General features: G+C 46.0%; 1 protein-coding gene and 1 long non-coding RNA gene across 4 annotated transcripts; one reads left to right on the top strand and one right to left on the bottom strand.

Annotated features, from left to right (window-relative positions):
* Positions 1-13,794: 13,794 nt before the first annotated feature.
* On the top strand, positions 13,795-50,259 carry GPAM (glycerol-3-phosphate acyltransferase, mitochondrial). 3 transcript variants are annotated; one of them, XM_029932578.1, is made up of 21 exons: positions 13,795-13,920; positions 15,667-15,797; positions 17,075-17,197; positions 19,702-19,775; positions 22,438-22,551; positions 24,739-24,885; positions 25,501-25,597; positions 26,496-26,632; positions 29,945-30,044; positions 30,366-30,578; positions 34,388-34,501; positions 35,615-35,700; positions 36,850-36,965; positions 39,075-39,145; positions 39,907-40,171; positions 40,721-40,863; positions 41,991-42,068; positions 42,705-42,845; positions 44,412-44,601; positions 45,823-45,881; positions 46,489-50,259. In XM_029932578.1, exons 2-21 carry the CDS (start codon positions 15,696-15,698, stop codon positions 46,603-46,605), a joined length of 2,487 nt encoding a protein of 828 aa, XP_029788438.1. In that variant the 5' UTR covers positions 13,795-13,920; positions 15,667-15,695; the 3' UTR covers positions 46,606-50,259. The 3 variants fall into 3 exon arrangements, with proteins under 3 accessions (XP_029788438.1, XP_029788439.1, XP_029788440.1); XM_029932579.1 differs by having other exon boundaries at positions 13,795-13,964; XM_029932580.1 differs by lacking the exon at positions 13,795-13,920 and adding an exon at positions 14,365-14,405.
* LOC115285888 lies at positions 37,962-44,089 on the bottom strand. The gene is made up of 3 exons (XR_003905736.1): positions 43,906-44,089; positions 38,401-38,666; positions 37,962-38,294 (listed from the first exon to the last, which is right to left on the bottom strand). It is a non-coding gene; the product is annotated as an uncharacterized LOC115285888 (long non-coding RNA).
* Positions 50,260-70,794: the final 20,535 nt, after the last annotated feature.

Below are 70,794 nucleotides of genomic sequence, written 5' to 3'. Positions count from 1 at the left end.
TAAAGAAAATGAACTACAGATTATTATCAGATAGTGATATGTGCTATAAATAAAATACGATGACATGGAAGAAAATGATGAGGCAGGGAATAGAAAATTGCTAACCAAGCTAAGACCTAAACATGAGAATGAGTCAGCAGTGTGCATATCCAGAGGAGAAATGTTCCTGACAGTGGGCACAGTGGGTAAGGAGTCCCTGAGCCAGGAATGAGCTTGGGATAGTCCAGGAAGGCAGGTGGCCTGGGAGACTGGGTGGTGACAGAGAGGGGGATGGCAGAGGGTGTCAAGGGTAACAGCATGTTGACATTTGCAGGTCTTGAGAAGATTTTAGAGGCAGGGGTGCAACCTGAGACCGTAATGGAGCAGAAATGAAGTCCTTGGCCTCATTCTCCGACCTTTGCTGTAAATATATTATCCTTCCTCTTTGGTCTCTGGCATTTGTTGCTGTTGGAAACCAGAGGCGAGAAGGGACCCAGGGGACCCTCCACAGAGTGGAAGCTTTTGGTTGTGGCGAGTCCATCCCACCACCCAGGCTGATCCCGGCCACCTCATTTGGGCTTTTCTCCTTACGGTACCCCTGACTCACCCAAAAGATCTTCTGGCCGATGCTATTACCTCTTTGAAATCTTTCTTATCGGGAGCCTTTAATGCTTCTCCAGGCAGAGCACTTAAGGTGAAACCCACTTAATGTAATCTTAAAACACTCTAATAAATTTCCAGCAACATAAGACCACCAGATAATCACTTTGTCCCTAGTTCACTCAGCCTTCACAGCTCAGATCCCATCATTAGCATTTCTTTTGTGTCTGAATCATTGAACAGGCGTGAAGAGCCCCAGTGATAATATTTTGCCTTTTGGAGGTTTTAAAGAAAGCTGATATAAATCAGTTACCCAAACTGCCTCTAGAGTTACCAACAGTAGCAGCCAGGCAGCAGTCCCCGATTTCAAAGTCCTGCTGCATACCTAGCTACTTAAAAGTCTACCTTTAGTTTACCTACCTTGGTCTACTTTGGATGACTCCTCCCGTTCTTCTTCATTCTCTCCCTTCTTCATCATCCTCATCATTGCCAAAACCCCTTACTGGAAAGTACTTAGCTGGCTGATAGCAATTCATACTTCCTTCACAAAGTGCAAATATGTGTTTCTGTCTCCTCTTGCTTTAGACATTGTTAAAAGAACAAGATCCCAAATGTGGCTGTCTTCTAAGCCACGCTTTCAAACACTGACGCTGATTCTTAATTGGGGTCCCTGAATGACCTCAGAGTGAGGTCATTATGAACCCCCTGAAATCAAATGCAAACTCCTACATGTACCATTTTTTTTCTTGGGAGAGAATCTAGAGTTTCATTTAATTCTCAATGTTCCCTGACTCCAAAAAGTTAGGAACTATGGCTTTCTAGACTTTAGTGACACGATCCATAGTATAGTCATTGAAGGAAAGCTCTATGCAAATTAGTAACTGGAAATGGGAAGTTGTTGGGCTGAAGGTGGGGAAGCCTGTGATTCAGAAATACCACATTGATCGTTTATGGCCTGTGATGGCAAGTGGGTTTGATACCGAGATCAAATGAAACCTCTCTTTTTAGGTGATTAGACATTTTCCTAGAAACTCTTAGGGTAATAGCAAACATTATATATTGCCTGCTATGTGCCAGATACTGTCCTGGCGCCTAACATATTTTAACTCTTAATCCTCACAACCACCATATAAAGTAGATACTATTATTAGTCTTGTTTTACAGATGAGGAAAACGAGGCACAGAGAGATCAAACCCATAGATTGAGTTTGCATTCTACATTCCAAGACCCTTCACAGTGCTGGATAATGTAGTTCGTCAAGCTGTAATTAATGGTTCAGAATAATTACCATTTCGGATATGGCTGAATGGTAGCCATGTTGTAATCTTCAAGTCCATGCCTAATTAATAATAGGATTCCTATATGTGCCACCTCTGGTTTTATGAATAAGAACAGATTGTAGGTCATGTGCAGAGGAGAGCCAGCTGACTACTCTTTTAATTCAAATTTATCTAAGCATCCTGTGGTATATAAAATGGGGTTACTGACTAAGTAGATAATTTTATTGTGACTATTATCACCACTAAAAAATTCATGCCATGTACATAAGGCATGCCATGATCCTTTATAGCTTAAAGTTAACTAAACCTTATCTCCGGGAGGTTAAAATTTCATTCGTTCCAGGATTTGATCAATTTATGGGGCTTCCAATATAATCACCCTTTACCTAGATTATATATATTCAATAGTAAATGAGCAAGTGACCTAGAAGCTTATAGACTATCCTCTAAAAGCATCATTTATAATTAACCTAGAGAAAACCAACATTGTGGACATTAAGGTTTGTTTAATCCCATCTGTAACCTATAGTGGTTGCTAGGAATTTCTACAGTTCATGGATGCATGCTAAATTTACATACATGTGCCAATGATTTGTAGAGGTAAAGTAGGAACTCTGGACCAGAACTGACAGCTTTTGGAAAAAGTAACTATAAAATAATTTGATGAAGGAGATACATGTTTTGCCATCTCCTAAGCAGAACTGGGTGTGCAAGAGCGTGCAATGGGTAAGGTGTAAGTCACTCTGGGTGAAAGGTTGGGCTCAGGGAGCTGCTCGGTCACTGGTATAACTGAATGAGGCTGGAAGAGGGCCTTGTACCCTGTGACTCTGGATTATGGAAAGCCTCTTATACAGTATCTTCCTATCATGTTGGAGATCATCCTTGTGATCCATTTCAAATATTTTATGGAATAACATGATGACTGTCAGAAAACATTTGGGAATAATCATCGTCAACTGTAGTATTATACTTTTTTGGGTGTTGCTTTATACCGGGTAATTTAGATCATTGGAAACTAGGTTGGTAATACTCTTTGGAAAGCTTTTCTTTTGGGAAATCTGTAAGTTAAAAGCTAAGGATAGTTAAAAGGAATATGTTTGGAGCGCTCAAGAGAATACATTTCTAAAGGAAACTCTTGGAGCTTCTATGTCCTCAAAAGTAATAAAACTAAATTTCCTTAAAAGTATTCTAAATCAAGACTTAATTGAACTTAGATTGATCTTCCGGAGTAGACTTAGTAAGTGAAGTGCTAACTTACTTTCTTCTCTTAGAAAAAGAAAAATTCTTCCTGATTTTTTTTTCTCTTTTTGACAAAAACTGATTCTGAGGAGGACAAAAATAAGTCCATCTCCAGCCATGTCTAGCTTTCATGTATTTTCAAATTCCTTCCTTCGCATGTCCTGGGCACATGTGTGTCTGCCTCCCAGCCTCTGCTTGCCTTGTTCTCAATTGTGACCTACTCATCTGTGGCCACCACCACCCAACTGTGCTGCTGGTCACCCCTGGAGACCTGGGCCCCTATTCTCCATGGTATTCATAGTGCTCCCTCTCTTCCGACCCAAAGATTGGGGGCAGGAGAAGAATGGGCAATCCACTTCCTACCTCTCTATCAAGCTTGGATACAAACTTCTCCAAGGCCCATAGAATCCCAGGTCCCTAAAGCTCTATGGCTCATATATCCCTCCTGGAATACTTCTGTTCTTGACGTTATGCTTGTCCAGGACTGTTGATAGGTGTACTAGCCACTCGCATTCTCCTTTATTAAATAGTTAATCCATCTCATCTTGTACTTAAACATGCAACAAACACCTTGAGCTTCTGTTTTGTGCAAGACAATGCTAGGTGCTAGAAAAATCAAGATGGGAATGGGAGAAGGCAAGGATTTAAGAGGGACAGGCAGACACGTGATGGCTAATTCTACAAAGGAGTCTTCAATTATAATTGTGATATGTCCCATGGGGGAGAAGCATATGACAAGGGGTTCTGACCTCGTCTGAGGATCAATGAAAGTTGTCATGGGGAGGTGAGGTCTGAACTGTGTTATGAAGCATGAATTATAGAGAAAAAAGGGGGGTTGTGGTAGGGACCACTGCCAGCAGAGGAAGAGTGGGGCAGTGTAAGAAAAGGGCAGAGCCATTTTTTCTCAAGGAACTGAAAGCAAGCTGCCAGCATAGCCAAAGTCAGAGAAACGGCAGATGGGAGCCAATGAGGCGGTAGGGTTAGCAAGATGAGGGTGGTAAAGTTACTTAATTAATATCAGGTATTAGAGGCCACGTTGAAGACTTTTTTCTAAAAGTCTCTTTCCAGGTCACCTGAGTGGCTCAGTCGGTTAAGCATCCGACTTTGGCTCAGGTCATGATCTCATGGTTTGTGGGCTCGAGCCCTTCATCAGGCTCTGTGCTGACAGCTAGCTCAGAGCCTGGAGCCCATCTTCACATTCTGTGTCTCCCTCTCTCTCTGACCCTCCCCTGCTTGCGCTGTCTCTCTCTGTCTCTTAAAAATAAATAAAAAAAAAACACATTAAAAATTAAAAAAATAAAAAATAAAAGTCTCTGTCCTAAAAGTTCAAAGCCTTTGTCCTAAAAATGGCAAGGAATAATTTAAAGGATATAATCACCTGTGGTGGGGATCAGGCAGAGAAATGGGGGTGTTTGAAATGCTCAGTGTTGCATTTTCAGATGTCTGCTCTGGAGGCTGTGTGGGACATTTGGGGAGGGGTGGGGGTGGGAAGCTGACATGAAGGGTCCAGGTAGTAAGTTTGGTGCCTCTCAGGGAAGGAGGTGGTGGCCTGCATTAGGACAGTGCAGGTAGAAAGGAGGTACATGGATGATGGGTTTAAAGCTATTTAGAAGGCAAAATTGCTAGAAGTTGCTGTTGGATTGGATACAGGAAGAGGTTAAAAATGACTCCTAGGCTCCTAGGTTTGCTGAGGAGAGAGAAAAGAGAGAGCCAGCAAAAGTTGCCAAGGAAAAACATCTAGTAGGGAGAAAGAAACCCAGGAGGCGTGGGATTGTGAAAGCTGAGGAAAGGTCATGCTCCTTCCTCTACAGCTTGAACTTGCTCAGCAAGCCATCAGCATCTAATAATCTGACATCAGGTTGTACAACAGTAGACGGGCTCTGGGTAAGTCCGGGCATCCACGATCTCATCCACATTAGGATCCCTCTTCCAGAAGACAAGGTGTTTTGTTTTCCCCTAGGCTCACCGCCCCACAAACCACCTGCGACAATATCTTTCAAAAACCCAAGAGTGATTTTCAGAGAAACGACCTTGAGAAATAATGAGGAACAAAAGATTTCCCTAACCGACATGCTGTCTTCAGAAATGCAACAAAGGCACAGCAAAGGCAAGCTTTTATGATATCATATGGGGGTGCTGTGGCCTGTCAGCAGCTCCTAAGCTCTTCATTCCAGATCGGGAACTTTGCTTTATCCAGCCCAACCAGAAGGCTCTCTGAGCTTGTTCTGATAGTCGTTAGGGTTGTTCATAGATGTTTGGTTGTCTTGCTTTGGATACATGATAGGATTACATTTCTTTACCCACTTACTTTATATGATGTTTTACCTAGTGAAACGGGAACAGAAGCGACTTATGGATTAAGAGCCAGTACCTGGTTTGCATGCTCTATTCCTGGCCTCGGCAAATAAAAAAGCACGTGTCTATAAGAAGATTCCCTCAGTGACCTTTGTGAGCAGAGCTCCTTATAACAACCTGTAGTTTATATGTATCATAGGCAAGAAATAAACTTGTTGTCTTAAGAAGCTAAGATGTTTGTTACTGTATCATAACCTAGCCCGTCCTTACTGATACAGAGACACCCTTTCCAGAACAAAGTGATCTTAAGAATATGTATAATTTCCAAAGATTTTAGAACAAATTTTTTGCTGGGCAAGCTCAAACAAATAGGATCGCTCTTTTATCTCCTGATCTCTGCAAGAGGAGTCGATCACCAATCATAGTGACAGCTTCTATTTAGTAACTCGTAACCATGCAGCAGGGGCTGTGCTAATTACCTTGCACACATTATTCCATTTTATCTAAAAATAACTCAATAAGGAAGTGGACATGAGCAAATCCACTTCAAAAATGAGAGAATTGAGGCTCAGAGAGGTTAAATAACTTGCCCAGGGTCACACAACGGGTAAATGGCAGCACCAAGATTGGAACCCAGGTTGTCTGGCTCCAAAGTCCTTGTGGAGTTCTCATTCTGCTAGAAGGTTCAGGGTTGGCCTACTGATGTTCTTTTTCTTTTTTTAATGTATTTTGAGAGACAGAGAGAGACAGCACAAGCAGGGGAGGGTCAGAGAGAGAGGGAGACACAGAATCCGAAACAGGCTCCAGCCTCTGAGCTAGCTGTCAGCACAGAGCCCGACGCGGGGCTCGAACCCACAAACCATGAGATCATGACCTGCCTGACGCTTCACCGACTGAGCCACCCAGGTGCCCCCTGATGTTCTTAAATCAACCTCATCTGAGTGTTTTATATACTGGGTTTAACAATTAACATACGCCTTTTCAGACGTGGGACCTGACTACTCTTAGCTACCAGGCTTTTACCTAAGCTGGTTAAAAATGTAGGTTGTGTGTTTGTGCTTTATTTTTTTTTAATTTTTAAATGTTTTTATTTATTATTGAGAGACAGAGCATGCGCATGGGAGGGGCAGAGAGAGGGGGAGACACATAATCCAAATCAGGGTCCAGGCTCTGAGCTGTCAGCACAGAGTCCGACCCGGGGCTCAAACTCAAACAGTGAGATCATGACCTGAGCCAAAGTCAGACACTCCAACTGAGCCACCCAAGTGCCCCTGTGTTTGTGCTTTAGAATCAGATAGGTCTGAATTCAAATTGGGGTTCTGCCACGTACTAGATTCACCTAAGATCTTGCTGTGCCTCAGTTTTCCTGTCTGAACAATGGGGGTAATAATCGTTCCTGGCTCATGGGGCTGCAGGGAGGATGGGCCCCTTGTTTTCCTGTTTGTTCTCAGATCTATTCTCCATCCTTTGTGCTTGACTTTATGTCTGTGGGAGAGGAGTGGACCCTGCAAACTCATTCCTTTTGCTTCTCTGCAGTTTGCTGCAGCCGATAGGAGGGGCTTGCAGGTGGTGGGAGGGCAGAAGGAGGAGGAAGCCAGAGGGGGAGTCCCTCCGTTTTTCAGGTGGCTCCTCCAGCAGCATCTGCTCTGAGGTTTTGGCTCCTCCTAGGCAACCCCTCTCTCCTTGGTGTCAGGTATTTCTTTGGCTCCTGGTTCTGTTACTATCTTCCTTTGTTGTTCCAGCCCTAGGGAACAGCAATGAGCTGTTGCTAATCCCCAGGCCGCCTCACAGTCCCCTTTTGTTCTTTCAGCTCTTCCAAGGCCTTTCTGAGAAAGATTCTGTATGAAAGTCCACTTCCAGTGGTCTGGCCTGAGCTGTGTTCCCGATTGTGCCATGGCTGATTTAGAGGATTGTTTGAGATAATGCCTGTGAAGTATTTAGAACAGTGCTTGGCACATAAAAAGTGCTCAATCAGTGGTTGCTTACAAAAATGTGCTCACTTTCCTCTTCAGGACATGCTCTGTGGCCAGTTTGCCCCAGGGGGGCCCCCCCTGCCTGCAAGATAGCTTCTGAGTCCATGCCCCTTGCTCCTTCTTCCAGGCTGCGCAGGTCTGTGGACCCGGGCTTCTGTTTTGATCCCTCCTCTAATCTTCACAGAATAAAGGGCATGTGGATTCCTCCATGACATTTTTGATATATGTCCCAGTGTTATTTTCAATTTTTGAAACTTCTTACTATGGCTAAGAAAGCACTGCTTTATCTTGGATGAAGGTGGGTTGGCTTGCCAGCACCTCCCTCTGCCCCGTTCCCCCCTTGCTCCACTCCGGCCCACACTTGTGTCTGCAGCCCTGTCCTCCACAAGGCTTTGGCATGCGGAGTTCTTGGAAGGGTCTTTTCTGCGTCCCTTTCAGACAAAGTCCTGCACACACCACAGCCTTGGGATAGCTGCTCCCTCCTTAGAGAGGACACCCCTGTTGACCTCAGTGACAGAGGCTGTTTGGATCTTCATTGTGCTTTCCACAACTTGTCTCAGTCCCAACATGCCATAGCCATTAGACTCTTACCCCCACAGGGGCAGAACCTATGTGTGACAACTCCATAGCTTCATCATGTATCCCCAGGGACTCAGAAAGATGGGCATAAAAGGCTGTTGGTCAGTATGCTATGAAAGAAAAGTAGTTGAAATAATCTCATCCCAAGGGTTCGTAGAAGTCTAACAGTGATGATTTTTGGGATTCCCCTCCTCTCCCTTACTCAGGGCCTTATGCAAAAAGCTTGAAAGCCAGTCTCCTTCACCATTGCTCCCTGCCCAGGCCCCACGTGGTGTGGGAAGCTCCGTTCCCTTCACAACACGCTCGGCCCCTGGGATCTTCAGGGAGGCGCCCACAACTCGACATCCAGGCCTCTCAGCCTTCCCGTGGTCACTCTCCTGCAGACTGGCCGCCTCCACGGCCCTGCGGGAAGCAATCTCAAATGGAATCCGGAACCAACCGCTTCAACACCTAACGCCTCCTCGGTGCTTGGCCCATGCTGGTCCCCAGCCTCTTCTCAGACCGGCTCTTCTCACACAATCCAGCTTACTTCCACAGGAAAAACAAAAGGCCCATTCAGGATCTGTCTTCTTGGCGGCCAACCCAATCAGTAGTTACTGGTTTGGGTTTTTTTTTTTTTTTTTGGCTTTCAGTAACAAAAAGGCTGCTAATTGCAATTACTCAGCCTCCCTCAAAGGCTTTGGGAATCTCGGGTCTTAAACCAAAGAGCCTGGCTACATTCCTGGGAGACGGGGAGAAATACCTCTCATTTCTTAAGAATGAACTAACAAATTGTAAAAAAGAAAAAAAAAAGATGTGTAAGCTCTTTCCTAATTACCCTGCTCTACTAGTTACCTGATCCAGAGCCCCAGATCCCCTCTGGAGCTGGTGCCCTGCCCTGAGACATAGCTAATGGCCGAAACAAAGTCTGGAATCCTACCTAGTACCTGCTGGTCTTCCTTCTTGGGAGTAGGGGGCTGGGCGTGGGGCTGGGTGGTCCCATGGGGGTAGGGGGTTGGGTAGCTTCAGGTAGCTCCCACTCTATAGGAGATACCAAGACAGATCTCCCAGAAGCCTGACTGCCTCCTGCTTGGGTTATTTGAAATTTGTAGCTTAGTTTACTACTAAAGGAGTTTTTAGTTGAATTGAACTCCTCATTCTGTTACAAATGTGGTAAACTTGAGTCAGAGGGGTTCCATTCTCTTCTGGTCTAAGATACTTTCTAAATGCCTGACTCTGAGGGTCACTTCCATTGCTACAAGCCCCCACAGGACATACTGGCAGGGACTATTTTTTAATTTAATTCCAAGTTAGTTAACATAAAGTGTAATAATGATTTCGGGAATAGAAGTTAGTGATTCATCACTTACATATATCATCCAGTGCTCATCCCAAGTGTCCTCCTTAATGCCCCTCCCCCATTTAGCCCATCCCCCCATCCCCCAACACCCAGCCAGCAACCTTCAGTTCTCTGTATTTGAGTCTTCTATGGTTTGTCTTCTTTTCTGTTTTTATATTACTTGTTGCTTCCCTTGCCTTATGTTCATTTGTTTTGTATCTTAAATTGGCAGGGACTATTTCTTAACTCTTTCTCCCCCCACCCCCATATATCTGAGTTATTATAGTGGCTAGAATTGTGCTTAAAATGAAATATGAGTCAGGCATGCATTTGCCTGCGAGTAACAGAAAACAAGATGATAGTAGTTTAAACAGATAGAGATTGGGGGCGCCTGGGTGGCTCAGTCAGTTAAGCCTCCGACTTCAGCTCAGGTCATGGTCTAACGTTCAAGGGTTCGAGCCCTGCGTTGGACTCTGTGCTGACACCTAGCTCAGAGCCTGAAGCCTGCTTCCGATTCTGTGTCATGCTCTGTCTCTGTCTCAAAAATAAAAAAAAAAAACAAAACATAAACAGAGATTTAACAAAATGCAGAAGTAGGTGATTGGTGGCATTGGGTTTGAACATTAAGTTACCGAGCAAACGGGGGAGAAAAGTGAAATAGATGCAGTGCCAGCTGACCATTTCCTTTTACTAAGAAAGAAAAGCTTCTCTGGAAATCCTCAAATTTGACTTTCTCTTAGGTCTCTTTGCCCGGAACTGGGTCACATGAGCATCTTGGCTGCCATGTACAGTTAGCCTATGTATGTCAGAGCATGTCTTTATTTTGTCTTATTTTTGAAATATATCTATTTGGGGAAAAGAGTTCTGGATTGACAGTTTTTTCTTTGAGTACTTTAGAGATGCTGCTACCCGACTTATTTGCAAATTTCTGTACAGACATCTGCTCTCATTTTATCTGTGTCCTTTTGCATAGAGGTGCATCTTTTTTCATCCTCCTCTTTCAAGAGTTTCTCTGTAGCACTGGTTTTAAGCCATTGAATGGTGATGTTCCTTGGTATCGTTTTCTATGTATTTCTATTTAGAGTCTGTTGAGTTTCTAGGATTTGTGAGTTTATAGTTTTTACCAAAATTGGGACATTTCCAGAGACTATTTCTTTGCATTTTTTCTGTCCATGCTGACCCCTCCTCACTCTGAGATTTGCTTCACGGATTCCAGCATGTATTGGACACATACTAGACAGCTCATATTGCTGCACGTAGGTTAAGCTCACGGATACTCTGCTTATATTTTCAGTCTTTTAATCCCCCTGTATTTCATTTAGGATAGTTTTTATTGCAATGTTTTCAGGTTCTTTAACCTTTTTCCCCCAGTAATGTTTAATCTGATAGAAGTATAGGTGTGTGTGTGTGCGTTAAAAATCTCAGCCAACATTCTTATAATTTCTAGGTATTTGCTTTGTGGGTCTTTTAAAAAGATTTTCCATGCCTCTGCTCCCTTGGCCACATCGAATACAGTTCTAATTGTTTTTTTAATGTCCTAGTTTACTGATTCTATAATCTCTGTCATTTCTGTGACTCTATTAATTGGTTAACTTTTCTCAATATGTGGGCCATTTTTTTCCTACTCTTTGGTATGCCTGATCATTTTCAATTGGGTGCTTCTCATCCCTAATGAGACACCTAGGATAGGTGCTATGATGGATATGGATATAGAGGATGTGAGGGGTTGGAGGGGTTCTTTGTTGAAGAGTTTTACGGTGTCTGCAATAGGTTGGAGTAGACCATATGGCCCTACAATGTTTGGTCCTTTGCGAAGTTGTATATATCCTAGTACGTTATATTCGACTAATGTTAGGAAATCTACGGCGAGGAGAATGATTAAGAATATTGATTATAAACATATTGTTAGGGACTGGAGTTGAATCTCTCATTATAATTTTACCCCGTTGGGTGCTGGATATTTCTGATTTCATTTACGTACTGTTGTGCTTTGTTTTTGGGATACTGTTGTTGGAAATGGTTTGATCCTTTTGGGGCTGGCATTTAAGATTTGTTAGGTAGGACCAGAAGAGCATTCACCCTAATGTTCTTTTTACTCCACTCCCAAGACAAGACCTACTGAGTCATCAGTTATGAGGTTTCTGATCTGGGTGCCAGGATTAGGTCCTGTTCCAGGTCCTGTATGATCACTTCTGTATCTTTCCACTCTGATGTGTGGGAACAGACCCAAATCCCTGCCCCGTGCAAGCTTTGGTGATTATTCTATCTCTCTGTCTGGGTGGCTTTTTCCCTGGCCATAGCTAGCTTTCTCCCACTCATGTGCTAATAAGCTGAAGACTGGAGCAAGACCTGTAGGTCTTCAAAGCTCCTCCTAACACTGTATAGTTCTCTTCTCTCCAGGGCTTTCCTGGTCTCCCAGTTCTATCTCCTCAACCCAGGGAGTCTGTCTAGCTCTTCCTGGATCCTGCTGTCTGCACTGCTGTCTGGCATCTGCCTAAGGCAGTAAGTGGAGGCAATCAGATGTTCACCTTTATTCGTCTGCTCTCTCTTATGGACCACTGCTCTGCACTGCTGCCTATTTTATTTCTTTAGTTGTTTTAGTTGGAGAGTAAATTCAGTCAATGTTGCTCCATCTTGGCTGGCTAGACTGGATTGCTATAAATGATTATTGTTCTGTTGATAAAACAGATTGCTGAGGGTGTCAGCTGTTTCCAAAACAATTCTCATTACGTAACCTGAAACACCCTGCGTTGCAATCTGCATCTCCTGCGAGTACAGGTCATCCTTGTGCAATGGATGTTACAGAAGAGTGCCTACAAATAAACTCTGTGTAAGAGAACCTAATTTTCCCCTCTGGCACACATTTTCATTCCTGTGATGCTCCCTCTCTAGCTCACTTCATTACTTTCTCTTTAGCTGTGACTTCCAACCCTGAGACTTTCCTCTGTCTTCTCTCTTTTTTTTCTTTTTGGTCAGTAATCTATACACAAAACATCATGATGTTTGGGGATTTGAATTCATCATATTCTAGTCAACATAGCTCTTAAAGACTTAGGTGTGTGCTTGAAGTTAAGGTGCATGTGGGTTTGAATAAAGACAGGGACATGGACTTCAAGCAACTCAGTCCTTTCTTTTTTTGTATGCATAGCCACTCCTACAGTTTTAGATTGTTTCAAAAGGACATTCCTGCATTTTGAGATGGATTTAGAAATAGAAGTAGAAAGTTCAAGAAAAGGAATTCCTGTTTTTCTTCTTGTTCCTCAGCTTCAAGAGTAGTTATTGAGTGTTTTTCATAAAATAGTGCTGTTCTGTTACCTAAGAGACTGAGAAAAGTCACTGAAGTTGATGATGAGTTCATACTCTTGTGGAAAAATGACACAAATTGATAAAGATGCAGAATGTGGCACCAGGGTAAGATTTCACGCAAGAGTGTGATTACTGAGGGCTGGAGAGGTGAGGGAAGGCTTGGAGACCTAGTTCAGGAAAGAATGATAGAACTTAGAAGGGTAGTGTGAGCACAATTAAGAATATGAGAGCCCATGTTTTGACTAGTTACAACCAGAGAGGTTGAAGTGGGAGTTCCTTCTGGCCACAGTGGGAAAAGCAGAGGTCTACCTGTTGAAGACCTTATGTGCCAGGCTCCGGCATGCGGACTGTGGAGAGCTCTGGATGGTTTCTGATGGGGAGACGTGGAAGGCATGATTCGATGAAAGTCAGGGTTAACTTGTGGAGAGCAGAGGAGGCCTGGCAGCAGAGGTGTGAGGCCAGGGCCTAGGCTATGTCCTAATCATCTTCGTATTCCCATCGGCAGGTTCAAACTTAATGTTTGTTGTTAAGGTGCGCATAAAAGGTTATCTTTAGCCTTCCAAATTGCTAATGTTCTTGATAACCATTGGCCTTGTCAATGGCATGACAAATATTGCGAAAGAACTTCTTTGCTACCCCACGTTATTTTGTTGGAAGGGTAGGCAAATTTGGACGCAGGCTCTTTCATGCCTTATTTCTCTTTCGAGTCATTTTCTTGCATTGTAAGGAAAAGGCACTCAGGCACCGTTACAGAAATTACACGACAGGGCCATTCCCGGTCCCCGGCTCCCCCAACCCTAACAATCTCTGCGTAGCCTTACAAATCCCATAAGACAGACCGCACGTGCCCACGTGAACCAAACAGCTCGAGGGAACACTCCCAGCATCGCGCGGCGGAGGAGGCACCGACGTCCAGATGGGCTCAGTTGACACAATGGGGCCTCAGGCGCACGCGCAGTGACGCCGCACCCAGGCAGAGTAACCATGCGATTAAGCGCTCACACTCGGTTATTGGCCCCACCGGCTCCTTTGTGTGCACAGCTTCTGCTGAGATCCGAACGCGGAGCCCGGGCGCCCCCCCACCCCCACCCCTTTCCCCGGTAGCCTCCCCCCGCGTCCCCGGCAGCTCCCCCCACCCCCAGTCCGAGGTCGGCCGACTCGCCCGGGCTCCGCTCACTCGCGGGCGCCGGTTGCGTCATCGGGACGCGACGTTGCTGCAGCGGCGGAGACTTGAAGTGCCGGCAGCTGCCGCAGCCAAAGCCAAAGCCGAAGCTGGCGGAGCTGCCGGGTGCGGACCGCGAGGGCGAGAGCGGCTGCGGGAGGCTGCTCGGGCCGGGAGCGCCGCGCCAGGTGCGTCGTCGCCCTCTTCGCTGGACCCGGCGCGACGCCGGCAGGTTGTTCTCTCCCCGGCCCGAGCTCCGGGGTTCCTTTGGAGAAATGGGCCCGGCTCGTGCCGGGTGGGGGTCGGGGTGGTTCTTTCCCCGGAGACCCGGCCGCGGCATGGGCTCCGGGGAAGAGGGAGGTTCCTGTGGACGGAGTAGCCTACGCACCTCAGGGGAACTTGGGAACCTTGGCTTTGAGGCTGCCGGGTGCTCTGCAAGCAGCTGGTGCCGGGAACAATCCGAGGGCACGTGACCTTCGATTGGTCTGAGCGTACACCGTGTGCCAGACACTGGGTTAGGCGCTTTATAGGTACCACCCAGTCCTCCCCGCAACCATGGGAGGTAGGGTCTACCGCGTTATGCCCATTTTCCGGATGGGGAAACCCAGGCATAGAAGTTAACCAACTTGTTTAAAGTCACACAGACGGTCAGCAGTGGGGGATTTGAATTCGGGTATGTTTGGCTTCAGCGTTGACCGTCCTGTCACTTGTTCCTTTCAAAACCTAGAGTTGGTTCCCCTCGGCCCATAGTCTGGCCCCTCCAGATTGGGTTTTACTTCTCGACCTTGGATCAACGCTGTAGGGAGGGAGGGGCGAAGCGTGACTTCCTACTGGCCCTCCATTCTCTCTTCCACTCCTCCAGGTCTGGGGCCACCAGGGACTTTTTCTCTGGCCGCAACGGGGCTCCCCCCTGTTGTAGCTACATTCTGCATGTGAAACTCATAGCTCATTTATTTTATAATCGTGCAGAGCTTTCATGCCCGGTGCATTGCTTTCCTATTCTCTCTCCCGGCCTGCTATGTTAGGTTGATGCCATGTTAAATTGTTAAGGATGGACTAGGAGGATGATAGTTTGCCGCAGCAAACCCTTATGGGGATTATAATGAAATCGGAATATACCCTCCAAATAACAGTTACCCTGGACGTGACCTTTCAGAGTTTTAAAGGAATAATTTAAGGCCAGATGAGAATTGGCCCAAAGCTGAAGCAACTTGAGAATTATAGTAGGGAGTTTTTATATTTTAGGCCAGTCTCTTTTCTTTAGCAGTGCACTGTGTGACCATTTTGCTTTAGAGTATGAAAAGGCTTATTGAAAAGGATGAAATCTTTCAAGTCAGACATTTAAAGATGGTGTGGTTTTGTTTTAAAGCTTTGTAGATGTATCAAAAGTGCAAATACCATTACATTTAATGCATCACGAGAAAATTGAGAACTCAATTCAGTTTAAGTGGGGAACTTTAGAGATGCTCTCCTTGCCTTTACCCATGTTTCCATTGCATAGTAGACATGACCAAAAATTCCCAGCACGTAATTTAAAAAAATTACCTACTTGTGTACATACATTTAACTTATGTTTAATTAAATAAATACATGGCCTCCATTCTCCCAGGAACTATTCAATTATTAATGCAAATAAAATAGTCCTTCGTCACCTGCCAGAAATAAGCTTTTATTTACTCTTGCACATACATGGCTGTTTTGTTCAAGAAGTCTAAAGATACAAATGTTGATTTAAAAAAAAAATAAGAACAATCTACCAGAGATGTTGAGTTTGAATACATCGAGGCCTGTTTTTACACATTGAGAAAACATGGCGGAAGCCCACCAGTGGTTCATTTGACATCCTGTGAGCAAAATAACGTCGAGGTCAGAATTTTGAGTTTTGGTATCTTATTAATTTAAATGGTGTATGTATATGTTTATATTTTTCATAGCCCATGATTTGGGAGTTACCCCTGGTGACATGGATGAATCTGCACTGACCCTTGGCACAATAGATGTTTCTTACCTGCCAAACTCCTCAGAATACAGTGTTGGTCGATGTAAGCATGCAAACGAGGAATGGGTAAGTTGACAAGGGGCTAAAAACATACAACCTAAAGATGTTTGTTCCAATGTTATTCATGAAGGTGGAGAACTGGAGGCAACATACTATCAAGTAGAGGTTAATAGCTAAAGAAACTTCTTAACAGCCGTTGGAAGGTATGCCTATGAAACCTCATATTTAAAAAATTCTTATAGTTTTATGTTAATTGGGAAGCGACAATTGGGTATATCTAAGCACAGTGGTTATGTTAAAAAACAAAATACTTTGAATAGGAAAAAAGCCCCTAGGAGTTGTGTATAAAGATACTGTCCATATCTGCTTTCCATAATGTAGTAAGTATGAATTTTGTAATGGAAATAAAGGGTTTTTTTCTTTTAAATGGGAAAGACATTTTAGTATGAATCTCAATTCAAAGGACATGCATTATCCTGTGTTGTTTTTCTACTTTGGCATAATATGGCATGTTTAAAATATTTCTTGAGCACACTGTGCTTTAAGTCAGATATTTAAAGATGGTGTGGTTTTGTTTTAAAGCTTAGTAGATGTATTAAAAGTGCAAATACCATTACATTTAATGCATCAGGAGAAAATTGAGAGCTCAACTCAGTTTAAGTGGGGAACTTTAGAGACGCTCTCCTTGCCTTTACCCATGTTTCCATTGCGTAGTATGTATAATGTCAGAGCTCTGGGGGTTTGTGGTTTTTTTGGGGGGGGTTGTTAATTTTTGAGAATGTTACATCAGTGGTATTTGAGCAATTAATGAACTCAGTGAGCAAAATGTTTAAAGCAGAGGAGCAGAATTTGACCCTAATTGAACAGGACAGCTATCATTTAAATTCCAGCCAGGATAAAGGGATGTTCCATAGGCTTACCTTGTTTGTTTATTTAAAGTAAGGTATTTCAAGCTGTATGTAACAGCTTGCTTACTATGTAAGGCTTTATAGTGCTTTTTTGGGAGTCAGTGATTGAAGAGAAGTAAGATTACCTGTTCATGTGTGGATCCAGGAGCCCGGTTTTCTTCAGCTGCTACTGTCCGGGCTGTTTAACGTTGTCTTTGAACCTCTGAGTGTGCAGATGTCCTTGCTAGCCATTACCATTCTTAGGTGCTCAATTTTTGCCTATGTTCCAAGTTTTGTTCTAACTATTGATGATGGAGGGGAATGCCATGAAGGAAAATTACTCCAAGAAACTTCCACTACCAAAAGTTTCTCTTCTGAAATATAGTAGTGTTAGATCAAGTGGACAAGTATAGTTTCCTTGCCATTCAGACACTTTTTTCCCTTAATGTTTATTAGGGTGAGTGTGGGTTCAGACCTACAGTCTTCAGATCTGCAACCTTAAAATGGAAGGAAAGCCTAATGAGCCGGAAAAGGCCATTTGTTGGAAGATGTTGTTACTCCTGTACTCCCCAGAGCTGGGTAAGAGTGTTACTGCTTGTTGACCTTTAATAATAAATAGAGTGAAATTCCAGCTTTGTGTGAATTGTATTACTGGGTAGTCTTAAGGGACTTAATTCATTTTTAGAACTTAGGCCCATGTTTATAAAGCAAATATTGCATGTATTGATGTTGACTCAATTTGTCTTCCCATTCATTTATTCAGTAAATGTTGGTTAAACAGTTGATGCCAAGTGATAATTTGGTTCTTTTTTAGTTTAGTATGACTTTAGGGGAAGAGTAGATCTTACTTTTAGATAACTCTAAGAGTTGGAACCGTCATGTAACTTCTGCATGTTTAACTTTTAACTCGATGGTAAAATTCTAGCAAGATGAGCAAGGGATAGCAGGAGAGAGTTTTCAGGCTTCAGAGCTATGGCTTTGCCCTGCTCTCCTTTTGCTGTTTCTGTTGGGGAGGGCGAGTAGGGGCGGAGGGGGTCTGTTGACTATGTTAGTGAAGGACGGTTACTATTTATTGTTTTGAGCGAGAGCTAGAGAGAGAGCAAGCACGTGAGGGAGGGGCAAAGGGGAAGGCGGAGAGAGAGTCCCAAGCAGGCTCCATACGCAGCTCAGAACCCCATGTGGGGCTCCCTCTCACCACCATGAGATCCTGACCTGAGCCGAAATCAAGAGTAAGACATTTAACCGATGGAGCCACGTAGGCGCCTCAAGGATGAATATTTTAAACAGAGTGTATATGGGCTTGTTGTTTGTATTTTACAAGTCATGCAGAATCTTCCATAGGACAGTGTAGTATTTGACAAGAGTCCATCGAATGAGAGATAAGCCTCTGCTGGGAGTTAGCTGGAGGGATGAGTTAGTACAGGAATTTAGAGTCTCACGTGGCTGTGTTCTCCAGCAGTAGGGGTGCCTTTTAAAAGGTGTCCCTGGATGTTCAGCTCTCTCGGGATGGGCCAGTTATCAGGGCAGAAATTCTGCCCTTTAAGTGCCTGTCATTTATAGAGATTGCTTATAATCTGTATAAATATCTAACTGTACTGCGTGCATGTTCTATTCTGGGTTGGCTTGGCAGGAAGTAGAATTCTGAGTCTGGTGTAAAGGGATTTACTAACTTGGAAGAACTTTGTGTGGGACCCAAGCAGTTTATGTTAAATATTCAGGTCTGCTCCAGAATGTTTTAATTGTACATATTGTTCCTTTTAGAACAGAAGTGCTGTGTTGCAAGAATTTGGTAGGATTGAACAATCGTGATTATTCATAGGCCAGCAGTAAGGCCAGTTCAGGCTAATAGGCCAGTAGAAATACACATTTAAATAGATGATCGTGTGGCTTTTCTTTTTAGACCTGGCATCTCATCTAACTCTAATTTCAGATGCTTAAAAGATCAAAATAGTACCTTTACTCTAATGTGTTCTTAAGTCAGAAGAGAATATAGGAAATTATTTGGTGGTGCTGGTGGGAGTGGTTTGGGGTAGGACTAGGTCAGTGGTATAGTATATAGTTGATTTTTGCTTCAATACAGTTTTTGATGGAGTTGAACTTGATCTTGGAAGTTCTTCCATGGCATGTTTATTTAAAATGATTTTTAAACTATTTATTAGAGAGAGAGAGAGAGAAGGCATGAGAGAACGTGGGTGTGGGAGGGGCAGAGAGAGGCGGGGAGAGAGGGAGAGAGAATCCCAAGCAGGCTCCATGCTGAAGGACTCATTCCCATGACCAGTGAGATCACAACCCGAGCCGAAATCCAGAGTGGGACGCTCAACCAACTGAGCCACTCAGGTGTCCCTATTTAAAATAATTTTAAATAACTTTCATAATAAATTTTTGATATTTGCTACCCTTTCTCTGATCTCGTTTTCCTGATCTCTAAAGAGATTCTCTTAAATCTTTTATATCTTTTATTAAAGGTACATTATGCTTTCCCAACATTTATCTGTGGAAAGCCTACCTTTTTGTCCACACTGATAAAGCTATAGACTTTCAATTCTGAGCAGACCTCTTTCTGAATTATCCCTTAAGATTTCCTGTAAAGATAGTCACCTTCAGCCATACATTTTCTAATGAAGTCAACAGTCATTTAGAGAAAGATGTAGATTTGAATATTAAAACCTCTGTCATTCTCAGTTTTCCTGTCTGTAAAATGGGGATAATAATGATTGTGGCAGTATTATTGCCGGATTTAGTAATCTAAAGATAACTATGGTACTTGTCATGGTATTTTTACATTTGGGAAACACTAAAATCTCCAGTGTTCCTATCACTGATTTCAGCTCTCCATAGCTTTAGCTCTTCAGGGTTGGAGGTGGGGAGTCAGGCAGGACAGTCACTATTTCCTTTGCGACTTTGTGACTTCTCTGAAGGCTAAAGGTATTTTCAATAAAATGTAATTTTTCTTTGTCATTTAGATTTTTGCGAAGCCTAACTTTGTGCTTGATTTACAAAAGTGATCAGGAAGTGGTAATGTGAGCTCTTTGCCAGAAATTCAATTGTATATTTTACATCTACATGTGTTTCATTTCCTGTAGGATAAATTTTTCAACTCCAGTATCCCATCTTTGGGTTTGCGGAATGTTATTTATATCAATGAAACTCACACAAGGTAAAAAGGAATCTCTTACATTTCTAATACATCTCAGAAGAAAAACTGTGATAATCAGTGGATATACTCTAAGAGAACCTCTTCACGCTTTTGAGTTAATAGAATTGAGCTTCTGACACAAGAGGCTTTGTCTAAAAATTGGAAGCAGGGCAGCCACCGAGAGACCTGTTTACTGTTATCACTGTGTGATTGTATGGGGACTATTTCACGAGACTGTAGATTTCACTTACAGCTTTCTCTTTGTATTTGTGTGGGTAGATATATGTATATTTTAATTTTTTAATGTTTTATTTTATTTTTTGAGAGACAGAGCATGAGCAGGGGAGGGACAAAGAGAGAGGAGACACAGAATCCAAAGCAGGATCCAGGCTCTGAGCTGTCAGCACAGAGCCCAGTGTGGGGCTCGAACTCACAAACAGTGAGATCATGACCTGAGTCGAAGTCAGACGCTCAACCAATTGAGCCACCCAGGCGCCTCATTTGTATATATTAAAGCTTATTCATTTATTTTGAGAGACCGTGAGTCGGGGAGGGGCAGAGAGAGGGAGAGAGAATGCCAATCAATCAGGCTCTGCACTGCCAGGGCACAGCCTGATGGGGCTTGATCCCACAGACCTTGAGACCATGACCTGAGCTGAATTCGAGCATTGGACGCTCAACCAACTGAGCCACCCAGGTGCCCCTGTGTACCGATTTTGTATCTAAAACGTGACAAAATGCAGTAAAGATTTATTTGAGGAAAGGGTAGGTTTGAATGTCTTATAATTTGTTATGATAATTATATACTTAAAAATTGAAATCAGCCTGATCTGTGGAGTTATAGAAAATATTTTCCTGTATCGAGCAAATCTTCTTTCATTTATTATTAGTTTAAGACTTTCTTTAGAATGCTTCCAGACTTCAGACACATGGGGATGGGCTGTTGGGCATCTGAGTGAGAGAAAAGAGGCTTTGTTTTAGTGAATCTAGGCTAGGGGATAAGGGAGGAAGGAGGGAGGTTGTGTGAATGTCTGTGAGGCAAGAGAGAACGGCAGCCAAAAATGCTGCCAGTCCTTATAATTCGAAGAGTAAATCCCTGGGCTAGGCCAGCAGTAGGGGCAGGTGATGAGACATGCTTGAAATTTTGTGAAAATTCATCTAAGAAGTCAAATACTTAAATCTGAAGGCTTTTTGAAGTTACTAATCATATTTTGATGATGAGATCGTGAGTATGATGATGACTTCCATATATATTAATGGTCTTTTTTTATTTTTAAATAGAACTAAAATCAAGGGACATATTTTTCCCCCATTCCCATGCTACCCCTCTGTCTCTGTCTTAAATTTAGAGGGGAGAGAAGAAATTCTAGCCCACTGATTTTTTTTCCCTTTGTGACTTAAGATCCTAAAAAAAAAAAAAAAGGATCTCATAGAGCCTTTTCTTGTTTATGTAAGGAGACATTTTATGTATACGTCAGAGGGTTCATTTGTCCCCAGTTGAAGGCAGTTAAGGAAAAAAAGCGTATGCCATGTTGACTCGGTGATATGAAACCATTCAGTGTGATAAACTGCCTGTGGCATTGAGCTGGCGGTTAAGCCCCTCTGTGCGTTACACAAGGCAAAGCGTAGACATTTTTGTGTGTGCGCGCACACACACACACACACGGCTTTCAGTCAGTTGCAAAAGGATTTCATCAAGTGACTTGGTACATTCACTCAAGGAAGAATTTAGAATTAAATACTTAACATACTGGACCAAGTTTGCAGACAACTGAGGCCAAAAAATAGAGAATGTCAGGAAAAAAGTTGAAGGAACAACTTTGAGTTGGAGGAACAAAAGTTGAGTGATTCAACAGTTCTTCCTCAAATTTCTTCTTCTCAACTGAAGGCTTTTCAGAATTTATGAACTTCTATTTGAATTCTGGCTGTTTGAATGTCCTTAAGGAGGAAATGATCCTGAGGCATTATTTAATCATTACAGATGATTTCACAATATTGCATGCGAAGGTTTCTAACCTCCTTATTCTGAGGTCTCTGCCCCCAAGCTCCCACATAAACAGCACATAATCACCAACACTGTGTGACTGTGTCCTATCCCTTAGAAACGTCAAATGTGGGGTAAGAACCTCTGGCTTCATGAGCCCAGGATACAGACGTGCAGACCATACTTAGTGGTCCTTGACTTCCCTTAGCTAAATAGCCTTGTCAACTCAGCCTGAGAGTTAGTGGCCACCTTAGAAGAATTACTGTAATAAAAAAAATTAGCCCTTCATAGTAGGAAAAGACTTCCAAATTCTCTCCTTAGAGCCCACAGCTGTAAGCAGTATTGCTTATACGTATGGCATTGAACATACTTTTAAAAAATGTATTAGTAAAATAAGGCATTTTTCTTTTTCCATTTGGCTTATTATTTGCAGAGTAACACTATTCAAGCGTTTTAGTACACAAATTCCAAGTTTAAATTTTAATTGAGAGTACATGAAAGAAATGATGAGTGACATGACTGCCACAGAGCGTCTTGAACTGCTGGGGAGAATTTGCTGCAGGAGAACATGAGATTTCAGGAATAGAGGAAATTGTACAGCAGAGAAACAACCGTATAATGTAAGCAGTTCATTTGAGGTGTTCCGAGAGTACTTCTCTGCTAAGTCTTTTTTTTTTTTCCCTCTCTTCCGTCTTGCAGGCACCGGGGATGGCTTGCAAGACGTCTTTCTTATGTGCTTTTTGTTCAAGAGCGAGACGTCCATAAAGGCATGTTTGCCACCAACGTGACTGAAAATGTCCTGAACAGCAGTAGGTAGGGTGGGGATGCCTTTGTAAAGGGAAGAGGCAGGGAAGGGGTGGGAGGGGGCAGTGACTGTCTTTATTCACCTTGGGTTTCTCTGGGGCCCTGTCCCAGGAGGGGCTTCCACTTCCAGAGGTCACGTATTAAACTCCCAAGGAAAGCAAGGAAAGGCAGGAGAACAGATGATCTTGGTGAGCAGTGCCATGTGGGAATAGCAGGCTTGTTTTGTGCATTAACGATTGAACGAAACGGCTCCTAATATATGAAAAGAGAGTTGGAATTCAGAGATGCAACATATTTCCAGTTCTCTGTTTCCTGTAATATAAATGTTTGGGACCTTGTGTTTTCTTGTTTTATTTGTTATTTGTTTTCTAAACTTGGTACTTTAAAAATTTTTTTTTAATGTTTATTTATTTTTTTTTTGAGAGACAGAGAGAGAGAGCATGAGCAGGGGAGGGTCAGAGAGAGAGGGAGATACAGAATCTGAAGCAGGCTCCAGGCTCTGAGCTAGCGGTCAGCACAGAGCCCATTGCAGGGCTCGAACCCACAAACGTGAGATCTGACCTGAGCTGAAGTCGGACGCTTAACTGACTGAGCCACCCAGGCGCCCCTAAAAATTTTTTTTGTTTATTTTTGAGAGAGACAGACAGAGTGCAAGTGGGGGAGGGGCAGAGAGAGAGGGAGACAGAATCCAAAGCAGGCTCTAGGCTCTGAGCTGTGAGCAAAGAGCCCGATGCAGGACTTGAACACACGAACCATGAGATCATGACCTGAGCTGAAGTCAGGCGCTTAACCAACTGAGCCGCCCACGTGCCCCTGTGTGTCCTATTGTATAGCCAAAAGAGAAGCAGGTTTGATATTTCTATCAAATAATTATTGAATATGTAGGCACAAATACTGGTAACTAGAAAATCATTACTAGAAATTTTCAGAGAATAAGGTTCTGTCTTTGCTCTCAGAGGAGCTTGCTTCCATAATAGCAGAGACTGACTTGAATTCAGCTGGAACGGGAAATGTCGTTCTCAAGGTTAGGCGTTACAATATGGGAGGTTGCAGGAAGCTCAGGCTCCACTGTGCCTCATTGGTGTGGCCCGTGGAAGACCTCTCCCTGGATTTGGGGAGCCAGAGACTAGAGTGGTTTGAAATTCAGACTGCTTAGAAATGCAGATCCTGTAGAGTGGCTATTTAGGCCTGAACGGTGGTGGCACATAGTAGGTACTCAGCAAGTATTTATTGAACGAATAAGTACAGAGTTGATAATGGAGATTTAATTATCTTGTAGAAACGTTCTGGCCAGATTGAAATACAGGTATTAAAGGAGTAGGCCCAGGGTGCATCCGTGGGATTGGTTTTTTGTGTTGATGAGTTACGGGGCTCTGTGGGGCTTTGATCCATACGAGTCTAAAATCAGCAGTGACAGTGGGAGAAAATGTAATTATTTGAAATTCCTTTGGGTTGTTATATATTTTATTCTCTAGGTAAAAACCTCCAAGTATGTTTCATTCCACCAGGCGTTTTGACTGGTAACTAGAATATTAAAAGTGGTTTAAGGAGGTTTAACCTCATATGTTCTTCCCTAAGCCACGTGGAAGATTTACAAAGTGGGATTAAATCATACCGCTTAACTTCACTGCTTATTGCCCTGTGTTGTTTTATCTTGAACGGTGCCTTTCCCGTGTTGCTGGTTTGATACGGACAACACTTGTAAATATTTATGCCCATCTTTGATCCCTCTTAGAGAGTTTTACGTACAGGCCTAATAAAGGCACAGTATAAATGAGAAATAAATTAGATCTTCAAAAGAAAAACCACACATTACTTTGGCAGTGGGCTTTGGTACCTCTGAATTATATGCCTAAAGAGATAGCCTTTCTCTCCTCTCTGCTAGAATGCAACTTTGTGTCCCTCACAGCATAGGGTGGAACATTCAAATTGCTGTAGTTGTTACCCAGTGAATTAGAGTTATATTCTAAAATCTGCCTTCCACATTCTTCAAGGATTCATTGATTCAGGCATATAATATCCCTAATACTTAATAGGCAGCAAACAAAACACATCTGACTTGAGCTTATTCCTGTGTTAATCCCATATTAAGTAGAAGGTAAGTTCCGTTTTGTGAGTTCCAGCTACGACTTGGGAAATGCCGAGTGCAGGATGTGGCGCAGAGCCAGTTACCTTGTCTTTCTGCTTTCCATTCAGAGTACAGGAGGCAATCGCACAAGTGGCGGCGGAACTAAATCCTGATGGTTCTGCCCAGCAGCAGTCAAAAGCCATCAGTAAAGTGAAAAAGAAAGCCAGAAGGATCCTTCAAGAAATGGTTGCCACGGTCTCCCCAACGATGATCAGGTAGTAAAAGTCAAAGCAAACAGCTTTCAATGGGAACCGTTTTGAACAAATAGGGACTGAACCACTGGGCTTTCCTAGCACAGCGCTTTTGGTCCAAAAGAAATTTGGACGCGATCTGATGTGAAAATGAATCCCTTTTTATATTTGTATTTGTATGCAACTTGTGTGGGAAGTAGCACTGTGGTAGATTTTAAGGTTCCTTGGTCTTTGTAATTAATAACAGCCACCGAGTTACTGCTGACCTCTCTCTAGACTTGTGAGCCGGGTTTCACACACCCATATCTTCAAGGGACTGGTTTTGTACGGTGTTCTGCTCACCTAAATGTTCATCTGATGATTTGCTTCTGATGTGTAAAGTGTGCTATTTGAGTGAAATGAAGATCTTAGTCTGTAATACACAGATATAAAAATGGAAGATTTTAGTTTGTAATAAGTATATGTATCTGTGAGTATCTATGTAAAAGTTCAGAAACAGACACAGACACACACTAAGTCACTTACAGGTGCTTTTAGGATGTAGGTTCAGAAACTTGAATAGACAAAAAGTCAGCCTCTATATAAATGTATGCATATACATTTACATTCCTTTTTTTTTTTTTTCCTTCTTCACTGAAGACTGACAGGATGGGTGTTGCTCAAACTGTTCAACAGCTTCTTTTGGAATATTCAGATTCACAAAGGCCAGCTTGAGATGGTGAAAGCTGCAACGGAGGCAAGAATTTCTGTGATCTGCCCTTCCATTTTCCCCATGTTTGTGGAGTGATGTTAGAGTTCTTTTGTAGGCAAATGTTCTTCTGTGTGCTGTGTGTATTCCAACCCTTTCGGAAGATCCCTCCCTCTGCCCCCCCCAGAGATGGACGACTGTAGCATTTGGGGAGGGGCGGGGAGGGGTGGGTAAAGGAGGACGTGCTAGCTATGTGCAGGAGTCCTTGGTGAGTTACTCACAACTCTGAAATCAGGTGGGATAATCCCTATTTATGAATGAAGAAATGTAAAGCACAGATAAATTTCCCAGGCATGGCTGGTGAGTGCCTGCCCATGATTTCAAGCCAAGCCAGGCTTGTCTCTAAAACCTCTGCTTTTTTTTTAAAACATGATTAGGGCTGCCTCTCAGAAGACAGAGTCCACTTGAACTCTCCATTGTGTTTCTTCTTCCCTAGCTTTTTTTTTTATTGCGGCTCTGCTGGTTTTTAGCTAGGGAAGTATTGTACTGCAGGAAGTTCATGTTACTGGAAAATGTTTGTATTTTTTATTAAAAAAGTGTTTTTTAATGTTTTTATTTATTTTTGAGCGAGAGAGAGACAGCATGAGTGGGGGAGGGAGAGAGGGAGAGAGGGAGGGAGACACAGAATCTGAAGCAGGCTCCAGGCTCCGAGCTGTCAGCACAGAGCCAGATGTGGGGCTCGAACTCACGAACCCATTAGATCATGATCTGAGCCAAAGTCGGATGATTAACTGACTGAGCCACCCAGGCACCCCTGGAAAATGTTTTTAAAGAATGAGTCCTTGATTAGCCAGTGTTTGAGTCATTCTAACCACATAGGAAGTTGCAAAGTGTGATTCAGGGTCGCATTTGAATTTGAAATTTGGCAATTTTTTTCTCTTACTAGATGAATTTGCCACTTCTGTTTCTGCCAGTTCACAGATCACACATTGATTATCTGCTGCTCACATTCATTCTCTTCTGCCATAACATCAAGGCGCCCTACATCGCTTCAGGCAACAATCTTAACATTCCCATCTTCAGGTGAGAGCAGCCTAGTTTGTAATTTAAGGCATAAAAAGATTATATTTTGAGTTTTTTGTTTTTTCCTTATACATTTTGAAACATACTACTGTAAAGATGACTTGAGAGATGATGTGAGCTTTGTTACTTGTTTTCTTTTTTTTTGAGAGAGAGAGAGAGAGAGACCGTGTAAGCAGGGAAGGGCCAGAGAGAGAGGGAGATACAGAATCCGAAGACAGGCTCCAGGCTCTGAATTAGCTGTCAGCACAGAGCCCAACGTGGGGCTCGAACCCACAAACCGTAAGATCATGACCTGAGCCAAAGTTGGATGCTATACCAACTGATCCACCCAGGCGCCCCTTTTTTACTTTCGTTATAAACATTTATTGTGAAAATATGACAAGTACAAAAAAGCTTTTAGACTGTCACCATTACTTCTGTGTTTTATGTGGAATACTTGGTGAACTATGAATACCTGAACTTCATGGACCGTATTTATCAAATGGCTGAAAGACAAGTAGACAGCATAGCAAATTACTGAATCAGGTGTGGCAGTAGGGAAGGTGGGAGTGGGGGTGGGTGGTGGTGTTGGTACAAAGTAGGTAAGAACCATCCCTGTTAACGTTGACCTCACAATTTAGTAACACTAGAAACATGTAATGATTTAATACGGTGCAAAAGGCCTATTTTAGAAGTTCTCAGGAGAAGGCAGTGGGTTCCATTCAGAGGGAATAGTCTGAAGATGGAGAAACTTTCAACTGTATGGGATGGTTAGGAAGTGGCAGACAAGTCAGTAGGGTTAGAATGCAGGGTGCAGTGGGAAGGGTGAGAGGCCAGAAGTGGCCTCTGTGTAGGAGTGAGAGCTGGAGCAGAACAATATTTAAGCCGAGGGTTTAGCGTGTATCCTGCAGTGCGCCCTTCGATAGCTCAGCTGATAGAGCGGAGGACTATAGACTAGAGTGTATCCTGTAGTTGAGAAGCAGTCAGTTTTGCATTTTGAAAAGTCACCCTCGATTAGAGGGAGTTAGAACAAATCTGATTGTATTGCAAGAGTTCAGGCAAAAGATAAGGCTTAGATTATAATTTGTAGTGGTGCTCTTGGTGAGGAGGGTAGAGATATGAAGGTATTTAGTAAGGTGAATTCTCAGACCAGATGCTCGTCCAGAGTGGGAGAGGGGTTGATGAGGGAGGAAGGCTCCTAGGTCTTTATTACCAGGGAACTGGGTACATAGTGGAGCTGGTCACCAATGGGGAATGAATGAGGAGTATTAGTTGCTTTGGGATATTGAGGGCTCAAATTTAAAAAAAAAATTTTTTATAATGTCTTTATTTTGAGAGAGAGAGACAGTGACAGTGAACGGGGGAGGGGCAGAGAGAGAGGGAGACACAGAATCTGAAGCAGGCTCCAGGCTCTGAGCTAGCTGTCAGCACAGAGCCCAGCACGGGGCTCGAACCCACAAACCGTGAGATCATGACCTGAGCTGAAGCTGGACGCCTAACCCACTGAGCCACCCAGGCGCTCTGAGGGCTCAAATTTCAAAGCAGAGAACATCCCTGAGGTCAGCTCTGAGCAGTAGGGAGTATTAGGAGGGTGGATTTATAGTAACAGGAAGGGAAGCGGGCTTGTGGGTTGTGCACACACTGCACACTGCCTCACGAAGTGGCAGTCATCACCTTTGTATGCTGTGAAGTCAGATCCTGAGCCTCCCAGTCCAAGCAGCTCCTTCCTAATTGCTTGGCTCAGAGCTCTGCGGCTAACCAGACTCATGTGAATGGGTGAAGGGAAGCCATTCGTTCAAAAGGTCAGCTGATTCTTACCCATCTGTACTTCGACAGGAGTGAAGAAGTTCTAGAGTCCTTGCCTTCAAATAGCTCATAATCTGCTGCGGAATGTAGACAAATAGTTATAATACAATGTGATCGACGCATTCGGACCAGACACACTTCTCTAGGGACTAGAGTTTCTGTTTACTCTTCTGAGAGCACCTCTTCTCAGTATTGAGGAACCTGGGAAGTTGCATTAGAAAGTCATCAGAAAGTTGGGGTGCCTGCGCAGCTCAGTTGGTTAAGTGTCCTACTTTTGACCTCAGCTCAGGTTTTGATCTCAGGGTCATGAGTTCAAGCCCCATGTTGGGCTTTGCACTGAGCATGAAGCCCACTGGAGGGAAAAAAGTCACCAGAAAGTTGTTGGCAGGCGTAGATTTAGAGCCAAGAGGAGTGTTCCCTTCGGGCTGTGGCGAGGCCCTGCCCTGTAACAGGTTGCCTTGCCTGTAGTCAGAACAACTCCTGTAATCATTCCCTCCAGGTTCTCAGCTTGGAAGTGTCCCTGGAAGGATCCCATGGAGATGCGTGTTAAAAAGTTGTAATTTCTCGTAGTCATGAACTCTGTGCCAGTCATTGCGTGGCTCGTCATTCCTTCAGACGTGGCAGCCAGTCAGCGACCTGGCCTGTTGATTCGCAGCTTTCTTTTGTTCCGCGCCCGTCTGTATATTCACAAGTCACTTTTCGGGTCCGGTTGTTTCTGTGGGTGGTTCATCTCATTTGCTCTGAACTTCTCTGCAGTCTTGCTCTGAGAGAGTGTTATTAAGGGCTAGGGACATCTTACTGTTGCCTCCGTGTACTGACTATAGAAGATACTGGAAATACATGTTGATATTGATATTTTAATATCACTTTATTAGAGAAGAATAGGAAGAGTTTGAAAGGGTGGCTTAAGTATTACAAAATTCCATCTTCTTATAAAGATCCCTCAATGCTGTAGAAAGAAGCAAGGGGTTGAGAAAATCAGTCTATTCCCCTGTAAGTGTACATGAAGCACCTTTTGTTGGTTTCACGTTGTGGAAGATTGGTTATGCTTGGTTTGGGTTTGGTAAAATTATCGTGGTCTCACGGAGACACTCTCTAAGGAGTACGTTCTTGAGAAAATTTCCCCAAAGGAGTTTTTGTGACCTCACATTCATTTTGTAGTTCATGTGCCAGAAGCACATTTCGGGATGTCTGACGGTTGGTGCCCTGAGACCCGCGGCCGGGTTTTAAAATTTAGCGGTGTGTCATAATCCTCTTAAAATCCGTAACGCCACCTTTGCAGGGTACTGTATCGTACAAACTGCTTTTGGTTTGGAACAGACGTTAACAGAGCCTCGGTGGGCGGAGTGATGTTCTGAAGGCTGATGAACGATGTGAGACGTGTCAGTGATGTGGGGAGTGGCAAGGTGTCAGCAGCCCAGACAGCACAGGGTTGATGTTCATGCAGTGTCTGTCTTGAAGTAACTTGGAATTTGAGTATTCGTGTGTTTTTCTGTATAAATAATTAGTGCATTCTTCAACATATAGCACCTTGATCCATAAGCTTGGGGGCTTTTTCATACGACGGAGGCTAGATGAGACGCCGGATGGACGGAAGGATATTCTCTATAGAGCTCTGCTCCACGGGGTACGTATGCTGTCCCGTCATCCTTAAAGCAGTCGTCAGAGTTGCCTTACAGTACAAGGAAGCAGAGACTTGATTGAGATTTTTTTTTAAAAATGTTGTTTGTATAATTATTTGAGTGTTTATCTTTTGGGTGTGGGTTGGAGGGTTATTTTTGTAATCACCGAAATAGAGCATTGGAGGAGCTGGCTTGCTTTTATTTATGTGAGTAAAACACTTTGTTGGTAGTGAGGTTCTAGGTTTTTGTGTGCAGATTTACCTTTTCTGAGCTTGTTCTAAGTGGGGTGCTCTTGATTTCATGTTTGCATTCTCATTCTATTCCAGCATATAGTTGAACTACTTCGACAGCAGCAATTCTTAGAGATTTTTCTGGAAGGCACACGCTCCAGGAGTGGAAAAACCTCCTGCGCGCGGGCAGGACTTTTGTCGGTTGTGGTCGACACGCTATCCACCAATACCATCCCAGACATCTTGGTCATTCCCGTTGGGATCTCCTACGACCGCATTATTGAAGGTCACTACAACGGCGAACAGCTGGTACGAGCCTTGCCCACCGGAAGTCTTCTTCGCTTTCAAGCCTTTTGCTTTTAGAATTAACAAGGAGTGTTTCTGGTCCTACTTAAAGCAGGAAACATGGTAGAGTGGGCATGGCGAGTGGTAGAGTGTGCCCATCTGATGGGTAGTGCTAATGTGACGTTTCCCTACGCGTGGAGGGAGTGACGTGTCTGGATTCGTCAGTGCTGGCCTTGATCTTGGGATTGGGAAATGGAAGAACAACTGGCATCACGTTTCCATCTCTTCCTGGAGGGTTAAATGTCGTTCTCCCCGGGGTTTTGGTTTATGTGTAAATTGTAAGTTCACCCTGACGAAATGCTGGGATCATATTGATAAAGCAGTTATAACAAATTAATTTGAAAAGTGGCAGTAACTTTTTAGTAAACTTTTTATTGAAGTGAATATAATAAGTTGCAGAAGACTGCACAGATCATCAGCCTATAGCTTGAATTATCCTGAAGTGAACATGCCCGTGTAATCATGCACAGCCAGGGACAATATTATTAGGCCCCTAGAAGCCCCCCTTGTGCCCTTCTCTTCACTGTCCCCTCAAGGGTAACCGCTTATCTTGATTTCTTCCAGAATAGATTAGCTTTGCCTGTTTTTGGACTCTTACCTAAATGAAATTGTGTAGCACGTGGTCTTTTTACTTCTGGTTTTCCTTGCTCAAGCGGGTGTTGGTGGGATTCACCCATGTTGTTGCATATAGTTAGAGTGTGTTTATTCTCATAGCCATGTAGTTTTCCGGTGTATGCGTGTACTATGGTTTATTTGGTTGAAAACAGCTTGGTTTCTAGTTTTTGACTATGATCAATCTTGCATATTTCTCGTGAACCCAGGTATGCATTTTGTTAGGTATGCACCTACGAGTGGAAATTGTTGGTGCAGCCTCTCTGGAAAACAGTGTGGAGGTTCCTCAAAAAATTAACAATAGAACTCCCCTATGACCCAGCAATAGCACTGCTGGGGATCTACCCAAGGGATACGGAAGTGCTGATGCACAGGGGCACATGTACTCCCAATGTTCATAGTGGCACTTTCTACAATAGCCAAATCATGGAAGTAGCCTAAATGTCCATCACCTGATGAGTGGATCAAGAAGATGTGGTATATATACACAATGGAGTACTACATGGCAATGAGGAAGAATGAAATCTGGCCATTTGTAGCAAAATGGATGGACCTGGAGAGAGTCTTGCTAGGTGAAGTCAGGCAGAGAAGGACAGATACCGTATGTTGTCACTCATAGGTCTAGCAGGAGAAACCTAATAGGGGACCATGGGAAGGGGAAAGGGGGGAAAAAGAGTTGGGGAGACGGAGTGAAGCAAATCATGAGAGACTTTTGAATGCTGAGAACAAACTGAGGGCTGAGGAGGTGGGGAGGGGAAGGGGGTGATTGTCATGGACTCTTGCAAGGAAGAGCGCTGGATGTTATATGAAGACTAACTTAGTAATAAACTATAAAAAAAAAAAAGAAATCGTTGGGTCATAAAGTGTACATGTGTTCAACTTTAGTAGATGCTAACAGTTTTCCAGAATGCTTTTTCCAACTTACCATTCCTACCTGCATTGTGAGAGCTCCAGAGGGATTCCGTTTTGCTCTTATTTAGTGTAGAAGTCTTGGACACAGTACTTGTTTTAAGCTTGCTGCCCCAAGCGGGCCAGAGCTCAAGACACTAGACGATTCGAGGCTTCACAAATGAAGTGATAGTGCTGACCTATTACCGGAGTTTCTCTCAGGAGACACCCTTTTTGTATATTTGTCTGTCTTGAATGTGTGCACTACTCACCCTGTCTCATGAGTCTGTATCAGAGTCCTGTGTCTGATACATGCCTGTCATTGTCCCTTTTGTAAATTAATGTTCAGGAAATGTTACTAAATGAATAATTAGTAGTAAGTTAAAGGCTACCGTGGGGCTGGATTTGGCATTCAGTTGCTTAAAGTTAGATATTTAGACTCTGGTGATCATCAGACTTCGTGTAAGTGGCGTTTTTGACGTCTTACTTTTCTTTGAGAACTGCAGAACAGTTCTCCATCCTGTTGCATCAATTTTATCGTCATTAACTAGCAGTGGTATTTTTTCTTTAAGTTTTAATTCCAGTACAGTTACAGACAGTATTATATTTAGTTCAGGTGCACGATATAGTGATTCCTCGTAAGCGTGCTCTTCATCCCCTTTGCCTGTGTCTCGCTCCCCCTCCTCCCCACCCCCCCACCTCCTCCGTCAAATATCTGTTTGTTCTCTATAGTTTTGAATTTATTTCTTGCTCTCTCTCTCTCTCTCTCTCTCTTTTCCTTTGTTCATTTGGTTTTGTTTCTTGAATTCCACATATGAGTGAAATCATATGGTACTTGTGTTTCTCTGGTTTATTTCGCTTAGCATTTTACTCTCTAATTCTGTCCGTGTCACTGCAAATGGCAAGATTTCATACTTTCGGTGGCTGAGTAATACTCCATTACGTATATATACACTACATTTGTATCCATTCATCTATCCGTGGACACCTGGGCTCCTTCCATAATTTGGCTGTTGTAAATACTGCAATAAAATAGGGGTGCATGTATCCCTTTGAATTCTTTTTTTCTTTTCTTTGTATTTTTTGGGTAAATGCCCAGAAGTGTGATTCCTGGATAATGGGGTAGTTTTGTTTTTAACTTTATGAGGAACCTCCATACTGTTTTCCACTGTGGCTGCACCAGTTTGCATTCCCACCAGCAGTGGATGAGGGATCCTTTTTTTCCACATCCTTACCAACACTTGTTATTTCTTGTGTTTTTTATTTTAGCCATTCTGACAGATGTGAGTTGATATCTCCTTGTAGTTTTGATTTGCATTTCCCTGATGATGAGTTATGTTGAGCATTTTTTCATGTGTCTATTGGCCATCTGCAAGTCGTCTTTGGAGACTTATCTGTTCATGTCTTCTGCCGTTTTTTAATTAGATTATTTGGTTTTTTGGTGTTGAGTTGTAGCAGTTCTTTGTATGTTTTGGATACTAACCTTTTATCACATCTGTTGTTTGCAAATATTTCTCCCATTTGTAAGGGTGTTTTTTTTAACTTTTGTTGAATGTTTCATTTACTGTGTGGAAACTTTTTTTTTGATGTTGTCCCAATAGTTTATTTTTGCTTTTATTTCCCTTGCCTCAGGAGACATATCTAGAAAAATGTTGCTATGGCTGATGTCAGAGAAATTACTACTTGTGCTCTCTTCAAGGACTATGGTTTCAGGTCTCACATTTAGGTCTCTAATTCATTTTGAGTTTATTTTTGTGTATGGTGAAAAAATGTGGTCCATTTTCATTCTTTTGCATGCTGCCATCTAATTTCCCCAACACCATTTATTGAAGAGGCTGTCTTTTTCCCATTGCATATTTTTGCCTTCTTTATCAAAGATTAATTGACCATATAATTGTGGGTTTGCTTCTGGACTTTCTATTCTGTTCCATTGATCTATGTGTTTATTTTTGTGCCAGCACTGTAGTTTGCAGTGGTGTTTTGTGAATGGTGTAAACAGAGTACTAAATGAATTAATGTTAAGTATTCTGTCATTCATTGACCAAACTGCCTCTCCTAATGAAAGGATTACATCTTTTAGCATCTCTGCATGCTGGCCATTTTCTGACAGGTCTCAGTCAATGAATACTTACTTTCCCTCTTTGTTCAGTGATGTCCTTTTCAATACAGACCTCCAATTTCCACAAAGAAAAATAACTGGCATTTTTTTTGGATAGTAGAATTCCTGTTAGCTTTGTCTCTTATCATGCTGTTCTTTCCAAATTGGAATTTAGGGAAAACCCAAGAAGAATGAGAGCCTGTGGAGTGTAGCTAGAGGCGTTATCAGAATGTTACGAAAAAACTACGGATGTGTCAGAGTGGATTTTGCACAACCGTTTTCCTTAAAGGTGAGTGTTGGAATGAGACTCTGGGAAAGCCTTGGCGTAGCTCCGAGTCGGAAGATGTGGTCTCTGCCCCTGCCTCTGTGCCTCCTCCACGTGTGACCTCACTTCCTTCTCTTGTAAAATGAGGACTGGGTCAAGAATGGCATTTCCTAAATTGTCCCAGCAAGTATGCCTGTTTCCAGGATAGTAAAGGTCTATCTTTGGGAAATATTGGGGTCCATATTTATTATTATTATTATTATTATTATTATTATTATCAGTTCATGGGAGTTTTGCCTGTTGCTTCATAATCTATGTTCCTATTTTATATTATGTTTTAAAGTTGCCTTTAGAGGAAGGTCTTCAAAACCTAACCCCTAAAGCAGGGTAAAATTGGCCCTAGCCTAGGAGGGTGTTCTGTTCTGCTGAGTGGAATCTGGCAGACGCAGGTTCAAAGGGACAGTGGCGTCTTGTGGAGGAGCCTGGGGCGGAGGGCCCTGGGGTCCTGGAAGCTGTAAATTCCTAAGATTTTCAAATTGGCAAATAAGGAGAAGGATGAGTCGGGAGCCCAGGGACAAGGAGCAGAAGTCCTGCTTTTCCTTTTGTTCCATTCCTACCTTTACTTTAAAGACTCTAACTGCCGGAGGGGTGCTTACCTTACACGCTTCACCCTCTGGGAGCCCTGCCATTTCCTACCACTTTGCCTTTTTCGAAACCGTTGAACAGCTTCCCTGTGTCCTTAGGATTTGTATTTGGGTGGAGGGTCTTTCAAAAATCACGTGATCCTCAGGTTGTCAGATTTCCTTTAAAAAGCATGGTCGTGTTGATGATCACGAATAATAATATTGGGAATGCCAAATAATTTCATGCGGATGTGAGAAAAGTTAAGTGTTTTCCTTTAACTTTTAAGTAATTTTGCTTAAGCCTCACTGTCCCGTCCTTGGTATCATTAGTCTTTCGATTTTGTGCTTGCCAACACCCTGGGGTGAGTCTGCACTTCTGAAGGTACTTGAGGGTGGAGAACGTAAACTCTGCGCGCCCTTGTTACCTTTTGAAGAGCGAATTGTATTTTATATGTGTTTATGTAAGCAAGACAATGCGAGGTAACGGTTGTGTTGTCTTCCCCCTCGGCACCAGGAGTATTTAGAAAGCCAGAGTCAGAGACCTGTGTCTGCTCCACTCTCCCTGGAGCAAGCATTGCTCCCAGCAATTCTTCCTTTAAGGTAAGGTTGGCAGAGAAACAATCAAATGTCTATTATTTCTTACGTGGCATAGAAAAATAGGTTACTTTTCTGAAGAACGTGCACATTCTCATTTTCACTTCCTCACCCCAGGTGACTTTTTTCTTGATTTGATAAAGGATAGCGATAGCGAAGTGATGGGTGTTCACATTAGTCTTTGCATTATAAATCTTTCTGAGTGTATGAATGAGGTAGGAGTTCTTACTCGATTTGTGCTTCGGAATGTGGGAGCTGAATTCCTTTTGGTAGTGGCTTACGTTATGTATGTTGTTAGTGCAGAGTATGAAAGAGTTTTCCTATATCCATTTTCCAGAAATCAAATTGAATTGTAACTTAGAGAGATTAAATGTTAAGCCTTGCCCTTAATGTGTTCAAGTGTTGACATTTTAGGGATGTCTTAAAACGAGGGATCAGGGTGGCTTAGTCAGGTACGTGGTGTAGACTCTTGGCTTCGGCTCAGGTCACGATCTCGTGATCTGTGGGATTGAGCCCCGTGTTGGGATCTGTGCTGATAGTACAGAGCTTGCTTGAGATTCTTCTCTCTTCCCCTTTTCCTACCCCTACCCCACTTGTTCCCACCCCCCCTCAAAATAAATAAGCACTTTTAAAAGATTTAAAGAAATAAAATGAGGTATCAGGGCACCTGGGTGGCTCAGTTGGCTAAGCGTCTGACTCTTGATTTTGGCTCAGGTCTTGATACCACAGTCGTGGGGCTGAGCTTCATGTTGGGCTCTGCCCTGGACCTGGAGCCTGCTTGGCATTCCCTCTCTGACTCTTTCCCTCTGACCCTCCCCTGCTTGCGCTCTTCCTCTCTCAAAAAAAAAAAAAAAGAAAAGAAATGACTAAAATGAGATATCTTGCTTTATGCAGTTCTTTCAGCTAGTGGATTTTTGGGGGTGATGTGCCAAAGACTAGTCATAACTCAATAAAATCTTTTGGTCAGGAGAGTGTATTAAACACAATAAGGTATATTATGGAGGAAAACAATGTACATAAATAATCTATTGGTGGTTTAAATGTAGACCGAGTAGTGGTTGGTTGGAAGTATCTTAATACATGTGCACCTTAGTTCTAGGTAGTTTGCTTATAAAAGGGTGTGGTTGTAGAGTCTACTTTAAAAAATCTTTTCAGACCCAATGATGCTGCTGATGAAGGTGCAGACACGTCGGTTAACGAGTCCAGAAATGCAACAGATGAATCCTTCCGAAGAAGACTGATTGCCAATCTGGCCGAGCACATTCTCTTCAGTAAGCACAACGCCACACCCTTTCGTTCTGCCCCCCCCAGGCTCAGCACGGCGCAGGGCACGCCCCACGGGTTTGGGAAGCGGCTGTAGTTAGGCTCAACTTCTGGCGCCGTCAGCTGCTACGGGGGTGGTGATAGGGAGTTATTAGGAAGGTGCTGCTGTGGGCATTTGACGTAATCGGGGAGAACATCACACACAGCGCCTGGTAACTAGTAGGTGCTCATGTAGTAGGTCTTCTGCTTTTTAAAAGATAGTACTGTCAGAATGATTTGTTCCCTCTTTTGCTCATAAACTTGTTTCTTTGAACTATCTAGCTGAATGGCATCTAGTTTTATAGTTTCGTGTCCCTTTTCCTGCTGACCCCATGCTTATTGTCAGCCAGCAAATACCGAGGGGCCATTATGTATGCGTAAAGCCTTGTTTGCACAGTGGGGAGTACAAATCGAGTAACGAGCAATTCTGTACGGGCTTGTGCTGTTCCTGGTGGCAGCGTTGTGCACAAATAATTCGAGTAGGAGAGAGCCGGAGCAGAGCGATCGGAGGACAGACTCAGTCTTCTCTAAGTCCCAGATGGCAGAGTGCGTCACCCCGCAGCACCTGCTCCACAGCCCTGGGGCAGTGGTGTGGTCCCTGGGTGCACAGCCCAGTGGGCTGCCCCTGCCCTTCCCCCAGCCGGAACCCGAGTCCGACCAGACTCTCGGCCCCTCCCGGTGGCGCCGCTGTGCGGGCTCCCTGACCAGCTCAGGCTCCTGCCCTCCTGCGTCACCCGAGGTCAGGGTCTTCTTTCTTGAGCACATCTGACTGTGTCTCTCGCCTGCCTGAATTCCATGCACTCAAAACCCTACATCCCTAATGTTGGAAAGTTGGAAGATAAAGATAAAACCCACTATCCAGATAACCAGGGATGTTGCTATCTAGTCTTTAAAAATATTTTTACAGGTTTTGTATTGTGCTGTTTTCCAATTATAATACAAATATTTATGTTTTAAAAAAATCCTTTAGAAACATTTTTTTTAATGGCCATAAATATGGTACTTGGTACGTTGTTTTTTAAACGCTGGAGACAACACTGTAAATGGAGCATTCATGAATTCGTTATCTCCGAAAGTTTACAAATGGTGTGTTTCTTTCAGAATGTTCCATAGATACTCTTATATTTTTGATTTAGATGATTATAATTGTCCACAGCTCGGAGCGCTGGGTCTTGGGCTGCAGTGATTCTCGGATGTACTTCTGTCCTCCCTCCTCCCTCGGGCCCGGCAGGTGGATCATGCATCCTCAGCCCGGTGAACACAGTGCGTTTTCATCTTAGCAATGGGGAAGCTGCGGCCTGGGGGTCGAAATAATTTCCCCCATGTTATGAAATTAGTGTAGAAATTAGGATTTGAGCCCAGATTTTCGGACTTCAAATCTACTGCCCCCTTCTCCCACTGCACCTCTTTGAATGTGACGATGAATCCGCCTGCCTGAGGAGAGCGGGGGAGGCACCGTCCTCACGGACTGCAGCCGGGCCCAGGCCCAGAAGCACAGAAGTGGGTGCCGCGTAGAGGTGCCAGCACAGGCGTATACTTTGGGTCCTGGTGTTTCCGTGAAGGTGTCTCCTGGCCATTCAGTAACCAAGTTCCACTGGCCTGTTTGGAAGGTGGAGCTGTCGTAGGCTAGCTTCTGTGATAATAGCGATCTCTAATGAGGTTCTGTTGGCCTAGAACATGGTATAATGTAATTTCCCTTCAGTAAATTAAAGTTGTGGGAAATGTGGTAGATGTGGAGGTATTTAGGGTTTTAAATACTCCTGTTTAATAAGATTTAGGTACTTCTGGGGGCGCCAGGGTGGCTTAGTTGATTAAGTGTCTGACTCTTGATTACAGCTCACGTCATGATTTCACGGTTCGAGGGATCGAGCCCCGTGTCAGACTCTGGGCTGACAGTGCAGAGCCTGCTTGGCATTCCTTCCCTCCCTCTCTCTCTCTCTGCCCCTCCCATGCTCATGCACTCTCGCCCGCTCTCTCTTTCTCTCAAAATGATTAAACTTGAAAGAGTTAGATACTATTAGAAACTTCTAGCTATAATAAAAGAAAAGGGAACCTAAAGGTTTGTGTTTGCCTTCCAGCTGCTAGCAAGTCCTGTGCCATTATGTCAACACACATCGTGGCCTGCCTGCTCCTCTACAGACACAGGCAGGTATGTGTGCAGTGTCACCGGAGGTCAGGAGAGAGCGTCCACATACTCGTTCGCTGGTAGATGTGGCCCAGTCCCGGCATGGGCTTGTGAGACACGCAGTAAAAGAAGCTAAGCAGCCTGCCCGCAGGAGCTTACAGCTCTGATGGAGGAAGTCCCCATGGAAACAGCCTCACAGACTGCATCCATCTATGACAGGGGGCATTCTGTGAGTAGTGAGGCATATTGTGTTGGCGTGCAGTGAGTCTTCTGCCAGCTGATGGTCTCCGCACGATTTGATCTGTGTTTAGGACCACATTCCCTTAATGCACGTGTCTGGGTACTATGATGCAAGAGCGAGTCTGTCCCCTTCACAGTCATTTCTCAACACCAAACACAGTGCCTTTATGCGTGCGTGTGTATGTACGTGTGCACCAAATAAGTAGTTGTCAGGCAACTATTTAACGTGATGGAAATTACTGCTAAAAAATAAACAGTGCTTACTTTTAGATGGCTGTTGCTCCCCTTTGTCCCCTTACACGCTCCTATCATGTGTTGTGGCTAGAGCGTACTCTGGATGTGAATATCTTGGCTTTCTGGAGGAGCAGTCTTTTCTCCAGTTTTTATGACCTCCTCTGCACTGATATTCTGGGCCTTTTCCTGTCTATGCTGACAGTGGGCTGCAGGAAAGCCAACGCAAGAAAGAAACTCCTTGGAATGGCCTCATGGCCTTTTGGGAAGTAGGTTTTCCACTGTCTCGAGACCATGTCTCTCTGTTTCTCTAGGGAATTGATTTCTCCACATTGGTGGAGGACTTCTTTGTGATGAAGGAGGAAGTCCTGGCTCGAGATTTTGACCTGGGGTTCTCAGGAAACTCTGAAGACGTGGTCATGCATGCCATCCAGCTGCTGGGAAATTGTGTCACGATCACTCACACCAGTAGGAACGATGAGTTTTTTATTACACCCAGCACAACTGTCCCGTCCGTGTTTGAACTCAACTTCTACAGCAATGGGGTGCTCCACGTCTTCATCATGGAGGCCATCATAGGTATGGCTGGCCCTGACATATCCTCATGGGCCGTGAACAGGCCTAAGGCACATAGCGCTGCTTGTTGATTTGTTTGAGGGAGTGGGTTGCTATGTTTTTAGTTTTCAAATAAAAATCTAATCTGCTCTATCACTATGGCTTATTCTTATGTTTAATAACAAATAGCTACTGAATTACCATTTGCATAGTATTATACTTAAAACCGAGGAGGAGAGGGAAGGTATTTTGCTATCAAGGGCTGAAAACCTGAGACAGAGCTACACATGGCAGTAAAATGAGTGTGGGGCGCTTATTTGCGATCAAGAGGGGACAGAGGAGAAGAGCCAGGAGGGGCGGAAGCCCCTGCGGAATGTGTTTGGTGGAGTTGGGATCACATGGAATCCTGAGCAGTGGATCCTGGGGGGATTTATGTAAATCCCCCCAGTGAATGCAGATAATTATTTTTGATGTGTTAACAAGGTATTAAGGCAATCCAAGTTTTCTGAGCCATCTGAAGTTCTTCTTGGAGCTGGAAGGCTGTTGGCTTCATTGATGCCTTTCTTTCCTTAGCCTGCAGCCTCTACGCCGTTCTGCACAAGAGGGGCCCAGGAGGGTCTGCCGGAACGTCCCCTAACTCCATCAGCCAGGAGCAGCTGGTGCGGAAGGCCGCCAGCCTGTGCTACCTACTCTCTAACGAAGGCACCATATCTCTCGTAAGTGAAGACTCTTGTGTTGCCTGTTGTCTTTTTCTTGAGCGTTTTTATGAACCAGGAGCCATCTTTGTTTTTCTCTCAGAGGATGTTTGGTCTATTATTAAAGCTTTACACTCTACTCCTGGGTTTCAGTGACCATCAGGTCACTATGTTGTGTACTGTGTTTCATGGCTATTGGGGTCACTACTCCGTGACCCCTTCATGTAGCTAAGAGCCTCCTGATGGGACAGATCACTCAACATTCTCCATCAGTCAGATCCAAAGTTACTGAGCTCTTACTATACATATGATACTGGGTCAGAGGTTTGTAAATTATTAACAGGCCCAGAACATAAGAGCTAGAAATAGTCTTAAAAATCATCTTTTCAAGCCCTTGTCATTTTACAAATGGGAAAACCAAGACCCAACAGTACCGGCGAGCATTTATGTTATATTCAAGCACTTCTAGACATTTCATCATAAGACACCCATACAAGCAATAGATTCTTTTTCCTCAAAATCATCAACAAAAAGAACTCATATTCTATGTAAAGTCTAGTACTCTCCCCCACTCGTGAACGTGTCCTGGACCACGTACGAAGACAGTTTTGTGAGTACAGCCCTCCTCTGTGGCACCGTTCTTTGTGTGGCATATTGTCGCCCCGCTGGGGAATCTGTTTTGCATGAACCTTGGACAGCAGGATGGGATGGGGCAGATAAAGCTCTCAGGATTGACCTTGTCCTTTTCCTGGGTCATTTCTGAGCTATTTGAATATTGTATTTCCTCATCTACACCTTTATGTACGATACTTACTGTAAGGTAGCGTTTGCAGAGAAATGGTCCTGTAAAGAAAAAGAAATGTGTGGCAGGACTGGACAGGCAGTCTTGTTGAGGACTTGCTCCACCGCGGGGACACTGAGCTCGGGTCGCCCTCTGCAGGTGGTGCCACCCGGGCTGGCTGCTCTGCTAGACCGAGAGCCAGGGCTCTGGGGCTTTCCCCTTTATCAGGAGGGTGGGCGTCGGGGCTCTTGACTTGCCCAGCCGAGTCAGGTGGTTAACACAGGAGCATTTGGCAGTTACCTTGTACCGTGTTTCGGCCTTAAAAAAAAGTCACTGACATTTATATTTAATTGTCTTTTCATTTCAGCCCTGCCAGACGTTTTACCAAATTTGCCACGAAACCGTAGGAAGGTTTATCCAGTACGGCATTCTCATAGTGGCAGAGGTACGAGGAGGGGCTGGCTTTCTTCGCCTTTATTTAGGTTCTTGCTCTTCCTTCTCTTTTCTACCGACTATTTTAACCACTGTTGTGGGCAGTTATTTCAGCTGGTAATTTACATTTGGTGTATAGTCTAGTCCACGCGAAAAGTAAGGATAGGGAGAGTAAATGTCTCTCAGGATTGTTTTTAATATTTTGGTTTCTTTTGTGTAACCGGTCTTGTCTAGAACCTATCTTGACTTGACTCCATGATACCATAAGTTTTCATTCCAAGATGAGGTGTTTTACATATCAGTAAACATGCATATTGTAGCTCGCACACTCGTGTCTTTCTTTTTTGAGACTGTAACTGTTATAGATTTAGGACAGCCGGTATGGCCCGGGAAAGTAGGCCCCGACCTAGAGGAGGCGAGGGCATTTTATTTGCTCCATCTGGTAGCTTTCCCTGCTGCCTCTTTCTTCTCTCCATCCCTGCTCTGTCCCGAGTGAGGCGGAGTTTGGAGAGGGAAGTGAGTGGACGCTGTCCATGGCTGACAGGAGTGGGGAGGGCAGAGAGGGAGGATGCTTTGTCTGCTGTCCAGCCAGGCACATGTCAGTGCGCCCGCGCATATTTACTTCCTGTCCTTCATCTCTTTGGCGCAGCAAGATGACCAGGAAGATATTAGTCCCGGTCTTGCTGAGCAGCAGTGGGACAAGAAGCTTCCGGAGCCTTTGTCTTGGAGAAGTGATGAAGAAGACGAAGACAGTGATTTTGGTGAGGAGCAACGAGATTGCTTCCTGAAGGTACTTCGGTGAAGAATCCTGGTGGATGTTACCGTGGAGTTGGGGTTTGTGTTGCCCCTCGTGAGTGAGGCTCTTATAAACGGGACTCTGGTGACTTATTCCTGTCTCCAGCACCCGTAGACCAGCCCCAGTGCTTTCTGCCTGGTAAAGGTACTCAAATGTTCGAGGTGAATGACTACCCCCAGTCGCTCAGTTTGGGTGTAGGTAATGGAAAGGGACAGAAGTACAAATTCGGGAAGATGAACATCGTGAGGCCCCTCACAGCCGTCTCCTCAGAATGCGCCGGGGCAAACGTGTTTCCCCGCCCCCGCGCGCTCTCCCGAATACGGAGGACTTTCGCTTGGTCATCAGTAAAGCAAGGCAGCGCCCAGAGTTGGGGAGGGATTTCTATTCAGCTGTCACTGGCCAGTGACTCTTTCTGAGTCATTCTCAGTCTTGACAACCCTGTCGGAATTTCATACATTGAGCTCTTTGCCTTCAGTTAAAACAAATCCCATCATAGGAGAAAATTTAGATTTTTAAGATATTTTCCCTGATTTGTAATTTTTTAAGTTAATAATGACCCAATTTTTTCTGAGTATTTTAAGAGGATTACTCTTTAAAAAAATTTTTTAATGTATTCGAGAGAGAGAGAGCATGCTTATGTGTGAGCATGTGAGCTGGGTAGGGGCAGAGAGAGAGAGAGGGAGACACAGAATCTGAAGCAGGCTCCAGGCCCTGAGCTGTCCGCACAGAGCCGGATGTAGGGCTCAAACTCATAAACTGTGAGATCATGACCTAAGCCAGAGTTGGCAGCTTAATCATTTGAGCCACCCAGATGTCCTGGCGCTAAGTGGATTATTCTTTTTGCAGTGGTATAACACCTCTAATTTACAAGCGCATGCACACACACACACACACACACACACACACACACACACGCATGCACACACACTTCACAGACTCAGGAGGTGTAGGTTTTGGAGAGTCCAAATGACCTTTAGGAGTTTTTCCATTTTGAGCGTTAATGGTTTTACAATGGGGAGTGAGTGGTCCTGTCTCTGCACTGCAGGGGGCCTACCTGAGCGTGCCTGTTTGGGTGGGTGCAGTGAGAGTCCCCTCTGCCACATGGTGCCTCACCACCACTACTGTCATCCCCCCATGATGTGGGCCATGTAGGGGTGGCAGCCAGTGCAGGCTGGGAAGGCCTGAGGTGACCTTGGTGGCCTTGCCAAGTGCCTTCTTCCTCACTCAAGTGCTGTTGAGCTGGGATTTGAACCCTGGAGGGCCCAGCTTTGTGCCCGGCTATTTTCAGTGATGACAGATGTCATAATTCTGTCATAAAGGGATGACAGGTTCTTCCAGGCAGCTGTTGAGTGAATGTAAATCTCAAGTACTACAGAAAAAATGAGGATGGCAAAGAACTCACTTCAGATCCAGAGCCTTTCCTGCACGGGGTCTGTGCTTCCGGGAGGGGGCTGGTGAGAGGCCGTCTTCTCAGTTGACGCCTCTCCGGAAGTCCCTGGGTCCACGGCTTCTGTCTCCTCTGCCTCCGCCTGACCTCACGGCCCACTCTCGCACCGCCAGGTGAGCCAGTCCAAGGAGCACCAGCAGTTCATCACCTTCCTGCAGAGGCTCCTGGGGCCCCTGCTGGAAGCCTACAGCTCGGCCGCCATCTTCGTCCACAACTTCAGTGGCCCGGTGCCGGAGCCCGAGTATCTGCAGAAGCTGCACAAGTACCTGCTCACGAGAACGGAAAGAAGTGTCGCCGTCTACGGTACGTGCGTCACAACTGTGGCTGCTCTTAAGAGCTGTGCCTTTTTTGATGACAGGAATCTGCTAGGTATAGACAGGGAAAAACGCGCAATCAACCTGACCCCCGACTCCACAGATTACTGGTGGTCTCTGTTCTGGGGTGTGCTGTGGATGGATTGGTGCGGTCGGACTCTCTACGTCTGGCTCTTTTCACCTAACGTTGTGAGCAGGAGTCGTGCATGTTCGCGCCCCTGGCTGGTTGCTCGTTCTTGCTGCTTAAGGCACATGGCGTGGGGGCAGTTCTTGCCTGTGATCGTTCCCCTCGCCGCGGACGGTTGGCTCGGCTGCACTCCGGAGCTGCCTCGATGGGCCGTTGTGAGCGCATTCAATGCCCGGGCGAACACACGCCCACCTGTGCACTCGCTGTCCCCAGCCCTCTGTCACAGCCCCGGAGGCGCTGCAGCCGAGACCCGGGTGGCCGTGCCCGTGGGCCCGCCAGAAGCCACGTGTCTCCAGCGCCCCTCACCTGGTGGGAGAGGTGTGATCTGGCGGGAGCAGCGCTTTCTATGGTTAACGGCCTAGGACGGCAACTGCTTGGAATCGATACTTTTGAGAGCCAGAAGGGAACTAGAGATAATTTCTCACTAGACATCTCTCCCTCCCTCCCTCCCTCCCTCCCTCCCTCCCTCCCTCTCTCTCTCTCTCTCTCTCTCCCTCCCTCTCCCCCCGCCCCCCATATCCACATAGATGAATATCTAGAGATAGAGTCACCCACTTTATAGATGAAGGAACTATCCCAGATCACGTAGCTGGTTAATGGGCAAACCCAGGTCCGGAATTCTCTTCTGATCTCTAGATTTGTGCGCATTCTGGCCTCACTGCTGTGAGCATCGTCTGTGCGTCACTGTGCAGGGTGACAGTGTGCAGACACATCTGTTGCTTCTCTCAAAAACCCTTCAGGATGGTTGTTGTTGGTGTTTCTCTCTTCTTTTTCTCTCTCATTTCCTCTCTTCCTCTTTCTTTCTCTCCTTTGTTCTTGCTGGTTTTTCCTTAAAAGATGACAGAGCAGGTTTAAAGAAACAGCAGATCCTTTGAGACCTCACAGGCTGCCGGTAGCCAAATGGAGCTTGCCCCCAGTCTGCCGACGGGCTCCAGCCCCCCATGCCGCCCACACTTTCTCACTGTGGATGTTGGCGTTTTGGGGTGTGCTGAACTTTGATAAGGTCTTATCCTCTCTCTACAGCTGAGAGTGCCACTTACTGCCTTGTGAAGAATGCTGTGAAAATGTTCAAGGATATCGGGGTGAGTGCCCACCAATGACAGCACGAAGTCAGGTCTTAACTTCTTTCTCTTTCCGCCCACGTCTAGTCTGTCTGTGCCATCTTTGTTTGAGGTGGGCCCAGAGAAAAGCAGTTTCTGCTCTAAATTTGACAGTGTGTCTGGGGATTGGGAGAGGGTGAGGTATGTTGAAGGTGAGGCCCATCAGTATATATTTATTTGAATGTTCCAGAACTTTCCTGTTTCAAGCTGCTGGCACAGTTTTGGTAGGGATGTTAATTACGCTATAGATTTTCAGTTATTCTGTTTTTACTGGTGTTGCGGGAAGTCTTGTCCGGTGTACTTTGCCTTCCTGTGGGACGTGAGTTCCATGGAGGTACTAGTAGTTTTTGTGAGGGACTTATCTGTGCCTTTATTCTAACACAGATGTTAAAAGTATACTGATTGGACTCTACCCGCGAACACTGCACCCACGTCCACCTCCCCACCCCGCACTCCTAAACGCCCACGTGTTCGTTCACTGAAAGCCAGGATATGGTTTTATGTGCCTTCCTGCGTTTTAGGGTCTAGGACACAGGTCAGGGTTGGTGCCATCTGTTTGGTTTGTCTTTAACTTAAACTTTCTCTCCAGGTTTTCAAAGAGACCAAACAGAAGCGAGTGTCTGTTCTAGAACTCAGCAGCACGTTTCTACCTCAGTGCAACCGGCAAAAACTCCTAGAATATATCCTGAGTTTTGTGGTGCTGTAGGTGCCTCCTGGCACCTGCGGCGAAGTGACGGGCACGGGACGCGTCCCTCGGAGGCTCCGGCCTCTGGCTCGAGAGTTGAAGGTGCCGGCATGCAGCCCGGCCTGACCTGTGCTGCCGCGACCTGCAGGAAGACAAGTGCCTTCCCCTCCGGGGGCCTGTGCCTGCCGCTCCCTGAGAGGACACGCCGCCCCTGCGCAGATGACCCTCGGGGCCGCGGCCTCCGCTTGCAAGTCGTCAGTAGATGACGAAGTGAAATCTCAAAAAATCATTTTGAAGTTTATTAAAGATTTACCCTTAAGTAGAACTGTTAAGCACTAATTACTGTGATGGGCACAAATGTAGATTCATTCTAGAACCAAATTTGTACAGCGTACTTAATACTGTCCGGTAATTCGTCCATATATTTTCTGATTAACAGTTAATGCATCCTTAAACATGATCCAGCCATCCATTCACTGTGTTTTTTTTTCCTTCCAGTTTTATCTTTGTCAGTAGTAGCTACGTTTTAAAGGGGACACCTTTCATCCCAAAGTGCTTTACAAATGGACGGGCTGATGTGTGTCACACCCAGCTATCACTGTGCTGTCCTCTGCAGGCACATTTAGAAAGCGTTTTAGAAACATGAAAACAGAACATGGGGTTAGGTCAGAGATAGAGCTAATGGGATCAAACAGTTAACATCAGGAATAAATCTGGCTGGCAAAATTCAAGGTAAACACTGACTCTGAAAACTTTTGCTCATATAAAAAGTGCCATTGAGTTTTAAATGACCAGCAAGTATTTAGGAACAACTCCTGTTTTGTGTCTGTGTCTACAGTTCCCCACCCCTCTGGCAGCCCCGCCTCTCACAGGTGCAGCTCTCTCTTCAAGATCCTTCAGCTAAATAGCACTTGGCCTAACCTGATTAGCTTGGCCTGGCAGACTGGTAGCGGTAAGTGCCGGGGCTCTAGGCTGCTGCTTCAGGGCGCTCATGTGCTGCGCACAGGTTGTGCACTGCCCCAGTCCAGGGTACTGGCACCCACTCAGGGTGTGTGGTGTCTAGCGTGTGTGGTACACGTGGTGGCCCCACTGCCAGGCAAGTGATTGAAGGCATTTATGGATTTTTAGCTATGAGGAAACACCGTGGATTTTTAAAAACATATATGGGTTATATGCCGAAACCCTGAGGCCACACAGTGGCAAATTACTATGAAAAATGGACTGTTCCTAATGGGCAGGTGCCTTTTTATGAGCAGGAGCGTGATTGTTGCGGTAATTACGGTGATTTCATAAAGATCATGTGATATTAAAACATTTTCTAACAGCCTATTGTTCCTTCTGTTCATGGTATTATGGAATTAGGAATTTTTCCTGATGGAATACTGCATATAGTCTTTGAATTTCAAGGTACTGAGAATTAACTTTGTACTTTTAGTGTTTGGACTTTAAACACTAATAGCATCTCCTGAATATCCCGTGCGTGTCCGGAGAGGGAAGGGCACTGGTTGGTATCTCACAGTGTGTGAAGTATCTCGTTTGAAACTCCTAGCAATAATGCTGTGCTGTCGTGGTCTTCTCCCAGTCTTCTCAGATTCCATGTTTAAAATGTATTTGTTCTTTGTAGGAACTCCCGTCCCCTTAAGCCGTTGTCAGTGTCGCAGCGGCGCTGGTGTGGAGCGCGGCCTTCACCTTGTAGCACTCCATTTCACTAACCGGGAGAGAGGAGGCTGCCTTCTTTGGGCCGGAGCTGTGCACATGGGGGCCACCCGGGGAGGCTTATTTATCCCCGTGAGTGTCCCTTTTGTAGGCAGGCAGTCACTGCACTAGCCTCTCTCATTCTCCCTCTAAATTAGAGATCAAGGATTGCTCAGACTTCTCCTAGTTACCTGGAAGGTCAAGGTTGGGACTGACCGTGAGTGGAATGGGCTGCACTGCCTGTGACCTCTGCTAAGAGCGCCCGCCATGCCTGCCGGGCAGCACCAATGGCTTCTCTGGCTTCGTTTCCCTTTTCAGTTGGTTTGTCTTCTAGAAATCTAATCAGATGCTTTGGGGAATGCAAGGTATGATTTGCTAGCTCTCTTGCAACGTAATTCACTGTGAGAATAAATATGCATGCTTTTTGTCATTCACTGGTGCTTTGAAAACCTTTTTTAAGGAAGAAAAATCTCAACCAAAGTTCTGCTCATCGAGACAGGCTGACCCTGAGTTAATTTTAGCACAACTCATTCTTCAGTGCCTCATCACCGAGAAAGCATACATCATCACAGTAAGGCTTCCAGATAGCACTGTTCTGCTTAAAGATTTATTCTCAGTTTTCCAAAAGCGAATGGCTTCCATGTAAGATTAAACAAACTAGGTGCTTGTAAATAATTTATTACAGTTTACTCTACTGCATTTCTATAAAACTGAAATGCATGCCCTCCAGGGGAAGACTGTGAGTCAAATTAAAAAACAAAATCCAATAATAAGCAATACGAAACTGCACGCTTTCAAATGAAGACTGTCCTCACTGATTTCAGAAAAGGGAAAGGAGTCTCTGCTCCCTTCACTTTTAAGAAAAACAAAAGGGAAGGCACTAGTGTGAACCGTGTGGCACTAGTAACAGAGAAAGTATTCCAATTCTTTCTTCTTGGATTTGTTAAGTCTCTCGAAGTCAGAGAGGTGAGCGGATTGCAATGAATGTGAACTCAGATTGTGGAACTTGGGGTCATCCGAAGGGGGAAAGCACGTCCCCTGGCTGTCCACGTAATCTGAGTGCTCTGTGAGATGCTCATCGCTGTTTTGTAGAAGTGTTACTGGTAAAAAAAGTACATGAATCCTCTCTTTTTAGAAACTCACAGTGCTCTCCAGTGCAGCAAGGGCTCAGGGTGTGCTGGTCCCAAGCCTGTTTACCCAGCATTTCCTTCCAGACTGTTGTGGCCCCAGGATCTTTTCCCCTTTGCAGCCCTGTGATCCTCCGCGAAGCCGTGGAAAACGTTTTGGGAAGCGCTGTGTTAAACAGCAACAGCAGGGGGCAGAGTTTGCATGCATTTTGTACAATCTAACGTTCTCGTTAATGAGTGTACGTTTTCTCCCCTGGAGACAATAAGCACAGAAAACTAATATAGGTAGTCAGATACCTTTCCTTTGATGGAAAGGTCAGCTGTCAACGACTCTGGGTTTTTCCCCTTAAAGTAGCAAAATTAACACAAGGATTAACTGAGGTAAAGAATGAAGATTTTAACTCAGATCTAGAGGAAAATATTGCACAATTGAATGCAGATTTTTATCCACAGATAGTTCTAGTATTTAGAAATGATAAGACCTATCACTGAAGTTTATAAGACCTAATTTGGATGTAAATCTGTTTTTTAAAAGACTCTTTTTAGGAACTTAAGACTTGGCATCTGGCATTCTAGTTTAATACAAACAATGATCGCATTTGAAAGAATTTTGACTTTATTTCTAAACATCTAAAGCTCTGAAATGCCTTGATGGAAGGTGTTATTTTCCTGTTGTACAAAGAAATGTTGAATTGTGGTATAAAAGGATTACTATAAAATACTGTGAAATAATACTGTGTGATTTTGTGAACGAAACCTATTTGGAAATGTCCATTGATTTTTATGCCTGTTAAATGTATTGTCAGAAGCACAGAAGGGTAGTTTTGTTTTAATAAACCAAAAAAAGAATATATTCTTGATATCTCAAATTTGTCGTTAAAAGTTCTCTACATAATTTATCATATAAACAGTTGTTCTTGTTTGACTTTACATAGGACTTTATTAAAAATTTTGTTCAAACATTTATTTATTTTTGAGAGACTGAGAGAGACCGTGTGATCAGGGGAGGAGCAGAGAGAGAGAGGGAGACACAGAATCAGAAGCAGGCTCCAGGCTCCGAGCGGTCAGCACAGAGCCCTACTCGGGGCTCGAACCCATGAACCGTGAGATCATGACCTGAGTCAAAGTTGGACGCTTAACTGACTGAGCCACCCAGGCGCCCCATACATAGGACTTTATGAAAATGCTTATAGGAAATAACCTTGCGTGAATTTATGGACCCCCAGTGGGTGGTTTTATCACTGACCCAGAGCTCTTCAAATTTGATCAAGCATTTTCTCTTCTTAGTAACTATTCGTATCAGAGATTTACTTTGAGTTTCTGTGCAGATTCCTGGTATTTCTGTCCTATCTTTATGTCTGAAGTATTAGGTTCCTTCCACTACTTCATAGTAGTTGCCCCCAAATTACTTTTTTGACAAGTAAGGCAAGTATTTTCTTAGAGCACTGTTTTCTGTGAACCCTTCAAAAGCGTTCACACGCAGCCTTCTCACGGGGGAGCCCTCCAGAAAGGGGGGCCGACACGTGCCCGGCCACACCATCCACACTGTTTGGGTACATGACATGGCTGTGAACCCAACCCTCAGACCATGAACCCTGCTTGCTACCTGACCCTCTATCTGAACTCAGTACTTTGCCCCCTCTGATTTGCTCCGGAAGGTTCTTGCCAGGACTGTATCCTTGACCTCTGGTGCATTTGTGCTTTGCATTGGCAGCTTCCTTGCTGCGGCCCAATGTCACCTTCCCCTTATACGAAATTCCATTTTTCACAACCCCTTACTCTAGGGGGATGTTAACTGATTTTGAAGGCTCATCTCTTAATGTTCAGTTCCGTGCCCACTCATTTTAGTCCTATTTACTCCCCTTTTAACACCTGCCATCTGTCCTCACACATATCTAGTAAAATTCTAATGCCCCTCCTTGACAAATACAAAGGCATTTTCCTACTTGTTCGCAGCATCTGTGACATCCGCGCCACATCCTGGCCTCTCACTGGGATGCTCTCTTCTTCCAGTTTCCATGGCCTTCTGGTCTTCTATCCTTCAGGTTTCCATGCTTCACCTCTTCCTTGCGCCCCACCCTTTATCAGAGGGTCCTGGTATTGTTGCCGGTGCCGCTGAGTTAAAAACAACAACAACAACAAACCCGAGTTTTACAAGTTGGTGCAACAAACTATGTGGATGACGTATGCCGCCTGGAGGGACCGCTTAGTTCTTGTCAGCTGCCAGGTCACGCCTCCTGGCCTGGGAGAAAGCAGTTCGGAAAGCACCAGTTCAGATGCCCCTTCCAAGGCCCGAGGGCAATCCATCGTTGGGAGAAGGTTGACCTTGCTCACCGGAGTTGGGCAGGGATGAAGTCTGAAAGCAAGGCTTTGATGATGACCACTGGGTAATGTTTAACCAGGCAGGCGATGGGCATCTGAGTCAGCCTTTGATGTCAGGCTCATTTCCATGCCCACATCAAGGAAAGTACCCGTCCAGACAGGTCTGGGTTGCCACCGGCAGTGCCTCTGGCGCTACTGCCAAAGCTGCTTCTGAGAGGAAGTGATTAGAATGAATGCCCGGGCTTAAATTCCAGCCTTCTGGGAGAACGTTTTGCCACCTTTGCGGTGCAGGTCAGTTGAAAATTAGAAGGAAAAGGATCCACATACCCTCTCAAACACCTGCCAAAAGCCCTCTAGTTACACAGCCAAGGTAGAGAGCTCAGTGAGGTGCTCCCAAATGACAAGAACAGGCGTAGATAACCGTTCCCTTTGCCTCCGCTGGGGCTCGTTATTGGTGGGCTGATCCCAGACCTAGACCCCTGTTTGCCTGCCGCCATGCCTTCGTAGCTATTAGTATTGCCCTTTTGACTCTCAGAAGAGACGAGGTGCAGATAATAGACCACGTGGGCACTGCGTCCACAGGACTATGCATCTGCCAGGCAGTGACCGAGGATTCTCCTGTTAGACCAGAGAAAGAAGCTACTTTTTTGGGACATCATTAGTTTAGTGAACAAGACATGGACATTATTTACATGATGAAAGATTTCACTGGAATGGGCAGCTTCACTTGATGCCATGTCAGTAATGATTTATTTCAGTCTGCATACTCTCTGATATTGTCACCATCTTTAAGAAGTAATCCGTGTCATCTAGAACTACTTTGGTGCCTCTGTATTCCAGGAGAACAATGGTCTCCAACGGTCACACTAGGTGATTGAATCTCTCCGCCCTTTATTTTAGAGTCGGATCCACTCCAGTGGTCTTGCTCCTACCATTGTTTGCGATATTTTTCCTTGATATTTTTTCAGAAAATGACGCCGCTGTTTGTTACAGTTTTGGCTGCACTCTTTTCAACTAAAACTCAGAGGAAGAAGATCTTTCCTTAAATTTCTTTACACTTTATTTTATTTTGTTAGAGAGGCAGAGAGTGAGTTGGGGAGGGGCAGAGAGAGAGGGGGACACAGAATCAAAGCAGGCTCCAGGCTCTGAGCTGTCAGCACAGAGCCTGACGGGGGGCTCGAACTCATGCACTGTGAGATTGTGACCTGAGTCGAAGTCAGACACCCAACCGACTGAGCCACCCAAGCGCCCCTACACTTTATTTTAAAGAGAGCATGAGATGAGGAAAGGGGCAGAGGGAGAAAGGGAAGAAACTTTCTAAATGTCTGTCCTGCCATGACGCTGGCTGCTGCAGTTTGGACTCCGCTACTTTTTTTTTTTTTAAGTATACTCACGTGCTTACTACCTGAGAACTTTAACCATCATCAAATTTGCTTGTAACGAAATGTTTATAAACATCTAACTGCTGCTTCTTGAATGAATCTGAGCACTTATAGGGGAACAGCAGAGAAACAGTCCAGATGTTCTCCAAGTAATTTTTCAGTTTTTCAGAATCCCACAAAGTGCATCTCCTCTGGTACCTTTGGAAAGTTTGAGGCCAAATCTGCATGCTTTGTTACTTCTCTGTTAAATACCACTGTTAAAATGGTGAGCAGAGTACCCCGCTTCTATCTGTGTGGTTCTTGGCGTGCATGTTGGAGAAGAGAGTCACATGTCTCCCTTCACCTAATAAGGAAAAACAGAGCTACATGGGGCCCGTGATAAGGATTTCAAGGAGGGATTGAATATGGTGGCTCTCTACTGATCAGTGGTTCTCTGGGGTGATCGGCAGGCAAGCAACATCAGCACCGCTTGGGAACTTGTTGGAAAAGCAAATACTTTTGGCCGCCCAGCAATCTGTTTTAACAAACCTCAGTGCTTTGAGAAGCTCTTTTAAGAGTTTTGAGAAGTTCTAGACACTGCCTTTGCAAGGAAGTTTCACACTTCTGCACTTTTTAATCAGGAAGTAGAAAAAAGGGTACAGAGATGGGTAATAAATACCCCTTCCAAAAGGGCTGCTTCTCTGGAAGGTATGAAAGCCACAAAGTAAACTTGACTGCATTGGGCTATGGGATAACGGAGCTTGGACCCTCTACGCATGTCGAGGAAATGGTAATCCTGAGCCTGGTCATTGCTGCGCCTTCTCTGTAGATGCCTCCTGCCTCGTGTGACTTGTCATCTGGCTGGTTCTCAGCACTCGATTTATGAAAAGTTTTGTTCTGTGTGCCCTTCAAATCAGCTTTTATTGTTTTTAATAAAAATTATTACTTTTAATAAAATATTATTTTTGATAAAATGTCTAACACATTGTTTGGCTAGAGCCAGTCAGCTCTCTTCTAGTTTCACATCTTCATGTCATTTTCCAAGGTCCACACTAAATGGATGAATGGTCTCTACATCGCTGCAGGGCAGTCTGACCATTTTATTGACTTGTTCGCCCTCCGTTTGGCTGGTGGTCAAATGAAGACGCTTCTGTTCTAGAGTCTATCACAGACTTATTGCGGGAGCCTGGGCAGTTTTCTCCTCCAGAAAACTTGGTGGCTGAATGCTAGGTGACTCCTCATTTCCCTGTCAGAGCCAAACTTTCTGTCCTCATTTGGAAGTATTGAGAAGCAAATACCACCCAACTGCAGCCCCTTAAAATTTACAAAGCACTTCCACATTCATTCCAATGAATTGCTTCTTGGAGAATCAATGGTGAGGTTGTTCTCAAACAACAGAGAGGGCAGCCATGTCCCCTGAGGTGATATGACTTGCTCAGGGGATTTTGCAGAAGCCCTTTTCTACTCACGGTTCTGTTTGCAACAGAGTTGAGCAGGAGGAGAGCTTTTGAGGTTGAAGATGCCCAGAAGTGGCTACAATTTATTGAGTATTTGTTACAGAGCAGAACCAAAATTGGCAAGGATCACCATATGTGTTGGAGGAGGTTATCAAAAGAATGTGCCCTCCAGTTGGCCTGCAAGCTGGACCAGGGGAGGTCCTCACCCTCTCCACTATCCCTTGAATGTACATTTTACCCATTATTCCTGCGCTAACGGCCATTTCAAGGAAGCAGCGTTGGGAGAGGAAGGTGTTGTTCAAACCCTCTAGAAGGTTTCTGTGACTGATCCCAGTTAGGGTCTGTGTGTGAACTGTGAAGATCCCGGCAGGTGGGTGTGAAAGGACACAGGTCTGAACCAAACTGACTCCGTGACAGGCTTCAGGTTTCCCCTCTGACCTTGGAGGCCTAAGTGTCGGTTTCTCAGAATCATTAGACAATAAAAGGGCACAGATTGCTCAACCAGGGACCACCCTAGTAACACCCAATCAGAAGTGGCCAGCTAAAATGCTTAACATTCCTAAGGGCAGGCCTAGAGATAGAAGCTATAGATAATCACTTATTGCTTAATGCTAGTTACACCCTACGTGGGGGTGTTTGGGTCCACTCTGTAATTGGTTAATTTCAAAGATACTCTAAATATTGTGATTGGGTCCCGCCAAAAGTAACAGAACACTCTAAACAATGTGCATGGTTAAATTTGCTGCCAATGCTGTTACCTGACAATGATTGGATTACTGTCCTATGTCTCAATTTCTTGTAACTGCCCCTTCCCCAAACCCATAAAAACCCTGCTCAGCCCTTGTTCAGGGCTCTCAGCACAGATCCACTGTGTTGGTGAAGTCTGTGAGACTGAGCTTAAGCCCGGCGAACTTAAGTCCGTAATAAATGCCCTTTGCTTTTGCATGTGTGACTCAGTCTCCCTGGTGGTCTCTGGTTTTTGGGGACGATATTGCAATCTGGGCATAACAGGTGCAGAGATCTACCTGTCTTGCAGCGACCCAGGATAAGCCAGGATAAGTAAGTTCTGATGCTTATTTAAGTCCACCACCTACCAATCTGGAGTGATCTGCCTCTTTCTTTGGTGTCTCCTTGCCCTTCGTGTACAGGGCCAGTTTGTGGGCTGATCATATGATAGCCTTTTTATTATCATGCGTGTCAAGAATCATGCAAATCACGTGGTGGTGGTCCAAAAGACCCTAAGGGGAAGCTGAATGTAAGCAATGAGTCAAGGTCATGTTGCTCGTTGGCTGTGGGGCTCATTTTCAGACTTGATCTTCAGCTTTGTGTTTTACGAACACTCACTGGACACACTCAGCCTCCCTGGCGGGTCCAGGTCTGGAAGAGAGAACAAATAACATGAAAACAGAGTCCGCAGATGGCATTTATTTGGGAGGTGTTTTGAGCACCAGGCAGGCTTTGGTTGGGCTCACTCTGAAGTCTTCCACTGCATTCGCTGGGTTGGAAAAGTCACTGTCTCTCATGTGGAGGGAAGAGGTGGCATTTCCTCCCTGTCCTCCCCCACTGCACTCTGCAGTCCTGGCCCCCCTATCTGGGGTCAGGAGATACTCCCTCCCCTACAAAGCACTGAGTAAAACACTTCTAAATCTGCACTCCTGGGACAGTAATAATATTTAACAGGGTCATAGCTACTTAATGGCGTAAGGCTCAAAACCGCAAGTCAGTTTTTTATAGAAAGTTTGTTGCTATCTCTGGATTGGGAGATTTTACAGAATCTGTCTTGTGGGGGCCTTCCAGCCTCATTAACTTTTCCCCACTGCAGTGCCCTCTCACCAGAAGCACAGAGCAGGCAAATTAATTTGGAAAGAATATCTCTGATGGGCGGTGGAACACAGCCACTATCTTTGATCGGGACGAAACTTAATTTTTATTGGCAACAACCTTCCGTTTGAGGTCATCCTCGATGAAAATTCATTGTGCTCTCCAGTGTAGTGGGGGTATCAGCATGAATGGTGTGTCCGTGGTCGCTGTTTAAATTCAGTTTTTTTTTTAACAATACGGTCCTGTCAGTGCCCAGAAATTAGTTTTACATAAATAAAGGTGAAAGGTAGAGATTGAAAGAATACTGGTCAGAAAGCACATCAGGGTCTCATGATGCTGGAAGGGGCCAGAATACGGCAGACACTGAATATGGAGGTTTCTCTAGCAGAGACGACCGGCAAGCGCACAAAGATGACACCGAGAACCAGACAAATAGCTGAAAAGATGTGAGAAAGTCAACTTTAAATATCATAAAATAGTCTGGAAGGGTGAAATGCTTTGCTGTGTAAAGTAACCTCTTGCCAAGGTCTTTAGTGAAAGTAAGTTCATAAAGTCTGCAAATTAGAGTCAGTAACTGTTTATGTCCATCTGGGCAAATGCTTGATTTCTCCCTTTGTAAATTACAGCAATGAGAAATGACCCGCGCCTATTAAGGGAAACTGAAATGAGCCAGTGGGCGATAATTTGAAGGTATAATTTATTCTCTCAGGGTCATGGAATGTGTTTTCTGGGGGCAAGAGTTCTTTCAGTAGATTCTCTAGGACTCTGCCTATACCCTCTTGGCCACCTGGGGGTCACCCAAGGACGTCCCTGCACCTTTTGTCTGCCTGCACCTGCCTGCTGAGGGCTTTCTCTGACTGGGAAGCATGGGGGCCCACTGAGCAAGTCAGAAGTGCCGGGGTGCTAACATCCCGCCAGTGACTGTCCACCAAGAAGGGGTGGGGCCCAGGGGACAAAGAGTTGGCTTTTTTTGCCCCTCATCGGCACAGTTCAGAGGATTCCCCAATGGGATTGTTATGCCCAAGATTTCAATATCGTCCCCCCAAATCAGAGACTTCCAGGGAGACCGAGTCACGCATGCAAAAGCAAAGGGCTTTATTACGGGCTTGGGCTGGCCGGGCCTAAACTCGGGCTCACAGACTTTACCAGCGCAGTGGATCCGTGCTGAGAGCCCCGAACAAAGGTGGGGCAGGGCCTTTATGGGTTTGGGAAGGGGGAGTTACAGGACATTGCAACACAGGTACAGGGGTCCAATCATTATCACATAACAACATTGGTAGTAACTTTAACCATACACATTGTCCAGAGTGTGTGTTACTTTTGGCGGGACCCAATCACAACATTTAGAGTGCTAACCAATTACAGAGTGGGCCCAGGACCCAGGACTCTCAGTAGGGTGTACCTAGCCGTAAGCAATAAGTGATTATCTATAGCTTCTATCTCTAGGCCTGCCCTTAGAAATATTAAGGGTGTTAGCTGGCCGCTTCTGATTGGGTGTTACAAGGGTGGTCCCTCCTGCCTCGGGGAAACTGTGTCCTTCTATTGTCTACTGATTCTGAGAAACTGACACTTAGTCCTGTCATGGAGTCAGTTTGATTCAGACCTGCGTCCTTACAGGATTAAGCTCCAACTGGCCATGGCAGTCGCCCACTCATTATACTTTTTGCTTGGCTTTCCCTCTTCCCTGTGTCCCTTTGATTGTCCCTGCTGCCTGGCGTCAGCTCATTCATAAGTGGCTTGGAGGCAAATTCTTGTCTCCCGGGAGGCTTTTAGGGGAACCCAAACTAAGACAGCCGTTGTGACTATTCGTTGGCTAGATGCTGAGCTACACAGCGATGTTCAGAATGTTTCCAAAGGCTGTGGCATTGGACCTACCAATGCACTGACATACCAGGTAGCAGCACAGTTAGAGGGACAGAGGACCTGACCTCTCTAATTCCCAGTCTGAGATCCGTGTTCAACGATGGGGATGAGGAATGATCTCCGAACATTGCCCCACCTCTTTTGCTGGTTGCCGGTGAGAATGATCAACACGGTGTTTGGAGAGATTAGAATTCAGGGTGGTAAAAGCTTAGGGAGTATTTTTGTTATCAGTAGCCAACACTGACAGGGTTTAATAGGCAGGAGATAGGATACAAAGTGTAAAGTGTGGTGTTTGACTCCTAGTGGACCAAGGACTTTTCTCAACAAAAGTTACCTGGAAACAAATACAGCAACCGTGGTGGGGGGGTGGAGCAGTGATGGAGTGGGGTACAGGCAGGCTGTCTTCAGCTGGGCCTGGAAGGAAGGGTGAGACCTGCATGGCAGGAACAGGAATCCGTGCAAAAATCTCACTTGATAATTAAATTTTATCAAACTATTTTTTTAATTGCTTAATGTTTATTTATTTTTAGAGAGAGAGAGAGTACAAGTGGGTCAGGGGCAGAGAGGGGAGAACAGAGGATCCAAAGAGGGCTCCGCACTGACAACAGAGAGCCCGATGTGAGGCTTGAACTCACGAACTGCTAGATCACGCCCAGAGCTGAAGTTGGATGCGCAACCGACTGAGCCACCCAGGTGCCCCAAATTTCACTGACCTAGGAAGTGCGCATGTGTGGGACCCGTGCACACCTGTGTTCTGTAGGCTTAATTCAGCCCACAGACCTGCCTAATTTGGTAATTTTGAAATGCCAAACAATGGAGTCAATGTTTAAGATATCAAAAGATTTCTAAATTCTAAAATTCAAGTAAAATTCTAGCTTTTCTTAGGATGACTAGAAGACCCGGCAGCACTGGGTCTGTGTTCTACCAGGAACAGGGGTTGATAATGAGGAGAGGTCATTTAGATGAGGCCTGTGCCTTTTAGTTTGCGTAGCTCCCCGTGCCCCACCCGCCACTCGATGGTCCTGTGTCAGGGTCAGGGGTCAGGGGTCAGGGGTCACTGAATCACTGGGCTTGCAGTGCTGCATTTTTTTCCCTCAAACAGGGAGCAGTGTCGCTAAATGCATGCGTGTGCTTAAAATGACAAAAAAAAGGATTTACTGGCACAAAGCAGCCACTCCCCATTTTACAGATGAAGAAGTGAGGCGTGAACGTTTTGGGAAACGCCTCAAGTTTCTTACGGGAAGCGTGGCCGCCTGGTCCTCAAACCTCTGCTCTTTCCCCCAAACGCCGGGGTCTCCTTGACCGTGAGCTTCTTCCTGAGTGTTTGAATATCAGGCTCTGGGTGTGGTAAGTCTGTCACCACATTGGGGGTGGGGGTAGGGATGAGGGTAGCAGGAGGGAGAGACGGGTGACGCACCTGGGCACCTGGAGGCAGGGTCTTAGGGTCATCCCTGCGATTTGAGGTCCACCTCCCAGGACCCACATGCCTGCTTCAGAGTTCGACCCGCCCACTCAGGGACAGAGAGGCTGCAGCTGGGGGGTGGGGACATGAGGGCTGGTGTCGAGTGTGACAGACAGATGGGTCCATCCAAGTCTGGGGCCTCTGGATGAGGACAAGGAGGGCCATGGCCAGGAAGTCAGGGGTGACTCCATTTTCACGGCTTTCTCTGGGTACAGAGCCGTGAACTGCTGACATGGTCTTGAGCAGATGGAGTCCCCAGTGGGAGTCTGGGGGCTTCTGGGTTAACTGTCTTTGTGACATCACTGCTGCTGAAGCCGTCATCGCTTTGTGATTCGGTCTGTGCCTAGGCTCCCTGGGTTCAAATCCTAGCTCCCTACTCACCAACCCAGAGACCTTGTAGTTATTTCTTGATTAACTGCCTCTGGGATATAATGAAATAACAAATGTTTAGGAAGCACTTAGCATCAAGTATGGCATAAAGACAATGCGTTATAAATGTCAGCTCTGTAAAGGGTCTGTCCCTTCCACGTATGCAGGGACACCCATGTTTAGGAATAGTGCTTCCCTAGCCTCCTTAGCCTTCCTGAGTTCATAAAGTCTCAGAGGTCAGTTTGCCTGAAATCTGGTTCCACCTGTACGGGATGCAGGATGTGGCCGCACTGCGCATTCAAGCTATGCCCACTAGGTGGTGCTAGAACTTCACTTAGGGCTCGTAGACCTGGGGTTGGAAAAAAAGTAGGGCCACCGCCCAGACCGCAGGACTCTAGCATATGCTTACTTCCAGGAGGGCTTTGAGAAGCTCGTTATGCACTTTAGCAGTGACTGCCACAGATGAGAGCTCAGGATGTATCCTCCAAGTGGAGGAGAGGGAAGGGAAGAGACAGAAATGGGGAGGGGTGGGATATAAGGATCAGAACTGGGTGTGGTTCCCGCAGCCCTGGGTCTCTTGTCTCCCTTTTGTCTCCTGATTGTTCCTTCTTCTGAAGCCTCGTCGCATCTCTCCCATGGCCCTGGACACTTTCATCCTTTCCTTCCGGTAATCACTGGGCGCCTACTATATGCAGCAAGGTGCTGGGGATGCAACGTGAGCAGTCCTGACATCCCGGCCCTCACGGAGCTTACCTCCCAGTTGCTGAGATAGGCCAGGAAGGGTAAACGGGAGTGAAGACCAGGGTGAGTGCAGTGAGCCAAGCTACTGGTGTTGTGAGAGAGCGTAATTGTGGGGTGTGGACTTGGGGAGTCTCCTCTGAGCAGGTTGACAGTTAAGCTGAGAGACTTGAGGCTGACAAAGAGCCAGCTTTGCAAGGGCTCAGGAGTGGGGTGTACCTGCCGTGGGGACCGCACAAGAAGGGCCCCAGGAGGGCAGATACTGGGCTGTAGAGGAGCTGGAAGAAGGCTGGAATGCAGCACCAGACCACAAGGTAGGAAGCCACTGAATTGGGAAATAAACAGGGTTTAAGACTTCTCGTCTACTTCTTTTTTTAAATGTTTATTTGAGGGAGAGAAGGAGAGAGTGAGCACGAGAGCAAGCCAGGGAGGTGTGGGGGCAGCGGGCGCAGAGGATCTGAAGCAGGTTCTGTGTGGACTGCAGGGAGCCTGACGTGGGGCTCGAACTCACAAACCACGAGATCATGACCTGCGCTGAAGTCGGATGCTTAACCAACTGAGCCACCCAGGCGCCCCCCGCCAAGGTTTAAGACCTTTAAAGTGTGCTGTTGATGCTTGATGTAGAGAGGTCTGGGAGGAAGGGGAAGAAATGAAGCCACAGCGCGTGGATGAGGGCAGTGGGACAAGGTGGGGAGGAGGTAGGCAGTGGGTTGACTGGGCATGCTCTAGAGATCAACTGGCAGCTCTTCCCAGGCCCAAAGGGATGGGGTCTCGTGTCAAGTCGAATGGCAACTCCAATGGCTTGGGCTGGGGCGGAGGAGTCCTTGCCTCTCAGGGTTCTGGGAGGGAGGGGCTCCGAGGCTGTTTACAGTCTGAGAGGCGAAGCATGACTGTGACTTAAGGGAACCAGCCCGGGGGTGAGTGCAGGAAGGCAGTGTGGCCTGGAACAGTGACGTGACACTTTATTCATAGACTCAAAACTTCCAGAAGGCAGGAACTGTGCTTGGTTAATTGTTGAGTCCCCCAAAGCATTTCCTGGGGTGGCCTCCATTTGGTGAAAGGAGCTTGAATATTTGATACCGTTGGGGATACAGTGCCAACAGGGCTGAGGGTCCCCATCTGTGGCCCCTGGCGGGCTGAGGAGTGCTTGTGATGGCTGCAGACAGTGTGGGGCCAGGCGGGGCTGTCTCTTGTCTCCTTTGCTCTGTGCCCAGGGGACTCTGAGCTCACTTGGCCAGCACAGCTGTAGCTTACGCGGTGCACTCCAGACCCTCCGAGTCTCGGCTGTGGCCCAACTGCATGCTTCACCTCCGCAAAGTGGGGGGCTTCAGGAGTCTTGCAGTACAGTTGGTCCTGCAGAAGGGGACCGAGGGTGCTCCCCATGCCGTCCAGAAACACGTCCTGGGTGCCCGAATCATATCGGAATTTCTAACAAAGATGTCGCTGGCTCTAAACTGCCTTCCTCCTGGGAAGGCCGCCCTATTAGGTCTTATTTACAGTGTGAATTCTGCACCTTAGTAAACCTCAGATTCACAGAGCAAGTTGCAAAGAGGGAAGAGAGGAAGTGTAACTTTGCGTCTGGGACCTGCGGGAAGATGGGCAAATGCTGAGGAGGGGCGGAGGGAGGGACTGGTGCCCGGAAGGCTCGCGTGCCAAGCTTCACAGTTTTGCTCTGGTCGAGTCTCTCTGGGACCTTGAACGTGAATGGTCCTCCCCACGGCTGCGGTCCAATAGGACCTTCGGCACTTTTACCGCTAGAGGGCGCCAGCCCCCGTCAGTGCGGCCTGGAGTTGCGCAGTGGCGGCGCTTGAATGACAGCTGATGGTGGGAGAATTTGGGGGTGTCTCGGGGACCTCAGTATGGAAACACTGTAGTCCATGGACTGCTGTCTCGCATCCTCTGGGCCCCCTCCTCCCCTCCGGGGCTCAGACGTGGCTGCTGCTGCTGCCTTGGGCCTCTCGCAGACCAGCGCTCACCCAATTGGCCGTGTGAGCCCTGGAGCGGGGACCTTGGTCAGGGCCCCTGGGGCTTTGGGCTGCTGTGGTGAACATTAGAAGGGCTACCCAGTGTGTGTAGTCGGGACTGCCTGTCCAGGAGCCTGGGAGTGCCTCCGGCCTCCTCCCTGCAGGGTGAAGTTCCTGGGGGAGAACCTGCCATGGGCCTGTCTGTCGCACCCCTCCTGCCCTTTAGGCCTCGCTGGCTACGGCACTCAGTAGGCGCTCATTAAATGCACTAGACCACGTGTCGGCGCGGGTCCACCCCTGCACACCGCTGGCTGGGTCACGGCAATGCCTTGGGAAGCAAGGAGTGGTTGAGCAGGTAGTGTGGCTAGGGGGCGCCACCGGTCCTGCAGGGTGAGGCTCAGAAGTAGCTGGGGACACTGAGTGAGGGAAGGAGCTAAGCAGGAAGGACGGGGAGGGGACCGCACACCTAGAGGAGGCGGGTAAAGGGGGGAGCAAGGGGAGGGTGGGGAGCGCTCTTAGAAGCACGGAGGATTCAGACCGGCAAGAAGATCTCTATCCATAAAAGGTCTATCCCAGAGGCCACCTTGGCCTGTCCCTGTTTGAGGACCAACCCATGCGGCCGGCTCTGCTTCCACTTCCAAAGCTGTTTCCTCCAGGCTGCCCTGCACCGGGGAACCCTGGACGGAAGGATGGTTTCTTCATTCTTTTTTTCTTTTAATTTTTTAAATGTTTATTTATTTTTGAGAGACAGAGCATGAAAGAGGGAGGGGCAGAGCGAGAGGGAGACACAGAATCTGAAGCAGGTTCTAGGCTCTGGGCTGTCAGCACAGAGCCCGATTATGGGCTCGAAGCCACTAACCCAGAGATCATGACCTGAGCTGAAGTCAGACGCTTAACCGACTGAGACACTCAGGCTCAGTTTCTTTATTCTGCCCTGGCCTTTAACCACAGGGCCCAGGGAGACCCACCATCCAAGGCTGCCTTTGTGCCCCACGGGGTCCACTCATGGCTTCGGGCACAGGTGACATGTCTGCAGCAGCTTCGGTTGGTGGGACTTTTGCTCCCGGCATCTCTGAACATTGCCACCGGGCATGGCGCGCCATCACGTTCTTAGATCTTCTGCCTTCACAGTGTGGGCTGGGCATGTGGGCAGGCGGCATTCCCTGCCCCCCAGCTGGTGGAATTGCCATTCTGGCAGCTGGGAGGGCACTGCTTATTTGCCAGTTTCCAGGAGCCATTTCACTGGTCAGGAAAGAAACCTTCGTTGCATCTAGGGCTTGTCTGAAATGTTAATATATTTGATTGTAAATGTCATTGGTAGATGATTTCCATCCTAAAGAGAGCCTTGGCCTTGGAAATTGTCCAGAGCCTGAGGACTCGTTTGGTGTCCGGGTGGAACATGACGGATCTAGGGAAGAGAAGGCCAGCAGCGGGTTGGAGGTGGTGATGCAGAGCTGGACAGAGGGGTTGTGTTACCAATGCGGGTTCACCAGAAACCAGGAGGCGGTGAGCCACGGCCAGATTTCCGTTCATTCTGTGTTGCAGTGTGATCGTCGTGTGACTTTATTAGAGGAGAGGCTCAGAGAGGTTTAGATTCTTGCTGAGGGCCACACAGCAAAGCAGAGACAGAGCAAGACTCAGAAGGCAGAGTTCTGCCTCCAGACCTTCAGAGTTCTTTCTGCAAAATGAGACAGCCAAGGGTGGTTGGTTTCATTTTTTCAGTTGGTCAGATAATGTTTACCAAGGGCTTACTACATGCTAGATGCTGAGGATGTGGACAAGTTGATGGGCCACTGCCACATAAGGATGATGGGTACACCGTGTGGGAAGCCCAGGCAGGGTGGCAGGGTGACTCAGAGGAAGGACTTCCCTTGGCTGAGTTGGGTACCAAGCAAGACTTCTTAGAGGAAATGAAAGGCAGTTGAGCTCTGCTGGAGGGTGATCTGGGAATTAGACCCCACCATTGAGAATGTCCCAAGAGAACCAGAGACTAAACACTAAAACAAAAAGACAAATAAGTAGCAGAGATGGAGGTCTTACTGGACCCTGGTCCTGCAAGGGGGCAGCCGGGAGTGGCCAGAGGCCCCCAGTTGGTCAGGGGCGGGGCTGGGAGTCTACTAAGCAGGGGCCTTTTTCTTTCCTTTTAAAAAATCATTCCTGTTCATCGTGGAAACTTTCAAGCACGCAGGGCAGCGGAGAGACTCATGCAGTCAAGGCCCACGCTCGCATCAGCCAGCTTTGGGCCAAGTCTGTTTCGTCTGTTTCCTTCCTGCTCCCCCCACATCTGGATTATTTCAAAGCAAATCCCTGACATCGGATCATTTTCTCCATAAATATTTCAGCAGGCAGCTCTAAAGGATAATGACTCTTTAAAAAAACATAATCACAATAGCGTTACCACACCTAAACACAGCAGTCATTCTAGTTGGTGTTCGATGTTCAATTGCTGCAGATTTTTTCTTCCTTTCTTTCTTTTTTTTTTTTTTTAACAGTTGGTTTGTTCAAGTCAGGATCCAAGTGAGAGCCACACATTGCGAGCAATGAGGTCTTCTAAGTTTCTCTTTAAAATTTTTTTTAATGTTTATTTATTTTTTTAGACAGAGACAGTGTGAGAGCAGGGGAGGGGCCGAGAGAGGGAGACCCAGAATCTGAAGCAGGCTCCAGGCTCGGAGCTATCACCACAGAGCCCGACATGGGCCTCGAACCCACGAAACGTGGGATTACGACCTGAGCCGAAGTTGGATGCTTAACTGACTGAGCACCCAGGCACCCCATGTTTCTTTTGAGCTGCACTTTTTCTGTCTCATTTTTTTTCTCTTCGCAATGAATATGTTAAGACATTGGGTGCATTATTCCGTGGTTTTTCACACCTGGCCCTTGGTATCCTCAGGTATTTCCTATAATCTGGAAATCTGGAACGTGGATCTGAAGGCTTGACCCCGTTCAGGTGCAAGTTTTGTGCCTCTTGCCTTCTTAAAGCACAGAATCAAAAGGGAGCCTGCTGAGCGACGTGTACATGTATGTTGGTTTATGTGTTGGTCAGTGTGACATACACACGTGCATTTATCTACCGGCTACTTTCTTCCCCCTTTGGCCACTTCCCAGAAGCCACTGTTTTCCAATGTTCACAGGCTCCTCTCAAGGTTGCAAAACTGCCTTGAGGCTATTTGCCAAAGCGAAGGCCAGGAACCATAGAAAATATCCCCTTTCTCAAAGTCAGTCCCTGGGATACAACCTCAAAAAAGCCTTCCTCACTGGGGACACAATTCTTTGTGATGTCTGTACTCTAGTTCATCCTGCTGCCTCCTTCTGTGGCTCATATTTTGACTTAGACTCCTTCCTGACAGACACCCTAAAAGCTCTGAGGATCCAGCTTTCTCCTCCCTCTTTCCCCCGCCCCCATCATTCAGTGCCGGCTCTTTGCCAAAGTTGACAAGTTAGACATGAGCCTCTGCTTCTGGCTCAAACGTCTCGTGGGCTGATGTGGCAGAGATGGTGCAAAAGCTGAAATGACAGCGGTCATCCCAACGCCCAGGGTGCCCTGGAAACAGGAAGAAGGCAGGAGGGAAGATCAGGGAGCACAGGTCTACTCTCTCTCTTATGGGATGGAAACCCTCACATAAGCCAAAGACGGAGCCTGGAAGGGACAGCTGCCAAGTGGAGAAAGAGGCCTCATGTTCACTTCCTAGATTCCTGTCCTGGGAACGGAACTGTTGGCTCTGTGAGCCGTCCACCAACACAGGGTATTGGGGAAGAAATACCCATGGGGGAGAAAGTATTGTTTGGTGCCTTCAGAGTGTGTCTGGTCCCGTGGCCAAGGCTGGGGAGGTATTCTAGATCCCTCTCCTTTGTCCTCACATCCCATCATCCGTGGCCAACGATGTCAACTCAGCCTCCAAAACAGACGTAGGATTTGTCTCTTTCTCCCCATCTCCCCCAGCCCAGCCCCCACCTCCATCATCTCTCCACTGCTCCTCAGACTCTCACTTTCCCTCTCTCCAACCCTAATCCACTCATCGGACGGCCACCAAAGTCAGAGGTTTGAAACCTAGATCCCATCATACCCATCCCCTGTCTCAAATCTTGTGGTGGGGTTGACTGGTTTCTTCAAAACTCACATCTACCTGGGACCTTATTTGGAAATAGATGCTTTGCATATGTGATTGAAATAAGGCCTTACTGGATGAAGGTGGGCCGTAAACCCAATGACTGGTGTCCTTATAAGGAGAGGAGAGGTCCTCTCCGTGGAGAGGGCAGGTAGACTGGAGGGATGCTACAAGACAAGGAAAAGCAGGGATTGCTGGCCAGAGAAATCCTCTACGCTGGAAGCCCAGAGAAAGCATGGAAGGATTCTTGCCTAGAGCCTTTAGAGGCTCTGCCAACTCCTAGAGTTCAGGACTGTGTTGCCTCCAGACCTGTGAGAGAATAAATGTCAGCGGGTTTAAGCCAGTTTGTGGTACTTTGTTATGATGGCCCCAGGCCACTAACACAAACCCTTAATGGCATTTCAAATTGTACCTAGAACAAGGTGGCCCAGTGTGTCCTGTCGCCACCTGCTCGTCCTGACAGGTGGAACAGGCTTTCCTTCAAGTGTCCGTTCCCAGAGTGGTCTTCCCAGGACAGCCTCCTCCCCGTGACCCTGCGCTAATCACCATCAGCTCCTGTCAGCCTCTCTCAGCTCTTTCTGTTGTCACTTCCTTCTTGGCACTTAGGACAAGTTATAATTCACTAAAATTTTTAAATGTTTGTTTACATTTGAGAGCGAGAAAGAGAGACAGAGTGCGAGCAGGGAATAGGCGGAGAGAGAGGGAGACACACAATCTGAAGCAGGCTCCAGACTCCGAGCTGTCAGCGCAGAGCCCGATGCAGGGCTCAAACCCACGAACCACGAGATCATGACCTGAGCCAAAGTCTGGTGCTTAACCGACAGAGCCACACAGGTGCCCCACAAGTTATAATTTAAATAGACTGTGATGCCATTCCCTGGCCAGATCGATAGGCAGGCGTGTCTGTCTTTTTGTCCTGTCTCCCTAGCTCTTCATACTGGGCCTGACACCTTGTAAGTGCCTCGCAAATATTTATGGAATAAATGAACCCAATGTACACAAGTGAAAGTATTTCATGGGAGGAGGCTAGACGGAGGGTCAGTCAGTGAGGCAGGGAGAGGAGCTGGGAGGTCAGGAAGGACCCAATCCATGGTCCCTGGATGGGACATACTGATGAAGGCGGGTCAGTGCCGACTGGCACTGCGTTTCATTGTGAACTCAGACATGCCTGTCCAGATGTGCCAGATTCCTCTGCCAAATGGCTAGAACTTGGCCCTGCTTGCTGGGGAGGAGGGTCCTGAGTCTGAGCAGGAAAGGCCTTTCAGCCCTGTGTGCTGTGATTTATGGGCCCCGGACGGAGGGCAGGTGACTGTGATTCACATGGGCCACAGAGCCTTTGGGGCAGTGAAGGTCTGAATTACATCACCCACTAGAGGAGATTTACAGCCCAGCCAACACACCAGGGCCTCCAGGAGCATCTGCTCCAACTCCGAGTTTGCAGATGGGTCCACTGGGGCCCCAAGAAGGCATGTGACTTGCTCATGGTTAAATACAGGCGTCCTCCTGGGGCAGGGCAGGACTGGAGTCCAGCTGTCCTTGGACTATCCCCGGACCCCCTGAGGACTTACTTCAAAAAAAGAGTTAAAATCGAGTAGAAAACCATCCCCATCCCCCATGCTCCCTGGGAGGCTGGCATTTAAATCACTTGATCTGGCCCAGCTTTTACCTAAAGATAATAAAAGTGACAGTTCTATTTTATTTAAAAGTTAAGCTTTTTAAAACTTCCTAGTTTTTCCACTAATGGAGCCAATGCTGATGGGTCACTGCTGCTCTTCCCCAGCCTCCGCAGCCTCTTGATTCTTTGATGTCTGGGAACCGGAGACAGACGTGGGTGGAGGGAGGAGTGAGTGTCCCCGGCACAGAGGAGGTCTGTGACCTCATTCACCTGTCCTGATTTCTCATGAGACTGCCCACCCCATCCAAGCAGGGCCTGAAAAACCTGGCTTTGCGTTGGGCACACAGTGGTGCCTAATTAAGGTGCATGGATGCAATGAACAGCCAGGGGTGGCTTAAAGTGCCTGCAGTCCGGGTGACCTGTTTTGTGATTTGCCCCATGTTCTGTGCTTATAGTCGTCTTCCCCGCTAGGAGAAGTGAAGCGACTCAGAGCTAAGACGACCTGGGGGCCCATCTCACCCACCTGCTGAGGTCAGAAACCAGTGAATCGTTCTTGAGGTTTTCCTTTGCTCCCCCCCGCCCCCGCACTGTGGTGTCCATCTGCAAGAGCTGAGGGCTCCATCCTCTATAGCATGTCTCGAATGCACCTCTGCTCTCCATGACCCCAGCCACCCTTCCCAGCTCCCGTGAATCACGGTCACCTGCCCTCCATCTGGGGCCACCCTTCCCAGCTCCCATCCCTGCCCCCCACCATACCTGCTGCCACTCTGGTCTCCCACATAGTTTGTGCTTCGCAAAGTGGCTTTACAAGGGGCCATGCTTCTAAGACAAAGCACCCTCAAGGCGCCTGGGCAGCTCCATCAGTTAAGTGGCGGACTTCAGCTCAGGTCATGATCTCACAGTTTGTGGGTTCGAGCCCCACATCGAGCTCTATGCTGCCAGCTCAGAGCCTGGAGCCTGCTTCAGATTCCACGTCTCCCTCTCTCTCTGCCCTGCCTCTCTCTCTCTCTCAAAAATAAATGAACATTAAAAAAATAAGATGAAACACACTTAAATCATGTTAACCCTCTGCTTAAAACTGTCAGTGGCTTTGTGTTGTGCTTGGAGTAAAATTCTGACTCTTTGTAGGGCCCACAGGGAGGGCCTGTGCATGTGGGTCCCCTGCTGGTGCCAACGGCCCCTTCAGCCCTGCTCCAGCCTCTCTCCGCTGTTGTGTCGACTCCACGCTCGGTCCACAGACCCCCCTGCCCTGGGATCCCTCTGTGGGGAGGCTCTGTCTTCTCACTCTACGTGCCTGGCTCCTCATCCTTCAAGGCTTAGCTTACACATGACCCTCTTCAGGACCCCACCTCCACCTCCCTGCCCCGCAGGCATCATGCTCAGGGGCCACCAAGCTCCATGGGTCAAATCTGACCATGGCCTGATATCATAAATGAAGTGTAGGGCCGCCTGGGTGGCTCAATCAGTTAAGTGGCTGACTTTGGCTCGCATCATGATCTCATGGTTTGTGGGTTCAGGCCCCGCATCGGGCTCTGTGCTGACAGTGAGCTCAGAGTCTGGAGTTTGCTTTGGATTCTCTGTCTCCCTGTCTCTCTGACCTTACCCTGCTCACACTGTCTTTCTCTCTCTCTAAAAAAAAAAAAATAAATAAAATAAATGAAGTTTATTGGAACACAGCCACACCTGTCCCTTTACCTGTGTGGCTGCCTTGGGGTTACAAGGGCAGAGCCAAGAGGTTGCGACACAGGCTGCATGGTTCACAAAGCATAAAATATTTACCATCTGGCCCTTTTTAGGAAAAAAAAAACCTTACTCCTGTTCTAGCTCAGCCTTTTGTTTGCTTTTTTATTGCCACTTTTCACATAAAACAATCGCTTTACATATTTTCATGTTTACTTTTGTTTTGGCCGATCTCCCCGGACACGTGTAAATTCCCCTCGTGTCGGTAGGGGCGTTGTATGACATGGATGACGCCTATATGCCCCACGTGAGCAGGGGGATGGGCATACGGGAGGCGTTCAGTTATTTGACCAAAAGAGTCATGATGTTGTCCAATATTTCTTAGGACTGATCAAGTAATTAATTACTGGTCAGGTTAGTATTTTGGGGTTATATGGAGCCTATTTGCTCCCGACACGTGCACCCACCCACTGGGGTGGGAGTGCCGGGTGTTCAGTATGTGTTAATGCCTTGCTCACGGCAGTCACACCTGAGCATAGGCACTCCCGTTTCTCTCCCAACCCTATCGGCCTTCTGGATAACTTTTGGGAATAAATTGTTTGCCAATGGTAAAAAAAAAAAAAAAAAATG

Source organism: Suricata suricatta, chromosome 2, assembly GCF_006229205.1.
Source record: "Suricata suricatta isolate VVHF042 chromosome 2, meerkat_22Aug2017_6uvM2_HiC, whole genome shotgun sequence".
Taxonomy (NCBI): domain Eukaryota; kingdom Metazoa; phylum Chordata; class Mammalia; order Carnivora; family Herpestidae; genus Suricata; species Suricata suricatta.
Note: the sequence above shows the minus strand (reverse complement) of the source record. Positions and strands in the feature narration are given on the sequence as shown.

Excerpts from the sequence above, each read along its gene's own strand:
- GPAM (XM_029932578.1), top strand. The coding sequence starts at position 15,696 with ATGGATGAATCTGCACTGACCCTTGGCACAATAGATGTTTCTTACCTG. Across the intron at positions 36,966-39,074 it reads GGCCGAGCACATTCTCTTCA|CTGCTAGCAAGTCCTGTGCC; the intron begins GTAAGCACAACG and ends TTTGCCTTCCAG. Across the intron at positions 45,882-46,488 it reads AAATGTTCAAGGATATCGGG|GTTTTCAAAGAGACCAAACA; the intron begins GTGAGTGCCCAC and ends CTTTCTCTCCAG.